The sequence below is a fragment of the Jaculus jaculus genome, unplaced genomic scaffold, assembly GCF_020740685.1.
Source record: "Jaculus jaculus isolate mJacJac1 unplaced genomic scaffold, mJacJac1.mat.Y.cur u25, whole genome shotgun sequence".
NCBI lineage: Eukaryota > Metazoa > Chordata > Mammalia > Rodentia > Dipodidae > Jaculus > Jaculus jaculus.
The window spans coordinates 4,461,158-4,533,246 of record NW_025423515.1 but is presented as its reverse complement, the minus strand read 5'-3'; the positions used below and the strand labels follow the sequence as shown (position 1 = coordinate 4,533,246).

At 38.7% G+C, this 72,089-nt stretch overlaps 1 protein-coding gene across 1 annotated transcript; it reads left to right on the top strand.

Moving 5' to 3' along the window:
- The first annotated feature begins 15,140 nt into the window (after positions 1-15,140).
- On the top strand, positions 15,141-41,296 carry LOC101596112 (vomeronasal type-2 receptor 116-like). The gene is made up of 6 exons (XM_045141394.1): positions 15,141-15,301; positions 35,013-35,301; positions 35,696-36,508; positions 37,444-37,671; positions 38,014-38,137; positions 40,392-41,296. The coding sequence occupies exons 1-6, from the start codon at positions 15,141-15,143 to the stop codon at positions 41,294-41,296; spliced, it is 2,520 nt and encodes an 839-aa protein (XP_044997329.1).
- Positions 41,297-72,089: the final 30,793 nt, after the last annotated feature.

Genomic DNA, 72,089 nt, shown 5'->3' with positions numbered 1-72,089 from the left:
TTCTACCTTCTCTTCCACAAAATTTCCCTGAGCCATGTTGGGTTCATTTTTGGTCTGCTTCAGTTATGAGGTGTTGGGGGCCTCTGAGGCTCTGGCTCTCTGATTTGGTAGGAGTTGGTTTTTCTCTGTGTTGGTCTCCTTCACCTTTGTGCTGGTATCTGGTTCATCAGGAAAACAGCACCCTTGCTTGTTTCACCAATTTTCCTTAGTTTCAGTCAGGGCCTTTTGAGGTATGATGGGGTGGCTCTCTCTTTAGGATCTGCATCTATCTGAAAAAGAAAAGCAGATTCTCCAACGGAGAGTAAGTTAGCACCAGGACAAATGAGATAACCCTTACTTTTTAATAGAGAGTTTAATAGGTGTAGGCCCTCTTGTACCCCATGATTGATGGTACCTTGATATTGGAGAGTGGGCTTATGTTTGGATATGGTTCTGACTTGTTTCCCAGCTCCAGCTATGGGTACCATACTACTGAGGGGATCAGTTAGCCAAATCAAGAGCAGTTGGTTCCCCACCATGGCTGTGTGCCACTATTGCACTTGTGTGGGCATCACAACAGGTTATTTGATGCTAAATAGGTTAGAACATGAGTTGCGTGGACAGATATTGGTCATTTTCCCCAGTCAATGACATGATGACATGAGCAGAGGGTGGACATCACCCCCTGGCCAACAGAAGATGGACCACAGCAACAGGAGGGTGTGCCAAACACTGGCTTGGGGAAACTGGCTATAAAGCCCATTAGCCCACCCCCAACAATACACTCCCTCCAGGAGGCATTAATTCCCAAATCTCCATCAGCTGGGAACCTAGCATTCAGAACACCTAAGTTTATGGGGGACACCTGAATCAAACCACCACAGCAACTATGACAATTGGAGCCAGAGCAAGCAGAATCTGAAGCTCATGAGCCATGCTAGTTTTATATTCTTTTGTAGCACCCAGAGCACAAACACATAAGCTGTCCTCTGATCACCACACATGTGCTGGGAACCACACACATGCACACACAAAAGACAAACACTGGCCTGAGAGATGGCTTAGCAGTTAAAGCACTTTCCTGCAAAGCCTAAGGACCAAGGTTTGATTCCCAAGTACCCATATAAGCCACATGCACAAGGTGACACATGCATCTGGAGTTCATGTGCAGTATCTGGAGGCCTTGGCATGCCCATTCTCTCTCCCTCAAATAAATAAGTAAATAAACATTAAAAAGATTCTTTGAAGACCATTATTATTTAAAAAAAAATTTAGCACACTAACAAATTCTACAAAGTTTCTAGCAATGTGCTTTATAAGAAGCACCTCATGGTGCTTTACCTGAAAGGCTGGCACAGATCCACTGTTTGACATCAAGAAGGAGATTCCTAGCAGTAGCCAGACCTCTTACACCTTAGAGCTGCCACTGCTTTATATGAAAGACTGACTGAGATCCCAACTCTGACGTCAAGAGGGAGAGTGATTTCCAGGACAGTCTGGGCTAGACTAACACCCTAACTAAAAAAACAAAACAACAACAAAAAAAACACAGACTTCCACTATCATTATTAATCAGAAATTCAAATTCAAATTGCATGCCACTGAAGCTTATTACTCTGCAGTCCTTTGGAAGACTTGCATGACCAAGGGCTGTCAAGAATATGAATCAATAAAACACGAAAAGATTACACTTAGTGCTCTTAGGTTTACACAATTATTCCTACTGGTCTTGGTCCATGCACAAATAAGCCAGATTTGCAGAGTTGGGAAGGAGGCCTGTCCACTCTTTCCACATTGTCATGCTCTGTAGCTGACAACCTGCTCCACAGAAAACATGGTCAGTGCTGCACACACAGGAGGAAGACATTGGGAGACAGACAGCTGTGGGTGGAGTCACCAGTAGGGACACCATCTTCAGGCAGGTGCTTACATAGGAGGAGTGACCAAGTTATCATTAGGCTGCATCCTCAAGCTCATTCTGGCATCTCCTGAGGGGTGAGTCTTAGCCGCTGTTTATCTATGTCTGCTTCTGTACGCATGCGCAGGCTGTCCAATGTCCCAGGAAACAAGTAGGGCTGAGGATCTCTGAAATATGGGAAGCTTAGAAACCTTGATTCTGTATCTGAAGACAAAATCCTCTGAGGTATAGGGTACAGGGAGCCTCAATTCTTTCTTCAAGGGCATGGACTCTGTCCATGTATGATGCTCCACCAGATAATCTCCTTGGTTCCAATCACTCCATCACCTTGAAAGACAGCCTATTCTGAACGGTCACATTCAAAGAGCTCCATGACTTTAAGCAGGGACAGTAGCTAATGACCTGGAAAATAGAGAATGAAGTCAGTTAAGTTATCCAGGTAGGAGGCTCACACCTTTAAACCCAGCCCTCTGGAGGTTGACGAAGGAGAATCACTGTATAAGCCTAGAATGGGTGACAGAATGAGTTCCATATCAACCTGAGCGTGAGTAACATGCTATCTATCTTAAAAAGTCAAGTTTCTTTAAGATAATAGATCATAAGAAGAAGGTGGAACCATGTAATGAGATGAAAAATTAGAGAAGAGGGAAGGCAAGACCATGGGAAAGCAAGACCAAGCAAAGACAGGAAGAAGGCAAGGCCCAGTGAGCAAAGGCAAAGCTGAACACAAGGCCAGGAGAAAGGAAGAATGGAGGCAAAGCTAGTTCAGGGCAGACAAAGTTCATGCCAGGTAAGGGGAAGAGGAGAGCTAGCCAGACCAGGCAAGGGGAATACAAGGCCAGGCTATGTATAGAGAAGGGAAAGGTCACACCAGGTCAGACCAGAAAAAAGGCAGGGAATGGAAATTGCTAGTCGAGGGAAGGAGGATAACAATACTGCTTGAAGGAAGAAAAAGCCAAGAAGGTCAAGGGGAAGTCATAGTCACTGAAGGCTAAGGGGAGGGGAAGGAGACTCAACAGGAAAGGGCAAGACCAAGCAAGGTAACAGGCAGGCCTGGCAAAGACAGGGGGAGTCAATATGAGGCCAGGCAATAGCAGGTAAAAGAAATACCAGTCAAGGTAGACTGCAAGGCAAGGGGGAAACAAAGCTGGTTCAGGCCTGGGGAAGACCATGCCAGGCCATGGGAAGAGGAATCCAGGCAAGGCCAAATAAGGCAGGAAGGAAAGCATGGGGAAGGCAGCATGGAAGGCTAGGCTGTGCCAGAGTAAGTAAGGTTAGGGAAATGAAAAGGCCAGACATGGTGACATGTGCATCAAGGGGAAGGCAAGGCTCACCCAATACTGGGATTACACAGTGCTTGTTCAGGACACAGGGGAAAATGGATGGAATGGTCAGAGCAGATGGGCATGTGGACATTAACAGAGAAGGCAAGGCCAAATGTCAATGTGAAGGCAAAGCCAGAGGGAAGGCAAGACCTAAGACATGGCCAGAAAAGGTGAGGGGAAAACAAGGAGAAGGCTAGAGCAGGTAGGGAAGGCAATCTGGACAAAAATAAAGCAGACTGGCAAGGGAGGGGAAAGGCAAGACTTAGGTAAAATAAAGGGGAAGGTAAGGGCAGACCAGGGATAAAGGACAGGGGAAAGAAAGCCAGGGCAGTCAGGGGAGAAGAAAGGCTAGGCCAAGCCAGGCAAAGGGAAGGCATGCCAGGTCTGCCAAAAGAGAAGGTAAGAGAATAAGTCAACCAGGCTCAGTCAGGTGTATGCAATTCCAGGCCAGGTCTCTGGAAGGAAAGGAAAGAGCAGGCAAGTTGGACTGCAAAGCTAACTTGGCTTGCTCCAGCTCACATTGGCCAAGAAATGCTGAGTGCATGGTGAGGGTAAAGACAAATCCCATCTCATCCTAGAGAAGGGCAGACTGGGCAGGTGAAATGCAAGGAAAGGAGGATGGCCAGGGCAGTAGGTGAGTGAGGAAAGAGGACAGGCATAGCCTGGACAGGAAAAGGAGGGTGAGGAGTGGCATGGACGGTGACAAGCACAGGCCAGCAGAGGTAGAGCCAGGGGAAGGCAAGGGAGAATTCAGATATGGTCAGAGGGAACCAAGACTAAGCCAAGACAGAAGGAAGGCAAGGTCATACAAGGGAGAAGGGCAAGGCAAGTGCAAAGGTGAAGCAGGTGGAGATAAGGCTAGTCACGAAGAGGTAAGATGGAATGCAAAGTCATTCAGGAGAATGCAAGGCCAGACAAGCCACAGTTAAGATGATACACAGAAGAAATTGAGGAGACAAGGCAATGTGCAAGTCTAAGCTAGGAGACTCGAATCAAGACAGGAACAAGGAGTAAGGCAAAGCAGCCCTGGGGGAACACAAAAGAAGGCAGGCTAGGGCAGGGGGAAGGCAAAGTGAGGCCAAGCAAGATGGAGGGCAAGGACAGATGAAAGTATGACCAGGCAAGAAAAGGAAGAAGGTAAGGTCAAGCAAGGGCAAATGACAGGCAAGGACAGGTGGAAGGTAAGGTAATGCTAAGTCATATAAGCCAAGGGGTCAGGAAAGTCCAGGCTGGGGGTGGGGGTAGAGGGGAGGAAAGAAAAGGCTAGCATAAACAAGAATAAAGGAGTCAAGGGAGATCACAGACCTCAAATAAATCAGTCCTCAATGGAAGAAAAGAATCTCTGAAAAAGATATTAAGAAAAAGTATTGAAAACACTTCAAGATATAGCTCTATGGAAGGACTTTCTGAATAAAGCACATTTATCCCAGAAGAAGAAAAACAAAAACTGAACCTCAGGAAACTAAAAAGCTACTTTACAGCTAAGATAACCATCTTCAACTTCAAGGGGCACCATACAGCCCATTTAGCATTGACCTCACTTCCTGGTCTACCTGCTGACTACCCTGAGTAGAGGCAGGAGAGACACTGGTGCTCTCCAGCCACATTCATCATCCACAGGCACTACTTAGGCCACACGAGGTCCATGTGAGTGCTCACCCACTCCCTGTCTGGAAATATTCTGTCCTTTTAGTGCAACCTGACCCATGTGCACATGCATTGGAGATCAGTCCCATTTGACACTGACCTCACTCCACACCTGCACTACTGTGCCACACTTATTAGGGACACTCGAGCTGACTGTACTCTTTAGTCCCAGGCACTGAATAGGACACTCAGCATACAGTCGGCACTCTGAGTTCTCCACATTTCAACCTTCTCTGTGCCACTCCGTCTTGTGGATACAACCCACCCATGCGTACTCAGATGAGGAATCAGGCCCATTAGGTGCTGACCTCATACACTGCCTTTAGTAGGGAAACCAAAGCTGGTCACTCCCTGGATTAGAGCTACCTGGACGCTGCACATACAAGGAGAAGCCTGTTCAGCCTCCAGTGTACCCAGCCCACACTTGTAGATAGACTATGAGCTCATGCCCATCTAATTTAAGAATGAACAAGCTTTGCAGCATGGGATCCCCAAAAGCTGCTGTTGCTGCATTCTTAGCAAGAAAAAAGGACCATCTATAGATGGGCAAACTCCAATCAAACCATATAACACAAGAAAAACCCAATCTAAGATAAACCCAGCAAGAATGCAGAGTGCAAATGGGAGCCTCCAATGAAAACTGACAAAGAATTCCAAACATATGGCTAAGGTATTTGCCTAAGAAGCCTAAGAGCTCATGTTCAAATCTCCAGATCCCACACAAGCCAGATGTACAGTTGCACAAGCATACATTGTCACACATATGCACAAGGGGGCACAAACATCTGGAGTTTGATTGCAGCGGCTGAAGGTCCTGGTGCACCCATGATCTCTCTTTCTTACTCTTTGCCTCTCTCTCTCTCATAAATAAAAAAGAGAATTCCAAACTTCAATTATGAAAAATATATTCAACAAGCTGAATGAGATCAAGAACAAATGGTTGAATGAAATAGCAGAAAAACAACAAAAAACTCAAGACACCTGAATAAAATGGAGACTCAAAACAACTCAATAGCTGACTGAATGAAGTGGATTATAACAACCAAAAGATTTCAGTAGATAGTAGAATGAACTCAGTGAGTGCATGATCAAATGCATGAACAAATTCCTCCGTTAACAAAGTCAAACCAAGCCAGGTATAGTGGTACATATCTTTAACCATAGCACTTGGGAAGCTGAGCAAGGATTAATACGAGTTTGAGTCTAGCCTGAGACTAATTCTAAGTGAGCCTGGGCTAGACTTGAGACCTTACTTCAAAAAAAGCAAAAAATGGAAAAGTTAAACCACGCCATTAAAAATGAATTTAATAAAGAGATGAAGACAGTAATGGAAAACTAATAGGAAACAAAAATGAACTTACTTATTTTGAAGGCTGTCAAATGACGGGAAATGCTTGCAAAGGTATAAAGGAAGGAGGAACTCTCAAGCACTATTGGTGTGAATGCAAATTGTACAGACACTATGGAAATTAGTGTGGAGGATCTTCAAAAATATAAGACTAGTTCTGCACTTTCACCCAGCTATATTGCTCCTAGACACACATCCTAAAGACTGTTCTTTACTATAGAGATACTGCTTCAGCCATGTTTGCTCCTGCTCTATTCACAATACCTCGGAAAGGGCGTCAGCCCAGATACTCAATAACTGGTGACTGGATATTGATGATGTAGTACATAGTCACAATGTAATTCTACCTAGTGGTAAGGAAAAATGAAATTATGACCTTTCTTAGGAAAATTAGATAGTCCTGGAAAACCATCATAATACGTGAGGTTACACAGACCCAGAAAGACATATTCTCCAGTTTCTTACTTATATGCAGATCCAAATATGGACTATATTGACTTGTTTATTGTACTGGTAAGGAAGGTAGGATGGTTCTTGGAGAGAGAAGCAGTAAGGGATCAAGTGTACTAGACAGGCAAGTGGAGGACCAGAATACAGGGCTGAGAAGGTTCCCGGGGAACACTTATGTAAAAAGAGAGAGGGCAGAGACAAAACCCCTAATGATCATGAATTCTATGGCACGAATCAGCACCACAGAAACCTTCCTCTTGGTTAGACAATTAAACGATAGAACACACTTAGACAGAAATAGAAGGAGGGATAGTTTGGGCACAAGTACCCTGCATGGTGGAGAAAGATTACAGTAAAACACACGATGTTCCTGGTAAATTCCAGTGCCAGAAATGGGTTAGCCCCCACAGTAAGCCACTCGTCAGAGAGGCCCATGAGCCCTCCACAATAACTCAGGCCATAGTCAAGGCATTTGGTTCCCCACCAGAACTAAAGAGCAAGAGGACACACAGGATGGCTTTGCAGGACACTGAGAGACCATGCTGGAAGTGAGATGGAAGCTAGCTCCCTGCTGACTGGGTCTCCCAGTACTGGAAAACACTATGTAAACTGCTGGTAGATAAAAGTAAGTCACCAAAAATATGTACAAGCAGTGGATCCTACAAGTTACATATCAACCAGCCACATAAGATGTACATACTGAGGGCAATAGTGATACTCAGGCTCTGGGAGCAATCTGACTGGACATGAGACCTGTTTATTGAGGGGAAATTCATACCAGGTACTGAGAATCAAGCTTCCAGCGTACATAACTATTAATTTGTTATAGAAACACATCTCGTAAATCATGTTACCTGCTTCACACACAAAATAATCTCCCATAAAAACCATAGTTTTCAGGCTGGAGAGATGTATCAGAAGGTAAAAATCACTTGCTTGCAAATCCAGGAGCCATGGGTTTGAATCAACAGCATGCCTGCAGACCCAGATACTGAAAGTGGTGCATGCATCTGGAGTTTACTTGCAGTGGTAAAAGACCCAAACATGCCCATTTCCTCTGTCTGTCTCATTCATTCTCATAATTCTCCGTTTCATTTTTACACATTCTCCCTCTCCCTGCCCCATTCTTTCTCTCTTTATTTGCAAATAAATTAAATATAGTTTTAGTATGCATAGCTTTATATATTCATAAAAGATACAAAAGACACTATAATTCTTGGTCACAACCAAAGTTTCATTTAGAGAATTATGACAGGGACACTTGTCTTCCTGGGTTTGCCCATTTATAACAAGAATGCTTGCTGTATGTTCATAGTGATTTTCTCAGCTCTATTGCTGAAATACTCAGGAATCTTATAGGAAGCTTTAAAAATCCAGAAAGGAGCATGCATAGTAAGCTCTGCATGCATGTACCTTCACTGAATGAACTGACTTGTAAAGAGCACAAGTGGTAATAAAGATGTGCCCAGTGATTCATAAATCAATGCACTGACAAGCTGTATCTTAAGTGATACACACTTAAGACCACAGCCAGTGGTCTTTGTACACTTACTACATAAGTAGTTTTAAGGAATCTTCACATATGGTGCAAAAAAGATACATTAGTTTTCCCTCCAAACTATTAATTCCAAAGCAGATAGATTTCTTGTGGTTAACAGACATAGCAATATGAAAATACCTATAAGGTTGTTACAAGATTATATACTATTATTTCCACTTTACAAAGGAGGAAATTATTATTATTTTTATTTTTTATATATCTTATTTATTTGAGAGACAGATCAGCAGATAGAGATTGAGCGAGAGAATGGGCATGCCAGGGTTTCTAGCACTGCAAACTCCAGATACATGCATCATCTTATGCATCTTGCTTATGTGGGTACTGGACAATCAAACTTTGGGATCATTGTCCCTAAGTTTCATAGGCAAGCACCTTAACCACTAAGCCATTTCTCCAGTCCCCAGAAAACTAAATTTACACTCAAAATGAGTGACAGAAATAGCTTCTTGATATCTATATTTAAACATTTATGTAGCAGTTCCTTCTTGTTGCTGGAACAAAACACCTGACCCCAATAATGTTCCACCTCATAAGTGCCTAAAACCATGGTTACACTCCATGAGCATTTCTATCCAGTAATTATAATACCACCCCCCCAAAAGGCCAGGCATGGTTACACATGTTTTTAATTCCAGCAATCAGGAGGCAAAGGTAGGAGGATCACCATGAGCTCAAGAACACCCTGAGACTACATAGTAAATTCCAGGTCAGCCTGGGCTAGAGTGAGACCTTACCTAAAAAAAAAAAAAAATCCTTAAAACAAATTGATGGGGGGGGGAGAGGGAGGGAGGGAGGGAGGGTGAGAGAGAACAATGTGGATGGTGCTGCCAAATTCTTTATCCAGGGTGCTATGAATCAGGACTTTATAGTTGGAATAGGACATTCCAGAGGCACAGCAACTATTGTGGCTTATTTATTAATTATTACAGTCCTACTTGATCTGAGTTCAGATTGGAGTAATCCAAACCTGTTTATGTTACTAATACTTCCTGCCATGATGAAATTTTCCTTCTAAAATGTAAGCCAAAGTAAACCCTTCCCTCTCATCAGTAGCTTGTGCTCAGGCTGTCATGTCCTCACAATATGACAGTAACCATAACAAACCTGTTCAAGAACATGACTTGTTAAGGTGGTAGTAACAGCAACTGCATAACACTTAAAGGTTGATTTTCAGACGTTCAGTTCCTCTCATTAACAAGAATGAATCTAATACACAACACCACCTATCACAATGTTAATCACCAACAAACTATTTGTATATATACAACTATATAAAAGCATCAAATGTTATCAGAACATATGTTATTATCCTCCAGCCATTCTGATGTTACAAAATTATTTTAAAGAACTCTTTCATTCAAACTCCCTGTCTAGTCTATTATTTATAGTTTCAACAGCACTAGCTCAAATGCTAGCACTAAGTTTATGCATCCCAGAACACGTATCCCACCTACTTTCAGCCATATGTCTTGGGATTTTGTTTATCTTGGCTGTATCAAGTCTATCATTATATTTCATTGCATCAGAGTTACACTCAAAATGTGCACTCATTGGAGCCCTTGGAGTGGTCACCCAGCGGTCCTCATATGAAGTTTCGCCAGCATTCACCCTACTCTCAATCCTGTCTATTCGATCATTTACTCTGTCTTCACTAACTCATCCACAAGAACACCCAGGAATAATTTTACCCATCTGACCTTTACCTACAATGTCATATATTCCTAACTTACATAAACCAATCTTGCCCCATATGATCAGAAGGTTGTCTGAAGTATCATCTGGTTTTGATATAGAATTTACTGCAGGCCTATTAACATGATCTCTATAGCTGAATACATAATTATAATTCTTATATATACCATAACTTCTCTTTTTATGCACTGTTATTCCCTATTCAAGGATCATGTAACTTAGATCTCATACTTAAAACATTAACTTTTCAATTTCCATTTTTATGAACTCGAGCATCATAACCATGATTCCAATAAAATCAATTAAGAAAGTTATGAAAATAATCTTTATCCCTAGCACTAACTCTTTGAATATGACATGCATCATTACCTAGTACGTCATCTTGTAATCATCCCTTATACATAGAAATATGGCTAAAAAAACAGTTACTATGACTGGGATATATGGTATCACATGCCTTTAATCCCAGCACTACAGCAGCTGAAGGAGATAGGTCACCATGCGTTTGAGACTACCCTGATATACAGTGAAACTCTGGCTCAATCATAAAAGTAGTAACATTTATAGAGAAATAATAGGGCTGGAGAGATGACTTGGCAGTAAAGGCCTGTAAAGGACCCAATTTCAATTTCCCTGAACCCACATAAACCAGGTACACATGGTGGTACATGCACCTAGAGTTCATTTGTAGTGGCTGAAGGGCCTGACACACCCATTCCCTCCCCCCCCCCCTCTCTCTCTCTCTCCCTCCCTCCTCTCCCTTCCTCCCTACTTCTCTATCTCTCATGAATAATTAAATAAATAATTTTTAAAAAATTTAAAAGAAGCCAAGGAGACTTAAGGTTTCTCATTTCTATAATATTAGGATTTGAACCTATTCTTAAAACTTCAAATCTCTATACTATCAGTTAGGCTTTATCCTATATGAGGCCAGGTAATTATGGCATTGGGTCATCCTCTTAAAAAATTGTTTTACATCCTTCCTGTACTAATATTTCTAAATTAATAAAATTAGAAATGAAAAAGGAGAGATCGCAACAGATATAAGTGAAATTGGGAGAACCATCAGAACTTATTTCAAAAACCTCTACTCACAAAACTGGATAATATGGAGGAAATGGATGAGTTCTTGGACACATGCCACCTACCAAAGCTAAACTCAGAGCAGATTAATCTAAACAAACTTATCACACCCATCAAGATTGAAATGATAATAACCCCCCCCCCAAAAGAAGAGTCCAGTATCAGATGGCTTCTCAGCTGAAATCCATCAAACTTTTATGGAAGAACTGAAATATATTTTTCTCAAACTGTGCCACACAATCAGAGAACACTTTAGCTTGTATAAGGGGTGTCTTGAGACAATAAAATTTAAAGTGATCTTTTATGTCACATTTACAAATTAAGAGATATCAGATGGCATAATCCTTACTTAGTTATAAAGTCCTCAGAATCTGAGAAGAGCTGGGAAATAGAGTAGACTCTGTTCATGAAAATACAGTCTGTTAAAAAGGTCAGTGTAGTAAATAGGAAAGAATTTAGAAGAAATATAAAACATGGTTCCATCATAGTGAGTCAGAGTGTATAATGCAAATTATCCATGCCTCTGCAGTAAGAAATGCTTCCAGACATATGAGCTCTCATGTGTCAATGTGGGTAAATTATACCCAAATCAATAACCTTTTCCTAAGTGTACTGAGGAGGTATTAACCATAATCACAAGCATCTTTACTCTCATGTCAGAGGTGATTTTTGCTTAAGACATAGAATGCTGCTTTTTGCTTCAGAAAACTTTTCTTATTAGACAGATTCTTGTTAGATAATGAACATTCTCATCATCATTTAACATTTCTAATTCTGACAATGACTTCTCCAAAACCATGATACTGCTTCCACTTTCACCAGAAAACCAGCTTTCTTCAGGGCTAGTCTTCCTCTTCTGCACATCCTTCTCTTTCCTTTTCCTTCCATATTTGCAAATGGGCATGGCCATGGGTATTTCTGTGTATCTAGTAATTCATTTACTGGCAGCCTCCTTTATTCTTCTAAATAAGTATAGCTTATGCTATAAACTTGTCATATGATTGAGGAGAAAACATTTAGGAAAAAAATGGAACTGAACTATAATTACTCAGTTCAATTTTTGGTAATAACACAGTTGAACCCAAGATATCTCCAGGTCCACTAACAGTTATGTGCTCTTGCAAATCTAAACTGTTTTCCTGACTTCCTGACATATAACAACACCAATCTGCCCTGCCAAGTCCACCAGAGGATTCGTCTCATAAAGCCATTCCATACTATTTTATCATAAAGTTAGTATTTCCAATTATATACACAAAATTAGCCTTTGAAAGTGATTTCATGAGGTGTGGCTATATAGTCTAGCCTGGCCTTGACCTCATAATCTTCCCATCTCAGCTTCCCACCACAGAAATCACAGGTGTATACCACCTTGCCTAGCTCCATCCCTTACTTTGTGCCAAAGGGGTCTCTTCTAAAATTTTAAAGTTAAGGTACCAATTTTAAAAGTACATTGTAAATTGTACCTCAAATCACAGAGTTTTGGGGTTAGTGTAAGTAAAACTAAAGCTGTGCAGCATATTACAGACGGGTTCTAGGAGACATTGTAAGTGTCAAGTTGAAACAAAAGAGAAGGAAGAGGGGGCTTATTGGAATATGACAAGACAGAAATCTTTAAAAGCATTAGAGAGAGGAAGGAGTTGTCACAGATATACCCCAAGCAATGAAAGCTCTTTAGGTAATAGTGCAGTATTTTTAAAACTTACTAAATAGACTAGTGACTACCATCTAAAAGCCTTTATAGCTAAACTGATGCAATCGCTGCTGTTTGGAGGCTGTCCACATCCCTTCATAATGGAGAGACAGCAAGTTATGGAGGCTGTCCACATCCCTACATAATGGAGAGACAGCAAGTTACAGGATTTCCTTAACAGTCTATCTTACTCTTCCCAAAGCAGGAAGGCGGTGGTACCTTACTCACCTGGAGTTGGTAGTGTAGCAGGTAGCCTTGGTTAATGTTTACCTACACTAAGTAAGAATGAAAATAAGTTTGACCTTTTAAAGCATTTAGCAGTAGCCATTTACATGTAGAAAATGAACAGCTACTCTACATAGGATTGCTTGTAGACAAAACTTATCAGTTGTAGTATGCATATAAAAGTGTTTAGCTGCATATAATTAAAAGTACCTAATCGGTACCTAAGTGATCATGCAAAAGTTGACATTTTATCATGTCAGTTATTACTTACATAGTCTAATATAATGGGCTCTTACGTTGTGCTGGGCCATTGTGTCATTTTTTAGCCAGCATGATGGATAGTAGTGCACAGTTCTCATTCCTTCTGCATAGAAAAGAACTTAACCCTCAGCGTCTTCTACAGTAAGCTTTTAGCCATATATAATAATGAATTTAACAACGTGCAATTTTATCTTTGCATCATAGTTGTGATCATTTTATATTTGCAATGTCATTTGTGGTCAGAAATTACGTGCTTTAAGTCCTCCATTCTAGATCCAAAACCTGGGGAACTTTATCACTCAGTCAATTGATTATGATGGCCTTGTGTTCTTTTACATTGGACAAGGAGGAGAACGATTGATCCTAAGAGATTCCTTTGTCTAAACAAGGCCTGTTGTTTGAGTGCAGGGCTTCTAGGGGAGGGGAACCTTGATCACACATACTGATACAAAGGAGGTCAAAGCCATAAGAATCAAGGTTCCTGGAAATAAATCAGTGAAAAGACATATTTTCTTAAAATATTTATTGTTAAAATGTGTGCTTTCCATCAAAGGGTAATAGCAATTCCTAACCTGTTTCTTAGTTATTGCACCATAGGAAGGTACTATCACGTTGAAGTCTAGTGTGTGTCTCATCACTGATCTCTATAGTATAGAACAGATCGAAAGGAGAACCTCCAGTATCATCATGTGCAAATGCCTCCATTCTCTTTGTGTTTTTGGTGCATATCTGCTAAGAAATAAATTTTTAAAAATTCACTAACAAATGTTCCCAATATTCACAAGGTAATCATCATCTGGGTGCTGCTAAACTTTTACCTAGTATTAGTCAGGCTCATCAATGTGTGTAAGAGAATGCATTCAGTCAATATATATTAAAACCTAGAAATATAAGTAATACAGTATGGTAGTTTAATGAAGATTGTTTACATAACTGCTATACCAGAAAGCCATGGTGGAAATGCATCTGCATCCACAGGAACATACTTTGTTCTTTTGGCTGTAAATAAGTTGTATCAAACTGTCTTATTCACAATTCCAGCTATGGGAAAGACATAATGGTCAATTCTGTCTATAACTGATGTTTAGGAAAAAGTACTTTTCACTGTTTTAAATGGTCAAACAATGATTTGTGAGAGACAATATTAACCTAAGCAGTCACTTAGCAAGTCACGTTGCGACTTGGGTTGAGGTGTTATATTCTGAGAACATGTTGTAGTCATGAAAAACAAAAATGTGGGAGATTATCTTCTAAAAGAACCAGTATTTTAACTTTATAATGGTGGGGACTTCAAAGTAGCAACAAAGGATGCTGAAAATATGTTACTTTTACTTTGGTCAAAATTTTTATGATCCAATTTCTTAAAATTTTGTATTTTCAGTCTTGGAATTAGGAATATCTGTATGGATATACACATAATTTAAAATGTAATTCTGAAATATTCAATAACTAAATTTGTTTTCCAGAAAACATCTAGTTTATTGTATCCAATTTACATATTATATTAATCTGGCAAATGTTCTAAAAACAATGTTTAAGCTATTTTAGTTCTAGAGCTTCTTTTCCTCTCCCTCAGGACATAAAAAATGTGATATTATATTAACCATACATAACCTCCTGTGAATTTTGCCTTATTAAACATTGTGCCTTATTTTATTAAATTGTTCTATTGGAATAAAAAAAAGAAAATCAGAACATGAACTGAAATCAACCTCAAAAAAGAGATGAGCATGCAGCAAACTAATACAACAGACAAAAAAAGACTCCGATAGAGCTCATATAAACTCCTAGACACCCTTACAAACTAAGTGACTCATATGGAAGACAGAACCTCGGACCTTGAAGACAATAGAGAAGAAATTAATCATGGGGCCAAGAACTTTGCTAAGTTCCCAAAATCAAGTAAGTAGAACACTAGCCAACTGTGAGACACCCTATCATGGCCAAACATCTGGATCATGGGTATACCACAAGGAGAGGAAACCAAGGACAGAGGCACAGACAACGTAGTCAACAAAATTATTGAAGAAAAAATTTTCCACTCTCTAAAAGGAGAGGACCATCCAGATACAAGAACCCCACAGAACAACAGTCAGGAACAAAGAATAAACTCTACAAGGTATATCACAATTAAAACTCTTAACAATGAAAACAAAACAGAAAGTGATAAAAGAAGCAAGAGAGGAACAAATCACTAAAAACAAAGGCAATTCCACCAAAATTGTACTGAAACAAATTTTTAATCAATGTGTTTTGCATGACCAAAACCTGGGTGTCTCCCCAACACTTTTTATGTAGCTAGCACCACCCCGGTACCAAAATCAGACAGAGATGCAACAGGAGAAGGAAAGTACAGGCCAATCTCCCTGATGCACAGGTCCTGGGCAAAATCCTAGCAACCAGAATTGAACAACACACCAAAAGTTTAATAATTTTGATCAAGTACACTTCATTCCAGGAATACAGGGATAATGCAGCCTATTGAAATCAGATTAATGTAACACACCACCTAAGTAAAATGATCTTCTCAATTGATGCAGAGAAGGCCTTTAACACAATACATCACTTCATGCTCAAACCACTGAAAACAATAGGCCTGCATGGCTTACATACCAGCATAGAGAAAGGGTAGGTATAAATCACCCAAAGAAGTCCCTAAGGAAGTCTCTGTGACTTCACTCTGTAGGGGTGTGAAGAAAACCAAGGGTTACAATGGATATACCAGAATTTTGGAGATTATAGGTCTGTGGGATGGCTTCAAAGGAGAGCTGCTTGCTCAGGCCAGGTGGATCTACCTGTAAAGCAGGGAGCAATACAGAGGCTAACATTGGCATTTGGGCATGTACTAACACTTGACCTTGGGTTTCAGATATCTGACATTAAGCCACAGGACCATTCTCTATTTTGCAATGATGCATCTCTTTCTTGCTATGTATTCTATTTGGAACATGAATATTTATGCTGTGCCATTATGTGTTGTAGTTATTAAATTGAATTTTCATTTTACAAGGTACACACTTAAGAGTGTGTTGAGTTTCAGAAGTAACTTTAATCTATTGAATGGTGGTGACATTGGTAAAGAGTATGGTGACTTTTCAAATTAAGCTTAGGACTTTGGGCATTGTGTGATAGAAATTAGTCTATGGGGGCCAGGGGCGGATTGTGGTGATATGAATTAAAATCTTTCCCATAGCCTCAAGTGCTGGTGATTAAGCGTCTTCCTTTGCCTTCAGCTGACTGAGGCTCAGGGTGGTAGAGCTTTGCCTATGGACATGTGTCAATGAGGAGAAAATGTCCCCACATAGGTGACCTAAAATCCACTCTAGCCCCCTCCCCCCCAGCCCCCGCATGGCCTCAGACCTGTTCTGCTTCCACCTCGGATGTGGCCTCGATCCACTCCCTCAATCACTTGAGAGACCTCAGTCCTGCTCTGACCCCTGACTGTGAGACCTCAGATCTGCTCCACCCACCCACCCATGAGACACTGGACATGCTCTGTAAACACCTGTCTGTCTGACCTCAGACTTACTCAACCCTCCCCCTTACACAACCTCAGACGTGCTCTGCCCCCATCCACCAGCATGACCACAGATCCTTTCAACTCCTAACAGCTAGACACCAGACCAGCTACCCCACCCCTGTGACCTCAGTCCCTCTCTGCCCACTGCCAACCCACGTGACCTCAGAACCACCTCCCAAGCAGCACCACTTCCCATGCCCATCTTGACCACAGTCCCACTACCTCTGGCCCTACCTTGTGATGGGCAGATCACAGCGCAAGACTAATAACATGAAAAAACAACTGCAAGTAAATCCAATAAGATCACCAGTTGGGAAAAGGATGTCTCAAATCAAAACATAGAAAAGACTTTTCTAGGAATGAATGACAATGAGAACACATCATACCAAAACTTATGGGACATAATAAGGTGGTCTTCAGGGGAAATTTCATATCACTAAATGCCTTCATAACAAAGACAAAGAGATCCCAAATCAATAACCTAATCATCCACCTAAAGGCACCAGAAAAGCAAGAAGAATCCTACCCAAAAAGCTGTAGACAGAAAGAAATAATTAAGATCAGAGCAGAAGTTAATGAATTGGAAACAAAGAAAACAATTAAGAAAATTGATGAAACAAAGAGTTAGTTCTTTGAAAAGAATAAATAAGATTGCCAAACCCCTGGCCAATTGGACCAAGAAAAAAAAAAAAAAAAGAGGAAGAAGACGTGTCAAATTAACAATATTAGGAATAAAAAAGGAGAGATCATAAGAGACATAAGTGAAATTGGGAGAATCATCAGGACTTATTTCAAAAACCTCTACTACAAGAAACTGGACAATATGGAGGAAATGGATAAATTCCTATACACATGCCATCTACCAAAGCTAAACACAGACCAGTTTAATCTCCTAAACATGCCTACCACACACTTCGAGATTGAAAACGTAATAATAAAAATCTTCCCACAAAAGAAGAGTCCAGAAACAGATGGCTTCTCAGCTGAATTTTATGAAACCTTCATGGAAGAACTGAAATCAATCTTTCTCAAACTGTGGCACACCATTGGAGAACAGAGAATGCTCCCCAACTCCTTCTATGAAGCTAGTATCACCCTATTCCAAAACCAGGCAGACACGCCACAAGAAAAGAAAACTGAAGGCCTATTCACTGATGAACAAAATCCTCACAAACTGAACCCAGCAGCACATAAAAAACATTATCCACCTTGATTGAGTGGGATTCAACCCAGGAATGCAGGTAGTTCAACACAGGGAAATCTGTCAATGTAAAACACCACATAAAAAAAGTTAAACAAAAAATTCCACACGATCCTTTCAATAGAGGCAGAAAAGGCCTTTGACAAAATAGAACATCATTTCATGATCAAAACATTGGAGAGAATTGGCATGATCGGTTTATATCTTGACATAATAATGGCTATATATAAAGCTCCTAAAGCCCAAATAAAACTTAATGGAAAGAGACTAAAGGAATACCCATTGAGATCAAGGACAAGATAGGGGTGTCCACTCTCACATCTGCTCTTCAGTATAGTATTGTAATTACTAGCTCAATCAATAAGAAAGGTGAAAGAAATAAAACAGATACAATTTGGAAAGGAAGAAGTTAAGTTAGCTCTATTTGCAGATGACATGATTCTATATGTAAGAGACCTGAGGCCCTCTATCCCAAAACTCTTAAAGGTTGCCAACTCCTTCAGAAAAGTAGCAGGATACAAAATCAATGCACAAAAATCAGCAGCCTTTCTATATGCAAATGACAAATATATAGAGAAAAAATAAGTGACATTGTCCCATTTTCAATAGCAACAACAACAACAAAATACCTTGGAATAACATTAACCAAGGAGCTGAAAGATTTATACAAGGAAAACATAAAAATACTCAAAAAAGAAATTGAAGAGGGCCGGAGGAAATGGAAAGACCTCCCATGCTCCTAGATAGGCAGAATTAACATAGAAAAAATGGCAACCCTACCAGACAATACACAGAGTTAGTGCAATCCCAATCAAAATCCCAAAATTGTTCTTTACAGAGACAGAAAAATAATATCAAAATTAATATGGAAAGGCAGAAGGCCTTGGATATCCAAACATATCCACAGCAAAAGAAATTCCTCTGGAAGCATCAACATACCTGTTCTTAAACTATATTACAAAACCATAGTGATAAAAACAGCATGGTACTGGCATAAGCACATGAGTGTAAACCAATGGAATAGAATTGAGGGCCCGAAATTTGGGTCAAGTAACTACAGCTACTTGATATTTGACAAAGGGCCTAACAGTATATGAAGGAAAAAAAAAGACAGTATTTTCAACAAATGGTGCTGTACAATCTGGATAACCACATGCAGTAAATTGAAACTTGACCCCCACATCTCACCACGCACAACAATCAAGGCCAAATGGATGAAAGGCCTCAATATTAGACCAGAAAATCGGTTATGACTAGAATGAATAGGAGGAACTTGCCATGGTATAGGAATGGGAAGAGACTTCCTGAACAAAACCCCGGTAGCAACGGATCTTAAACATTCACTCAACCAGTGAGATCACAGGAAGATGTCAATTTTCTTCACAGACAAACATACAATAAACAGAGCCAATAGATTACCCACAGAATGGGAGAAAATATTTGCTGAATATCCACCTCACAGATGCCTAATCTCTAGAATCTACAAAGAACACAAAAAGATAACCAATAAAAGTCAAACAACCTACTCACACAATGGGGAAAAGAAGTGGACAGGTAGTTCTCAGAGAAAGAAGTACAAATGGAAAACACACTTAAGAAAATGTCCATCATCCTAATCAACAGGGAAATACAAATTAAAACAAGTATGCAATTCCACCTTACCCCAGTAAAGACAGCAAACATTAAAAAATCAAATGAAAATAAATGCTGGAAAGGATGTGGAGAAATAGGAACCGTCATCCACTGTTGGTGGGAATGTAAGATGATGCAACCATGTTGGAAAGCAATATGGAGACTCCTAAAGAGGTTGACTATAGACTTACCATCAGACCCAATTACTCCTTTCCTGGGCATGTACCCTAAAACTTCCCAGCCTCAGTCCAGAGACATTTGCTCAACCGTGTATATAGCGGCTCAATTCATAATAGCTAAGAGCTGGAATCAACCCAGATGTCCATCATTAGATGATTGGATGACCAAGATGTTGTGATCTGTTCCACGTATTTCCATTTTCTAAAAATTGCACAGTATTTCTGGGCATGGTGGCTCATGCCTCCAATCCCAAGACTTCTGAGGCAGATTACCATGAGTTCAAGGCTACCTTGAGATGACATAGTGCATTTCAGGTCAGCCTGTGCAAGAGCAAGACCCTACCATGAAAAAAAAAGCCACAGTATAGTTGTATTTTTTTTTCTCACTGCTCAATAGAATCCCATTGTGTAAATGTACAATACATTCATTATCCATTCACCTAGTGAACACCTGGATTGATTACAGTTCTAAGCTATTATGAATTGAGCAGCTATAAACATGGTTGGACATGGTTGGTGAGACATGGGACATTTTGTATAGATGTCCAATAAGAAAATAACTGTGTTTGTTGATAGCTCTATGTTCATCTTTTTCAGAAATCTCCATATTGATTTCCATACTGATTGTACAAGTTTACATTCTCCCCCTAACCATGAAGGACTATTCTTTCTCTTGTATATCCTCAAAAATATTTGTTTTTATTTGAATTTTTAGTATCACCATTCTTACTGTAGTAAGGTGGAATCCAATAGCTATTTATTTTGAAGACACTATGTGCTGCTGACACAAAGCATGAAGAGGCTGTCTGGAGTCTGGAAGAGAGGCAGTACTCAGACAGTTAGCTTGTCCAGTGGAAAATATGTGATGTACACACATAAAAAATGTTGTAATAAAGGTTTATATTTAAAAAATAAAAAGAAGGAAATAATAACAGTAAGTACTAATGACAACATGCTCAACACTGTGCATAAAAACTTTATTTTCTGTCCCTAAGGATGAATTTTCTTCCCTTCCATGGCAGGTTTTCCCTACTTTCTCTGCATCTGCCTCTTGGAATTCTCCAGGGTAAATCTTTGCAGATTTATAATCAGTGAGTAATGATTTTTTGTTCATTTTTTGTTTGTTTTGTTTCAAGATAGGGTCTCACTCTAGCGTAAACATAACTGGAAGTCACTATGTAGTCTCAGAATGGCCTCAAACTCATGACAATCCTCTTTCCTTTGAGTCCCATGTCCTGGGATGAAATATGTGGGCCATGATATTTAAATATTAAGTACATATGAAATAAGGTAATAAATCGGGAGAGTTGAGCCTTATATCAAGTTCCAAAATCTATCTCTACTCACCAAAAAGAAATTACCTAAATTTGTGTAAATCTCTATAGATTTCATATTAACAAAAACAGGCTCCTCATCACAAACTCATTTATTTATTTTATTTTATTTTATTTTCATTATATTTATTTAAGTGAGAGAATGAGGCAGAAGAACAAAGAGAAAGCAAGAAAAAGAATGGGCTGGCAAGGGCCTCCTGCCACTAATAAAGAACTCCAGATGCATGTCCTACCTTGTGTATCTGGTATACATGGGTGCTGAGGAATCAAACTGAGGTCCTTTGACTTTGCAGACAAGTGCCTTAACCACTAAGCCATGTCTCCAGCACTTCACCACTTCACACTCATTTACTGAAACACATAATGTGAAAGCAACAACAAAAATAATTCCTTACTCAGGTTGTAGAAGTGCATTGTATAAACATAAAATATAAAGTTAAATTCCGTGTGGAATCCTGTATGTAGGTAAAAGTAAAAAATGGAGAAAACAAAGCTAAAAATGATAATCTGGCTCACCACAGTTTATTACTCTATGTGAACTGAGGACAAGGATGCAGGTCATGTATCACAACAAAAGCATGAAGCTTGGTTTCTGCACTGTTATCTGGAGAGTGGCTGGGAATTGCTGGACTTCCCATGATTGTTTTCCTTACGGTGTTCTCAGACAGTGGGAAACATGGGGTCGTGGGACATTGCCAGCATGACACTGCTGTGAGCCGTGCCTGGACCTCACAGCACATGCCCTGATGCTGACGGAAGTGAGGGTGTGAGGGTTCTCCCCACTGCTTGAACAACGGAAGAAACAGGACTGCCACGTGTTCTTAAGCTATGACAAGCAGCAAAACTTTCTGACCTGTTCACCTCACATCTTGACTTGGAAACTCCAGTGAAATCCAGTGACATGTTTTCAGGTGCTATTCATCCAAGTGGCTTGTTGAAATTAGTCTGAAAACAATTATGGAGAGGAGAGTATCCCGGTGGCATTCATACCTGGAAATATGTGAACTTATAACACCTGAAGCAAGAGATGATCCTCACAACATGTTTTTCAACTGGTTTTTATGATGTTGATGTAAACCACAGATGCAGAGCCCCTGGTGTCTCTTCTGTATTCCCCAAGGGAGAGTGGCACAGACTAGAAAGAGAGAAATTAGAGATATAAATATACCCTCTAGTCAGGAACATTAGTAAGGATGGATACACACACAAGCAGGCATTTGTGATGTGTGTATGTACCTGACACTGCACATTACATCTGAGGTCAGACTGGGAACTTCTAGACATGGGTTCCCTGATCATTTTCTTTGTTGTCTTATTTCTTTCAATGCTTTCTGTCCACTTTTGCAGTTTGACAGAAATGGGCTGCTTTTGGAGAATTAAAAAAAATACAGAAAGTGATGGAGATATGTGGAAGGATTGTATGTTCACAGTTGAAACCTCAAAGAAGCATAAGATAGACTATGATTCAATGAAAATGCTTTACTAGTAAGTGTCAGTTTTGTTACTTAGTTTTCTATATTAAAGTCATGAGTAATGTGTAAAAGTTCTATATATGAGTACTCTAACAGTTTTAACTCACTTGCACATTTCCTACCAAGAATACCACTTATGAACGAATCAAAATTCATTTTATATTTTACTGAGCAGAACTTTCCCACAGTCAAATGTATCTGATTTGTTTAGACTTCAATGTAGGTATTCTTGTTGCTGATTTGAAGTTTAATTCTACTGTGGTCAGATAGAGTATAGGGGATTATTTTAATTTTCCTGTAGTTGTTAAGACTTGTTTTGTGCCCTAGTATATGGTCTGTTTTAGAGTTTGGTTTTGGTGTTATCTGTGACCCTAAGTCTAATAGTGTTTGTTTGATACATCGGGAGCCCTCATGTTAGGTGCAGATATGCTTAGGATTGTAATGTCCTATTGTTGGAGTGTTCCTTTAATCAGCACAAAATGAACTTCTTTATCTTTTCTCACTAATGTTGGTTTGAAGTCTCTCCTGTTTGATATTAGGATAGCAACCCCTGCTTTGTTCCTAGGCCCATTTGCTTGAAATACTGTTATTCATCATTTTACCCTAAGACAGTGTCTATCTTTTACTGAGACAAGAATTCCCTGGTGGAAACAAAGGGCTAGACTCTGTCTTTTAATCCAGTCTTCAAGCCTATGACTTTTGTTTTGGTCATTGAGGACATTGATATTAAGAGTTATTATTGAAAGGTATGTATTTTCTCTTGCCACTCTTCTTGTTGTTTTTGTGTGTGTGTGTGTGTGTGTGTGTGTGTGTGTGTGTGTGTGTGTGTGCTTCCTGTTTTCCCTTTATTTGCTTGTTTTAGCTGTTATTTGAATATCGTATTTCTTCCCGTTTCCTGTGGTCTTTGTTTTGCTTTCTCTTCAGTGTGAAGGATTCCTATGAAGATTTTCTTTATAGCTGGTGTAGTTGTTATAAGGTCCATTAACCTGCTTTTGTTTCTCCATCAATTTTGTTGGACAGCATTGCAGGATAAGGTAGTCTTGATTTACATTTGTTATCTTTCAGAATTTGAAATACATCATTCCAAGCCCTTTTGGCTTTTATAGTTTGTGGTGAATAATCTGCTGTTATTCTGAGTGACTTGCCTTTGTAGTGACTTGCTTTTTCTCTTTAACTGCTTTCAATATACTTTATGTGTTCTGCTGTTTATTATTTAATTATAACTGGGTCAAGAGAGGTTCTTTCAAGGTTTTGTCTCTTTGGTCTTCTAAATCCTTGAATTTGCATTGTTATTTCTTTCCCAATTTGGACAAAAGTTTTCTTCTATAATTTTATTGAAAATGGCTACTAATCCTCTGGATTGAAATTCTTCTCCTTCTACTATAAGCTGAATTTTTCTGTTTGATCCTTTCATAGTGTCCCAGTTATCTTGAATTTCCCAATCATACCTTCCTGTTATCTTGCCTTTCTCTGTGTTAGACTGTATATGATCTGCTACCTGATCTACTTTAGATATTCGGTTCTCTCCTTCATCCATTCTACTAGTGAGAGTATTCACAGGGTTTTTTTTTTTGTTTTTATTTGACTGACTGCTCTTCAGAGCTTGAATTTCAGCCTGGTTTTATTTCAGTATTTCTATTTCTGTAGAAAGCTAGAATTTGGAGAGCACTTTCTTTCTACATGGCTTTGTATTAGATCCTCCTTTCTTGTTCAATATTAAGTGGATGACACAAAGTATCCATTCAAGTAGATGCTCACTTTCACCCATGAGTACATAAAATCTGTGAGAAGGGCACAGATTTCTTTGTCTAATCCTGGACAATCTTTTCTCATAGATGCTAATCTCTCAGACAACAGGCTTATGAGATTCCATGATAATTCCTTCCTTTTGTAATAAGGTATTGGGAGAGAAGAAAGGTGCCAAGTATACCCTGTTTTCCTATATCTCTGGGTTATTTTTTTCATTTGTGTTATCTTTATTGGTAGCTTCCATGATTTTAAACAATGTCCCTTCCACCACTTTCCTATTTGAAACTCCTATCTCCATCCTACCCCCCCCCCAATCAGTTTCTCTTGAATTTTGATGTCATGATCTTTTCCTCCTATTATGATGGATTTGTGTAGGAAGTGTTAGGCACTGTGAAGTCATGGACATCCAGGCCATTTTGTTTCTGGAGGAGCATGTTGTAAGGAGTCCTACCCTTCCTTTAGCTATTCCATTCTTTCCTCCACCACTTTGGCAATGGACTCTGAGCCTTGGAAGTTGTGACAGACATATGTCAGAGCTGAGCACTCCTCTGTCACTTCTCAGTGCCATGGTACCTTCTGTTTCATCCCAAGGTCATTGCCATCTGAAAAGAGAAGGCTCTCTAACCAAACTTGAAAGCAGCATTAATCTATAAGTATTAAGATTAAGAGAATTTCTTACTGGGCAGTTTGGTGAGCATAGTATATACGCTATCCAGACAGCAGCAGACGTTACACCATTAGGACTAATGAGTACACCTGTTTTAGGTTTAGAGAATCAGGGATATATTCCCCCCCCCCTGCATGGAGCAGGCCTCCAGTCAAGTTAGAGGGCAGTTGGCTTCCCCAAACAGATATGCCACTATTGCACCCACTGGCTCATTTTGCCTGGTTGGCCAAATATAAGGCTTGTAGTGCCACTGTTGAGTATCTTCACTGGTGATTTCAATCTCCTATTGAACCAAATGCAGGGTGGCTTTTTTCAGCTATCTGGCAGGTGATCTCCATGGAGGAGTGTTTTAATTAAGCTCAAGCAGGATTTCTTTGTCACCTCCCTGCCAAAGTATGTGGATTCTTCAGCATTAGGAAATTACCATCTATTTGTGGTGGGAAAAGAAGGGCCTCATCAATGACCTCTAATGTTCTGAGGGCATTAGAGACCTCCAACAACTCACTGGAAGGTTTCCCATCCCTGACACTGCAAATTTTCTAATAACAATGCATGGCTCTGGTGTGCCCCGTTGTCCAAACCAGTAAGTTTCCATATGACTAATTTATATTCTCTTAACATTTTATTAGCCCTCCCTCCATCATCTTTCCTTTATGCAGTCTTTTTTCCCTGACTTCGCTTAGGTCTTTTGACCTTCATTATTGTGTTCTTCTAATTACATATATATACATATACATACATATATACACACAATAACATGCTATTAAGTACCTGCTTCCTCCATTTCTATTCCCTTTATATCTCCTTTGTAGCTCACTGGCCTCTGCCACTGAGTTTTACTTCTACTCACAAAGAAGTCCAATTATTTGTAGCTAGGATCCATATATGAGAGAGAATATGTGATGTTTGGTTTCTGGGCCTGTGTTACCTCATTAGTATAACCCTTTCCAGTTTCATCCATTTTCCTGCAAATTTCATAACTTTATATTTCATTAGTGTTGAATAGAACTCCATTGTGTAAATGTACTACATCTTCCTTATCCACTAATCAGTTGAGGTATAGGTAGGCTGGTACTATTTCCTAGCTATTGTGATTATAGTGGTGATATGATGGAACTAGTATCTCTAAGGAAGTGAGATGAGTCCTCAGGCTATATGCCTAGGAGTGGTATAGCTGGGTGGTATGATAGATCTATTTCTACCTGTCTCAGGAACCTCCACACTGATTTCAACAATGGTTGGGCCCAGTTACATTCCCACCAACAGTGTAGAAATGTTCTTGTTTTTATGTACTCATACCAGCATTTATTGTTATTTTTTTCTACTTCTTTATTTTTAGATTTTATTAAATAATTAATTATGTTCTCAGTAAATACAGTCAATTTGGTACCATTTTTAGGCTCATCCATGTCCTACCCGCTCCCCCTGGCCCATCCTTGTTGAGGTATATGGGTCATGCATTCTGGAGTTAGCCCACAGTAATGGGTAGGATAAATGTCTCTGCATATCTTGACCCAAAGTGTAGCTCTGACATTCTTTCTTCCCCCTCTTCTGCAAAATTTCTCTGAGCCATGCTGGGTTCATTTTTGGTCCATTTCAGTGATGAGGTGTTGGGGGCCTCTGGGTCTCTGGATCTCTGATTTGGTAGGAGTTGATTTTTCTCTGTGTTGATCCTTCTGCTGGTACCTGGTTCACCAAGAAAATAGCACCCTTGCTTCTTTCACCAATTGTCCTTAGTTTGAGCTGGGACCATTTTGAGGTAGGATGGATGGGGTGTCTGTCTCCTTAGGATCTATGCCTATTTAAAAAGAGAATCAGATTCTCCAATGGAGAGTAACATAGTACCAGACAAATGAGATAACCTCTTTTATGGAGAATTTAATAGGTGTAGGCCCTCTGGTAGCCCACGATCCATGGTAGCTTGATAATGGAGAGTGGGCTTATGTTTGGATATGGTTCTGACTTGTTTCCAAGCTCCAGCTATGGATCCCATACCACTGAGGGGATGAGTTAGCCATGTCAAGAGCAGTTGGTTTCCCACCATGGCTGTGTGCCACTATTGCACTTGTGTGAGCATCACGACAGTTTATTTGTTGCTAAGTATGTTAGACCATGAGTTGCTTGGACAGATATTGGTCATTTTAGCCCAGTTGCCCATGTAGCATCTTCTGGCACTAGATGTACTGACTGTCTGGGGACTGACTCTCTTCCAGCTTCCAACCATGCCATTCAATTTTACGTGTTAACTGCATAAGATGTCTTCAGCAGTAGGGTCTTATCACTAACTATTGGTGGGTCATCAAGTACTCTGACAGAAATCTGTCTTTCTTTTAGGAAATCTTGTAAGTCTCTCTGATCAAAAGCTCATTGTGGTTGATAGCCACATGCTGGTACTTGGAGTTACAGGTTAGTGCCCACTAAGAAAAGGAAGAAAAAGATAACTAATATAAAAGAGTTAGAAAGGAGAGAGAGAGAAAGAGGCTGTAGAAGATTAAGGTCAGTTTTCATAATACCCTTTCCAGTGTCTTGTGGCTGAGGTGTTTCTTCTAAGGGCCTGGTGAAGGTTCAGCCCTTTGGTCTGCCTTTAATGATGTAGAATTTTATGGTACCATTGCCGTTTGGGTTTAGTTTGTGTTTTGCATGCCCTCCCTTCCCCTCCCCCCTCTCCCCACCCTTCCTATTGTCTAGTCCATGAGCTGCTTGCTGGTTATGTAAGACATCTTGGGTAGATTCAGGTTAGGTGCTGTAAATGAGTGAGACTATGTGGCAATTTTCTTTCTGTGATTGGGTAAATTCACTGAGAATGTTTTTGTTGTATAGATCTTTCACTTCCTTGGTTAATGTTATTCCAAGGTATTTTATTTTATTTTTTTGTTACTATTGAAAATGGGACCATGTCCCTTATTTATTTCTCTGTATCTTTGCAACTTGCATATAGAAAGGATACTGATTTTTGTGCATTGACTTTGTATCCTGCTACTTTGCTATAGGAGTTAATCACCTTCAGGAGTTTTGGGATGGAGTCTCTGGGGTCTCTTACATATACAATCATGTCATCAGCAAATAGTGCTAACTTAATTTCTTCCTTTCCAAATTGTATCCTTTTATTTCCTTCACCTGCCTTATTGCTTGAGCTAGGACTTCCAGTACTATATTGAAGAGCAGAGGTGATAGTGGACAACCTTTTCTTGTTCTTGATCTTACTGGGAATTCCTCCAGTCTCTCTCCATGAAGTATTATTTGGGCCTTAGGAGCTTTGTATATTACATTTATAATGTTGAGAAATGAACCAACCATGCCAATTCTCTCCAATGTTTTGATCATGAAGTGATGTATCTTGTCAAAGGCCTTTTCTACATGTATCGAGATGATCATGTGGTTTTTATGTTGAACCTTGTTTATATGGTGTATTACATTGACAGATTTCTGTATGTTGAACCACCCCTGTGTTCCTGGGATGAATCCCACTTGGTCAAGGTGGATAATGCTTTTGATGTGTTGTTGGATTCAGCTTGTGAGGATTTTGTCCAGAATCTTTGCATCTAAGTTCATCAGGGAAATAGGCCGGTAGTTTTCTTTTCTTGTGGCATCTCTGCCTATTTTTGGAATTAGGGTGATACTAGCTTCATAAAAGGAGTTGGGTAGCTTTCCCTGTTCTCCAATTGTGTGGCACAGTTTGAGGAACATTGGTTTGAGTTCTTCCATGAAGGTTTGATAAAATTCAGCTGAGAAAAGCTATTTGGTCCTGGACTCTTCTTTTGGGGAGGTTTTATATTACTTTTTCAATCTCAATGACTGTGATTGGTTCATTTAGGAGATTAATCTGCTCTGAGTTAAGCTTTGATAGATGGTATGCATCCAGGAATTTATCCATCTCCTCCAAATTATCTAATTTTGCGGAGTAGAGGTTTTAGCAATAAATCCTGATGATTCTCCCAATTTCACTTATTTCTGTTGTGATTTCTCCTTTTTCATTTTGAATTTTGTTAATTTGAAGCATCTCTTCTTTTTTTTTGGTTGATCAACTTGGCCAGGGATTTGTCAATCTTTTTATTTTTCAAAGAACCAACTTTTTGTTTTGCCAATTGTCTTAATTGTTTTCTTAGTTTCCAATTCATTAATTTCTGCTTTGATTTTAATTCTTTCTTTCCTTCTGAAGGTCTTTGGGTTGGATTTTTCTTGCTTTTCCAGTGCCTTTAGGTCAATCATTAGGTTATTGATTTGGGATCTCTCTGTCTTTTTTATGAAGGCATTGAGTGCTATGAATTTTCCCTTGAGGACTGCCTTCATTGTGTCCCATAACTTTTGTTATGATGTGTTCTCATTGTCATTCATTTCAAGAAATTTTGCAATTTCATTTTTTATTTCATCCACTATTCATTTATTGTTTAAAAGTGTGCTGTTCAGTTTCCAGGGGCTGTTGGGATTCTTTGTGGGACTTTTCTTTTTAATTTCTAGCAATACAGCATTGTGATCTGATATCATGCAGCAAATTTTTTCAATCTTCCTAAATATGTGTAGGTAGGCTTTGTGACCCAGTATGTGGTCTATTTTAGAGAATGTTCCCTGGGCTGCTGAGAAGAATGTGTAGCCTGTGGATTTGGGAAGGAAAGTTCTGTAGATGTCAGTTAGGTTTAAGTGGTCTATGGTTTTGTTGAGCTCTCTTACTTCCCTGTGGAGTTTCTGTTTGGATGATCTGTCTATTACTGATCATGGTGTATTGAAGTCCCCAACAATGATGGTGTTGGTGCTTATTTCTGTTTTATTTTGAAGTACATTTTGGTTTATGAACGGTAGTGCCTCTGTGTTTGATGCATACAGATTTATGATTGTAATATCCTCTTGATGGAGCATTTCCTTGATAGGTAAGAAATTGGCCTTCTTTGCCTTTTTTGATTATTTTTGGATTGAAGTCTATTTTATCTGATATTAATATAGCTACACCTGGGCTTTTTTCTTATTCCTGTTTGCTTGGAATATTGTTTTCCACCCTTTCACCCTGAGGAGGTGTCTGTCTTTAGTTATGAGGTGAGTTTCTTTAAGACAATAGACTGAGGGGTCTAATTTTTTGATCCATCCTGTTAGCTTGTGTCTCATTTATTTATTTATTTATTTATTTAAGAGCGACAGACACAGAGAGAAAGACAGATAGAGCGAGAGAGAGAGAATGGGCGCACCAGGGCTTCCAGCCTCTGCAAACAAACTCCAGATGCGTGTGCCCCCTTGTGCATCTGGCTAACGTGGGACCTGGAGAACCGAGCCTTGAACCGGGGTCCTTAGGCTTCACAGGCAAGCACTTAACCACTAACCCATCTCTCCAGCCCAGCTTGTGTCTCTTGATGGGTGAATTAAGTCCATTATTATTTAGGGTAATGACTGTGAGATTTGATTTGATCCCTGCCATATTGTGATGGTACACATGGTTTGGTGTTTTCATGGACTTTGACATTTTTTGTGCCTACTCTGAGTGTGGTTATTGTGATCTGTTTCTTGTAGGCATTTGAGTTTCATTATTTGTTTTTTTCTCTGTGGAGAATTTCCTGAAATACTTTCCATAGGTTTGGTTTTGTGCTCATAAAATTGTAAAGCTGAGTTTTGTCATGGAACATTTTTCTTCCACCATCTATTATGAGGGATACTTTTGCTAGGTAGAGTAGTTTGGTTTGGAAGCCATTGGTTCTTGGACTTTGCAGTGTTTCATTCCATGCCCTTCTAGGTTTCAGAGTTTCCCTCTAGAAGTCTGGAGTAATTTTGATGGAGTTACCTTTGAAAGTGGTGTGCTACTTTTCTCTAGCTGCTTTTAGGACTTTCTCATTGGTGTCAATGTTTAGAGTCTTAACAACAATATGTTGCAGAGAGTTTTTCCTTTGGTACAATCTGTTTGGAGTTCCCTTGCTTCTTACATCTTGATGGGCCTTTCATTGAAGAGACTGAGAAGCTTTCTTCAATTATTTTGTTAAATAAGTTCTCCATGCCTTTGGTCTTAATTTCTTATCCTTCTGGTATTCAAATTATCATTTATTTATTTATTTATTTATTTATGAGCGACAGACAGAGAGAAAGACAGATAGAGGGGGAGAGAGAGAATGGGCACGCCAGAGCCTCTGCAAACGAACTCCAGATGCGTGCACCCCCTTGTGCATCTGGCTAACGTGGGACCTGGGGAACCGAGCCTCGAACCGGGGTCCTTAGGCTTCACAGGCAAGCGCTTAACCGCTAAACCATCTCTCCAGCACCAAATTATCTTGATATTGGTATGTTTAAGTGTATTCCACAATTCCCTCATGTTCTGTTCACAGAAACTTTTGAACTTACTGAAGTTTTTGAACTGTCAAATGTTTCTTCCACCTTGTCTTCCTGATAGGAGTTTTTATCTTCCACATGGATGACTCTATTCTTGAGAGCTTCTAGAGATTTTTGGACTTGTTCAATTAGGTTTACACTTTCTACTGCTTTTCTATGTATAATTTCTATCCCTCGGTCAAGTACCCCTTTCACATCATTTTCTGATTTTCTTGATGCCTCTTGGAATTCATCCTTGCATTTGTTTATGTCTTCATTTAGCATCACCAGCTGATTTTTGAGGTCCTGTTTTTTTCCACTCTCCCTCATATCTCTTAACTGTCTTTGAACTCCTTCCATTTTGTTATCTATTAGTTCTAATCTAGTGATGGCAGCATCTGCACAATTATTGGTCCTTTGTTGCTTTTCTGCAAGTTCTGCCAGTAGGTTGGTCAGGGTTGCATTGCTCATAGCTTCATTTTGGTGTTCTGATCCTAATGACTCTTCTATGTTTTGATTAGAGATGTTAGTTGTAGGACTGGGTGATCTAACTGGATTTTCTTGCATTTGATTTTTCATGTTGTTTCTTTTGCTCTGTGGTCTGCTCATCACAGTTTATGGGCACAGTAGGTGAGTGGATCGGCTTGGGCTCAAGCACAATGGGATTATGAAGCAGCCTGAGGCCGTTGCCAATCAGCCTGGGCTTTGGCTCTCACTTGCCAAAGCCACCTGAGCTCCTGTTTGGAAGGGGCACCAAATTTGCCTAAACTCTCATGTGGCAATGTGTGAAAGCTTCCTGTGCTCACACTAGTAGGGACACTGAGGCACCAAGCACTGAAGCAGCCCTAACTCTGGTGTGGCAGAACACTGGGACCCGGAAGTACTCTGCGCTCCCCCGCAACAGGACCGTGGTGGTTGGCTGGCATTGCAGACACGGAAGGGAAGGTACCTAAGCTAGTTGTGCCATTTGGTGGGCAAATTGATCAAAGGAGCCTGAGCTCCAATGGGCCAGCAGGCATAGCCTGGCCAAAGTCACTCGTGGGCAGGGGTAGCAGGGCTATCTCCCCTGTGTAGTGAGGCAAGTGGAACTATGTTGGCCTGGGACCCTTTTCCTACAGTAAGTGCGGGAGTTACCTGAAGCTAGGACTATAGGTATTGCAGCTGCTTGTGGGAAGGGCTGGGCTACCAGCCTGTGGGGTCATCACCGATTCCTGTTTTTTCCCCTCTGTGCCCCCCCACTGGCAATCTAATGGAGATGGCTCTCCCCTGAAAAACCCAGAGAACCCTTAATGTCTTGCCTTTCTTTCCCGGGGATGTGTGGTGCAGTTAGGCGGTTACCATCTTGGCCGGAAGTCTCCTAGGAGTGTTACTTTAATCAGTACAATGTGACCTTCTTCATCGTCCCTCACTAATGTCGGTTTGAAGTCTATCCTGTCAAATATTAGGATAGCAACCACTGCATTTCTCTGATGGTTAAGAATGTTGAACATTTTCATAAATGAATTTAATCATTTAATTTCTTCCTTTGACAGCTAACTGTTGAGTTCTGTGCTTCACTGTTTGAATGAATTGTTTAGATTTTTGAGTCCCTTGTAGGTTATGGATGTTATGACCCTGTCAGTTTCCTAACTGGCAAAGATTTTCTCCCCATCTGTGTGTAGTTTGTGACCTATGTTTAGGGGATATTGTCTCTAGACAAACATTTTATCTTCATTATATGTCACTGGTTGAGGAAATTACTGTGTTACTGTGGTATTTTGTAGAGGGTTTACCTTTTGTTTCATCCTGTAGCGTCAGATCTTTGGGTCATATTCTGAGGTATTTTATCCATTGGCGTTTTTCCCCCCATGGGGAAAGGAATGTGTCTAGTTTCATTTTTCTATATGTAGTTATTCAACATGTTCAGCAACATTTGTTGAGAATGCAATGTTTTCTCTAGTGTATATTGCTGTTTTCTTGTGTCATGTGAACTCATTAAATATTAAATGTTCATAAAAGTACTAGTAGAGGGCTGTAGATATGGCTCAGTTGTTAAGGTACTTGCCTGCAAAGCCAAAGAACCTTGGTTTGATTCCCCAGTACCCATGTAAGCCAGATGCACAAGGTGGAGCATGCATCTGGAGTTCATTTGCAGTGGCTGGAAGCCCGGGGGCACCCATATTCATCCATCCATCCATCCATTCATTCTCTCCCCTGTCTCTCTCTCTGCCTGCTTCCAGCTCTCAAATAAATAAATAAATTAAATACTAAGAATTTTTAAATTGTACTAGACTAGGTAAATGGTTATGCAGAACTGATTTTAACATGAAGTCAAAATACATCTACAGAAGAATTCAAATAAGCTAGAAAATATCATATATATATATATATATATATATATATATATATATATATATATATATATATATATACACACACACACACATACATACACACACAAGACAGGAGTGAATGTCCAAATGATATCACAGAGAATGCAAAGCAACAATGGAATGAATCCTAAGCAACATATACAAGTGCTGCATGAATTCCAAGACAAAAGAAGAAAATATCACAATCAAGTTGATATTTCTAAAGAGGATATTATAAGAGAATTCCATAAATGGATAGCATATCAATAAAAAATAAACTGAAATGGTTCTGGAAATGAAAACATAATAAGTAAAATTAAAAGCTCTGTAGAAATAACCTCACATAGACTGCCTCACATGAATAATAGAATATTGGGACTTATACACAAGGTAAAAGAAATAAAGGTTCAGACAAAATGAATAAGATCAAGAAGTATGAAGTGATATTTTCAGTACTATGGACGGGTTAAATTTGCAAATTATGTGCATACAATAAATAATCCCTCAACTGAAAGTATCTAATTTATCGAAAGTTGTAGAAGAAAACTAGGAGGAAAGATGCTATCCAGTTACAGTAGGCATAGAAAACAAGAAACAGACAGGACCCCTAAAGAAACTACCCAGACTCATGTTAGTGTAAAAACTACCAATATTCAGAATGAAGAAAGGGTCCAGAGAGCTCATGATGGAAACATTGAATGACATATAAAGGCAAGCCCATCAAAATAGGTGATTTTTCAACAAATGTAAATACAAGAAGATAGGCATGTGGTGCATCTCAGCACTGAGGAGGCAGAGATAGGAGCAGCACCATGAGTTCGAGTTGACCTTAAGAGTACATAGTGAATTCCAAGTCATGTGTGGAAAGAGTCAGAACCAACCTCAAAATAAATACCAGAAACGAATAATGGCATGTACAGTAACACAGAAAACCATCTGTTTATGGTGTACACACTGAAACAAGCATGTGCCCACTTACACACATACAATGTTGTCTTCCAAAACCCTGAAGAGGACTAGTCCCCACATATACAAAGCAACATACCATAATCTAGATCACCACTGCATTTATTTTTCATTTCTTAAATATGAGACTTCTAACATCAAGATATGAACAGATTTTCTGTCTGGTATAGATCTTTTTCAAATTAATGTATGAACTATATAGTCTTTTTACCAGATTCTCATTTGTTTTAGATGAAACCACCTCTGTATTTATTTACAACATACATACATACATTTATTACTTTCCTTTCAATGAATAATTACCAAAAAAACCCTAGTTGATCCCTATGCCCCATTGGTTCATATCCTCACATAAAGGTAAATGATTACATTCAGGAGAAAGCATACTTATTGCATGTACTATATGTCCACTCTAATTGTTTTGAAGATTATCCTGTTTGAAATTTCATGCATCATGATTATGGTGTTTCTTTTCAGTGTGCCAGTCAAAAAATATCAATATATTCTGACAATGATTTTTGTCACTGAGGAGATCAACAGAAATCCAAAACTTATACCCAACAAGTCTCTTAATTTTAACTTCAGTCCGTCCAAGTGTGATGATTCATGGAATATGATCTCTTATATAACATCCACAGAATTCAAAGAGATCAGTGTTCCTAATTATAACTGTGAAATAATTCATTGTAGTGCATTATTTACAGGACCATCATGGGCAACAAGTAGCAAAATTGGGACATTGCTGTCAATCTTTACCATAGGACAGGTGAGACACTGTGATATATAGCATTGCAATCTTGTCTCCTTTATTACCATTCTCATGTGCTTAGGAATATTTCCAATAGATACTTGGTTTATCCATGTATTGTCAGGTACAGTTCATAGAGATAATAACCAGTAATTTGTTGGATTATCAGAACTTACTTTTTAAAAAAGTGGTAGTAAGAACTATGGAGACATACAATGGGATTTCCTACAACCTGTAAACTGTCCAGTACTTTTCAAGACTCTTATGGGTAGAGAACTACTAATAATAATTATGTGAGCCATCATCCTTCCCAACATTCTTCCCAACTGGTGATTAATACAACTGAGATCTTAGATTTAGTTTTCTTCTAGTATTTTTCATCACATTCATTTCTATGTTGTGTGTTCCTTAGATTCACTATGGCCAATTTCATCCTGTTCTGAGTGACCATTTTCTGTACCCTTATCTGTATCAGATTGCCCCCAAGGAAACAAGGTTGCCTTTTGCCATAGTCTCCTTAATGCTTCATTTCAACTGGACCTGGATGGGGCTGGTTATCTCTGATGATGACCAAGGTATTCAGTTTCTCTCAGATTTCAGAGAAAAGATACAAGGAAATGAAATCTGTTTAGCCTTTTTGAATGTGATCCCAGTAAACATGAAGTTATACAATACAAAGGCTGAAAAATATTATAAGCAAATTATGACATCATTGGCAAATGTTGTGATCATTTATGGTGAAATGAATTCTACACTGGAAGTGAGCTTTAGAAGATGGGTATATTTAGGCATCCGTAGGATCTGGGTCACCACATCACAGTGGGATGTCATTGCAAATACAGGGAGAGACTACATTCTTGACTCATTCTATGATGCTTTCACATTTTCTAAACACCATCACGAGATCCCTAATTTTAAAAAATTTATTCAGACAATGAATACTTCCCAATACTCAATAGACGTTTCTGTTATGAGATCAGAATGGATGTACTTTAATTGTCTGGAGATTGAATCTAAATGTAGAAAAAAGAGCAAATGTTCACCCAACACTTCATTAGAATGGTATGCAAGTCAAGGATTTGACATAGCCATGAATGATGAGAATTACAATCTATACAATGCTGTGTATGCTTATGCACATGCCTACCATGAAATGTATTATGAACAGGTAGATGTTCACCCAATAATCAGTCTATGCATACCTGACTGTTCACAGGTATGTAGTGTCATCAGTGTTACCTTCTAAGTGGTAATGTGCATGTTTGAACCCTGAGGCTGGGAATACTCTTGATTTTGGATGTTTTTAGGGAAAATACTTCACCAAAACAACTTAGCTGAGAATGGTTTCATTCTACTTCACAATTCAAGACTCTAGTCCATCCTGATGGTGACAACATGGTAAAAGTGGCATGAAAGAAACTGTGTCCATGGCATCTACACTCTGCAAGCAAGAGTGTTGAGTACATGTGGTCATCTACCTTTCCCTGATTAGAAACCTTGTCACATAAAATCGTGTCATCTGCATTCAGTGTGAGCTTTCCAAGTTTAGTTTCCAAACTAAAAATTCCGTTGAGACATGACCACAGGTTTATTTTCTTGGTGATTCTAACTCCGGTCAAGTAGACAACCATGACAAGCCATCACTGTGTGTACACATGAAAAAGATACTGAAATTACTGTCATCAGTTTTGAGTGATCTATCTTTTATGTGACACATGATCTACATATTATACCAAATATTTTATTTTTTAATCATACAGTGCTTGAAACCCATATGTGAGCTTGCTTTTTCCATTCCAAAGTATCTTGGTGAATTGACTGAAAGGTCACATGAGTTGTTAATATAATTCTGTATCTCTGTTATAATTGAAGACCTTAATGGTTTAATGTTCTTGTGATATCTACAAATGTAATGAGTTTTACACTTATCTCAAAAGGCTTACCTAATATTTGGTAATCAATTTTAGTAGCTTCTCTAAAAAGAAACTATAAAAATATAGTAATATTTAATTTGTCTGTGAAAATTCATCTATTTCACACTATTGGATACATGCAATAAAGTTTCATTCTCAGGGAAGGGTTGTAAAAACAAAGGTATTTACTCATGTCACTATGTTTATTTGAGTATGTACGTATTGGAAAATGATACATTTCTCCTAGTTTTACCACAGACTGAAGAATATGCAATTTATTAACCCCATTGGAGACCTAGTGACTATTAATGAGAAAACAAAATATGAAGCAGACTATGATATTTTCCACATTTCAAATTTTCCACAAGGTCTTGGAATAAAGGTGAAAATAGGACAGTTTTCTTCATATGGTTCCCCTGGTCAACAATTGTCTTTGTCTGATGAGGCAATGGAGTGGGCCACAGGTGGTAGGCAGGTATGTTTACCAAATTATAATGCGTTAGACATAAACAGATAAAATCCTGTGGGGCCGTGTGTACCCCTTATGATTTGGTCAAGTGCAACATTTTGTTTAGGATTCTCTTTCCAGTGTCCTAGATTTTATTCCCATCTTTTGAAAAATATTCGGACATGGCAATTTATTTCATCATCATCTTCACAGGTATGACAACATACAGTGTACTGACTGGAGTGTGACACTTCAGTTTTATTGTAGGTGTGGATAAAAGTTTAATAATTGAGATTGATTTAACATGTAGTTAGGAATGAAGTATATACCATTGCTACCTTTTACAACTACACTTATGATTTTCCTCAGTTTCCTTCCTCTGCGTGCAGTGAGACTTGCAGGCCTGGTTTCAGGAAGTTCCGACAAGAGGGAAAGGCAACCTGCTGTTTTGATTGTTTCCCCTGCCCAGAAAATGAGATTTCTAACACAACGGGTAAGTTGATGGTTTAGAGAGTCTTTCTTCACTTTGACTGTTTTCTCTACCCATAGTGGGAACTTTCAGGGGCCTTGAGGGTCATGAAGGAATAGACAATATATCTTCCTTGTTTAATGTAATCATTTTGTTGAAATGATAAATATTTGTGACTATAAAAAAAAAACATTCATTTTACTCCTTGAACCACATTTTTAGTACCTAGATCCATTGTACATACTAGCTGTCCCACATAATAAACACTGTTTGAGGACTGGAGAGATGGGTTAGCGGTTAAGGTGCTTACTTGCAAAGCTAAATGATCCTGGCTCTATTCTCCAGGAGCCATGTAAGCCACATGCACAAGGGGGCACACACATCAGGAATTTATTTCCAGTGGCTGCAGGCTCTGGCACACCAATTCTCTCTCCTTTTCTTTCTCTCTCTCAAATAAATAAATGAATATAAAATATATTAAAAATCACTGTTTAAGATCCAAAGTTGATAAACATATTATTACTATCAAGACATGTCACACATACATATAATCTTTGAATCTACACAAAATGAAGTGATTAAGAAGGAATCTTCCACACCCAAGACATAGCTGATGGATAATAAATGCTCAGAGATGTCATTTTTCTGGCTTTAAAGATTTTATGTATTGATTGATTCATTATAGAGGTAGGGAGAGAGAGAATGAGAATAAGAATGTCAGAGCCTCTATTTACTAAAAGCAAACTGCAGATGCACGTGCCCACCATGTGCATATGGTTCACATGGGCCCTGATGATTCAAACCTGGGTCCTTAGTCTTTGCAGGCAAGTACTTAAACAGTAATACATCTCTCCACCTCACCTCTTTCTTGGCTTTAGAGACATTTAATTTTGCAAACACTTTCAATTTAAATGCAATATATCCTGAGTGTCTATGAAATAATTCAGAAAGAAGTTAATGTTAAGACTTTAGAACATAGCATATCATAGACATTAAAATCCTTTATCAAGAAACATAAGTATTCTGATTAACATATCAGGAGCATTGTTTCAGATGTACATTGAAGGATTTAAGGACATAATAGGAAATGTTCAGAGGTTAAAAATAAGAATAAATAGAAATATGTATCTCTGAGCTGTCCAGCCTACTAGGTTGAGCACACAATGGAAATATAGTTTCTATTTCATCTTGTCCTCCATTTCACAGGTAAGAAGGCAAGACAATGGGTGTGGTATATTATAGTAGAACCTAAAGGCTGCAATAAATATGACCAAAGGTATTTTAAAAATGATATGAATACTAAAACCTCAGTTGGGTTGCAAAGGTCTCTGGCCACTGCGTGACTGACTCATGTGTTGCCTTGTGAATCTGACTTATGAGGGACGTGTGGAATCAAGCATTGGTCATTGGCTTTGTAGGTGAGCATCTTAATTGATAAGCCACCTCTCCTGTAGGAGAAATAAAAATAAATACCTCATATGAGCAATGTTATTATAAAATTCTTGTAGGGCTGGAGAGATGGCTTAGCTGTTAAGCACTTGCCTATGAAGCCTAAGGACCCAGGTTTAAGGCTAGATTCCCCAGGACCCACATTAGCCAGATGCACAAGGGGGCGCACGCATCTGGAGTTCGTTTGTAGTTGCTGGAGGCCCTGGTGTGCCCATTCTCTCTCTATATATATCTGCCTCTTTCTCTCTCTGTCACTTTCAAATAAATAAATAAAATAAACAAAAAAATTTAAATGAAAGAAGAGAAAAAAATAAAATTCTTGTACACTATTACAAAATTATTTTATTCTTTTAAGAAAAACAATGGAAAAAAAAGAAAAACAGTGGATCAGGCAAGTGTATTAGGTAAGTGAAGTGAATAAAATACAACTTTCTTAGGGTAAGGAGATGGTTCAGCAGTTAAGGCACAGGTGTGCTAACCTCACCATGGCAGTTCCATTCTGCATTACACGGAGAAAGCCTTATGGACAAAATCCTGCATGTATCTGGTTCTTTTCAGGGCTCGAATTTCAGGGGACCCCATTCTTTCTATATCTCTCGATCTCCCTCTGCTTATGAACAAATAAATAAAAAGATATTTTGAAAATCTTTGATTATCTCACTACAACATGATGGCCTTTGTTTACTGATGTTTTGGCTATAGAGCTACCTTAATTGTCAATAACAAACTAATACAAGTACGGTTCGCCTGTGAGACTCTTTTTGCAGCATGCTGTGACTAAGAAGGAAACACTGCCAATAATCTAATGATACTTTGTGTTGTCTGCCAGATGTGGATCAATGTGTGAAGTGCCCAGTCACTCAGTACACCAGCATGCAGAAAACTCACTGTCTCCAAAAATCTGTGGCCTTTCTGGCTTATGAAGATCCCATGGGGATGGCTCTGGCTTGCTTGGCTCTGTGCTTCTCTGCACTCACTGCTCTTATTCTTGGGGTTTTTGTGAAGCACCAAGACACACCAATTGTGAAGGCCAATAATCGCACAAATAGCTACATCCTGCTCATCACACTCAAGTTCTGTTTTCTCTGTCCATTACTCTTCATTGGGCGTCCCAAAAACACCAATTGCATTCTCCAAGAGATCTCATTTGCAGTTCTGTTCACTGTGGCTGTGTCCACTGTTTTGACCAAAACAATTACTGTGGTTCTGGCCTTCAGGGCTACTGCTCCTGGAAAAAAGATGAGGGGGCTCCTGGTATCAGGAGCACCTAACTTCATCATTCCCATTTGTACCTTGATCCAACTTGTTCTTTGTGGAATCTGGCTGGGAACACACCCTCCATTTGTTGACACTGATCCACATTTGGAACATGACCATGTCATCATTGTGTGCAAAAAAGGCTCAGACACTGCCTTCTTCTGTGTCCTGGGATACCTGGGTTCCTTGGCTATAGGGAGCTTCACTGTAGCTTTCCTGGCTAGAAACCTGCCTGATGCATTCAATGAAGCCAAATTCCTGACCTTCAGCATGCTGATGTTCTGCAGTGTGTGGCTCACCTTCCTCCCTGTCTACCACAGCACCAAGGGAAAGGCCGTGGTGATAGTGGAGGTCTTTGCTATCTTGGCCTCCAGTGCAGGGTTGCTCGGTTGCATCTTTTTCCCCAAGTGTTACATAATTTTGTTAAGACCCAGTAAAAATTCTCTAAAGATAATAAAGAAAAAGCATATTGTCTAACCAATTAGTTTTTAAATTTTAACTCATATAACCTGTTGAAATTAAAATTAACTCATATAAGCTATAGAAATACTTGCACTAGTGTAAGCACTAAATAGTTAAAAAATGGCAACATATTTGTTTATGTGTATAAGTCTTATTAGTTCTCTAATGTTGTTGATGAGTGTTCATGTGCAGCCTTCAGGCCAGCTTTCTTTTTCCAGCATCTACTCAAAGACAATTTCAAAAAGTGGCATATGCCTCTGGAGATTATTTGCAGTAGCAAGAAAAATTATTTTCTCACATTTCTCTCAAATTCATAAATAAAGACACTTAGTACTAAACACTGCTAATGTACTGTGTAGTTTGTTTCTATTTGTCTTGAAAACTTGATATGTATCTGATTCCTCTTTCACACTCCTTCAAAAAACCTGCTGCAGTTTGCTGGATAGAGCGAATATCTTTGAGAATGTCTGAAATGTTTGTATTTGAGTGTTCAAAGAATATTCAGAGATACAGTGAGGGTATGTTTAGGACATAGAATAGTTTCCTTTTGAAGAATAAAGGCCTTATATTAACCTGTTCTCAATATTCCTTAGGGTTATTAAAGTGTGTGGAATCTACTGGATAACTTAAAAATGATATATACAAGCAAGACTATGTGGACCATGGAAGGTCTTTGTCTATTATGTTAAAGAAAGGTGTGGCATTCAGAATCTGACACAGTCGAGAATAAAGTCGCCACCAATATAATGTTACTTATCACATTTGTAATTTAGTGGCTTGTCAATCATGAAAACTTGGGAATTTATGAAAACTCTAATGAAATAAACTCTTTTGGTTCTTATTTAAACATAAAATAGTAATTACTAAAAAATTTGTGCATCATTGGAAGTAGTATACCATCTGATGAGTGTAAGTTACTACCCAGATCTCATATTTTCTCATGGATTAAACTGTTGGGGATAATATCACAAGGTTGAAGGTATGAGGAAGTATAATTAACAACTTGTTCCTAGTATATCTTCTTTTATTGCCCCTTTCTTGGAGTTAGGTTAGCTTTATACCTTCTTTTCTATCCTTAAACACACCACTCTCCATTTTACTGACATTTATTGTGAGACAGAATCCAAGTTACTATGCCTAAAAATTTTGAAATTCCATTTGGATATTTTGATCTGAAACTCTTAGCTTCCTACACAAAGTAACATGAAACAGAACGCAGATGTGAGGGAAGATATTTATCCATGCACAGGAGCAGAGAGTTTGCCATCTGAAAAGTTGAAACTAATATGAGTGGTTTAAAGCACCAGTGATTTGATGGGTTGTTGTAGAGAATATACACAAGAATGTTAGAAAAACTTCTGTGAGAGTGAAAATGTTGTTCATATCCATATGAAAGAAAGCCAGGCATGAGAAGTAGTCCAAGAGGAAGTGATAAGTCTTGGCATTAATATTGAATTCTGGTAAAAACTAAAATGACTATTTACTATATCATCTTTTTGTTGAATATTCATTGTCTTTCCTAAGTCAATATATCAGAATTTGTGCCCATGGAACATGAACTGGTATCAAGCCTGAACATCTATCTGGACAGTGTTATGTTGAATATAATATGTAGAGAAGTATAAATAGTAGTGCCCAGGAGAACAGCTCATCATCAGTTTTATTTTTATTTTTTATACTTCACATCAACAGAATTTATTAGTCTAAATTACTGAAACATCTTAAATTTTTCAGCCACATATTAAATTATAATGGCATGTTAGGTAATTATAAATCCCACATGAATGTTATAGTGAAGTTTTACCCTTTCTTACATTTCCAACACAGACACAGACCATATATATATATATATATATATATATATATATATATATATATATATATATATATATATATATATATATATGATCTTACTGAGGTATACTTGATGAATTTGTTGGCTATATTCCAGGTATAATCTAATAAGGCATGACAAAGATCCTAATTAAGGATCAAACATATCAAACAACGGTAATTCTGCAATATGGTAATTTTTAAAACTCAGTGTACTATTATAATTAAAACTGCCACATTTTCTGTATGGATTACCAAACACTTATATTTGACCTTAAAAAAATACAAAATGATTTCTTCACTGCTAGGTTTTAAAAGATGCAGAAAGTAGTTCCTGGCTCCAACTCATGTTTTTTTGTTCCTCCTTAAGGTTCACAGCACAAAATATAAAGAGTTTCGAGAAACAATAGGGATGCCCATTACCACCTGAGATTAACAGGAGATTCTTTGAAGTGGTTGGGATTTAACTCAGTGTTGATACATAAATATATTATTGACATCACAAATGGGGGCTGGAGAGATTGCTCAGCAGTGAAAGCACTTGCCTATAAAGCCTAATGACTCAGTTTCCGTTCATTAGTGCCCACATAAGGCCATATAGACAAAATAGCACATTCGCCTGGAGATTGTTTGAAGCAGCTAGAAGCCCTGGCACACCCATTTTCCTATGTTATTTCCTTCTCTTTTCCTTTCTTTCTTTCTTTTCTTTTCTTTCATTCTTCCTTATTTTCCTTCTTCCATCCTTCCTTTTTTTTCATTCTTCCTCCTTCCTTCCTTCCTTTTTTCTTTCATTCTTCCACCTTCCTTTCCTTCTTTTTTCCTTCCTTCCTTCTCTTCCTTCTTTTTTCTTTCTCAATGTCCTTCTCATTGCTGGGGCAAAATACTTGACCAGAAGAAGCTTGAGGAAAGAAAGTTTACAATTGTGTTGGGGAGCATCTTCATGACTGGGAAAGCACAGCAGAGCAGACAGCTGTGCCATTACATCTTGTCATCTTACCTGTTGGAAAAACATTTCCAGATACCTTTTGAACTCGCTTAACATTAAAACATTCATTACATAAAACTTTTTTCAGAGAGTAGAAAGGATTCTGTAGGCTCACTGTCATTCATTGCAATCCATCACCAGTGGTCATAGGAGCCAATATGGTCCAGGCTTTTGGGGCCTGGCCAGCCGGTCCAAGGGGGTGGTTCGTCAGGAGGAGAACCTGGAGCAGCCGCAAGCCCGGAGCCAAACAACCAGTAGAGCAGTTTTATTTTTGATTGTTTTAGTTCATGTGAAAACCAGAGTTCTATGTCACTCTTGCAAAAATAATATAAAAGATTCAAGCATTTATCCATTGCTTCTTTAAACACTGTATACATTTATGGTAGGATGCTTCTCCTTTATGAGTAAGATTAGAGACAACATCCAGCAAACGAGGGTGAAATAGAAAGAAAAGATTCATAGATTATATGTAAAAGTAAACAGTGTACCACATGCCTCTGTACACTAAGTATGCAATAGTATATTTATTCTTCTAAAATTAGCCCAACTACACACAAACCCAATTCTTTTCATCTTTTTAGGACTGAGTGCACATTTCAGACGCCTAAACTACATTCACCACTTTCCAGAGTGTTTCATTTTCCACAATTTGGGCACTGCACACTCAAAGCAATTAAATTGCCAGACTTTTCCTCCACAAACAGGGATATGATAATGCTAGGCCAACAAATAAAAAACTTCATTTTAGAAAATGAACTTTTTAGGATTTAAACTTTTAAAACTCTGGTTCTTATTTAATTAGGTAACTATGAAAATGATTTACTTTATTGCTGGCAGCAACTTGCAACTTTTAGAGTAAATAAAGCATATTATATTTACTTGTAATGGGCCAGAAAGTAGATCATTTCAGCTTTGAGATAACATGGTTTTTGTGGCTGCTGTGACACTCCACTGATAGATTGTTAACAGGCCTAGGTGATGCATAATGGATGGATGTAACAGGCTTTGAACAAATCATGAGTTAGTATAGTATCATTCGGGTTTAAATAGCACTCATATGTTATGAATTTGAATTTCAGAACTTTTTTCACATGTGAATATTGAGAGTCCTACAGTACTGATTGATGGCTGGAGTTAAATACCATCATTCATTTTATGAAAAATTATAATTAGAACATATAGCCTTCCAAAATACACAAAATATGAAAATATTGACTATTGTGAAATATACATCTATATAAAATTTTGAGTATAATATTACAAAATATGGATTACATTTAGCTGTTAATCTTATGATTTTTTTATAAATATAGATGAAAATTCCATGAATTTGTTTTGCACATAGACATGAATAAATGAATAATACTCCTTGTTATACATATGTAAGATAAAACTTGTCAAGCATCTTCCAGGTAACATGATGGCACAGGAGCCACACCAAACCAGCCTAGGGAGGGATTTAAGCAAAATACACTCTTCTTCTAAAAAGTGAAGGAGTATAGGTTGTTCGTAGGCACAACAGAGTAGCTAGAGAGACCAAGATCCTCCATAAAGGAGGAAAATGGGCAGAATCTCACTGAGTCACTTGCCACACACTGATCCTTGTGATCTACACACCTGCCCAGTACTGCCCTGCCATGAGCATCCAAGGAGCAGCAGCAGCGAAGACCAAACAGGGGATTTTTCAACTTTATCAGCCTTCTCACAAAGTTAAGAAATCTGCACATCTACTCAGTAGCTGCTGAAAGGGACACAGGTGGAACTAGTGAACAAGTCGAGAAGTCTGAACTCTCCCACCACCCACCATCAGAACTGCAAATCTCAGGCACTCAGCCCCCAGTGACAGCACAGCCAGCGCAGCTGATAAGAGCTCCAGCTCCACACACAACGTGGAGGGACTGAGGTGGGCACTCAGCACTGGTGAGATGGGAAGACACAGCAAAAGGTAACTAGGCCGACTGACAAAAATAAATAAATAAACAGGTACATAGGACAGTATTGGAAGAACGATCTCTCTTCCCTTGTCCTGATTGGTTATGGGTTATATAATCACTTTTGGGTTTACGATTTTCAGAGAACCTGTATTTTGTGGTTGAATATTGTTGCCATTGATGCTTTCATATTTATAGAGCCTTTGTATTTTGCTTCTGTCATTATTGGGGACAAGGTCTGATCCAGATCCAGGCTGATCTGGAACACAAATCTGGAACAGAAATCTCTACATCCCAGCTGAGATTATTAAGGGTGTAGAACAACATACACCCTTAAGGATTTTGGCTTTAAATGACGATTTCTTTCTTTTAATCCCAATAACTACATACTCTGTGCTGGATTTTATTAAATGTGTGTACTGCTCAGTTGAAGTTTTAAATTTACCAGTAACTTGTTCCACCCAGTCCACTAGAATACTTGCTTAGCAAGCAAACTCAACACATAGGATTACTTCAGCAGCTGAATTGGGGTGCAAGAGCTACACCTGGTACCTTAAATTCATATCCTGAAAGTATATTAATGTGGATTTCCACATCTAGGAACACTGAAGATAAGTAGAAAATTCAAGCATCAAATCAATCAAACAAACTTAAATCAAGATGAGACAAGACATTTAAATAGACCTATAACACAGAGATCCAAACAGTTATAAAAAGTCTCCCAACTAAAAAAATTACAGGCCCAGATGGATTCACTGGTAAATTTTAGGAGACCTTCATGGAAAAAGTAACAACACTGCTTAACAAACTTTTCCATAAAATAGAAAACAAAGGAATTCTACCAAACTCCTACTCATACCAAAACCAGACAAAGACAGAACAAGGAATTAAATTACAGGAAAATCTCCTTCATGAAAACAGATTAAAAAATTCAGAACAACATATTGGCAAAGAGAGTACAAGATGATATCAAAATGATGTTTTATCATGACCAAGTTTGCTTTGTCCCAGGGATACAGGGATGGTTAAACATATGCAAATCAATAAGTCTAATACATCATGTAAATGGTGTGAAAGATAAAACTCACACAATCATCTCAATAGATGCAGAAAAAAAGCATTTGACAAAATCCAAAATCCAAAATCCTTTCATTGTAAAAGTATTACAGAAACTCGGAATAGAAGGAACATATGTCAACATAATAAAAGCTAATTTTGACAAATCTACATAGTACTAAGTAGAGAAAAACTTGAAGCTTTTCCATTAAATTCAGGAATGAAACAAGGGTGTCCACTGTCCCTACTTTTATTTAATGTATTGCTGGAAGTCTTAGCAATAGCAATAAGGCAAGAGACATTTATAAAAGGGATACAAATTGGAAAGGAAGAGATCAAATTATCACTATTTGCAGATGACATGATTCTATACATAAAAAGACCTTAACGACTCTAACAGCAGACTGTCAGAGCTGATAAACACTTTTAGCAACTTTGCAGGATACATCATGAATACACAGAAATCAGTAACTTTACTAAATACTAACAATAAACATGTGGAGGATAAAATCAGGGACTCTCTCCCATTTTCAATTGCCTCAAAGAAAAATCAAGTAACTTGGAGATGAAGAATCTGTTTAAGGAGAACTTTAAAACACTCAAATGAGAAATGGTAGATGACAGAAAGAAATAAAAATATATCCCCTGTTTTGGGATTGAAAAAATATTTTGTGAAAATGTCAATATTACCAAAAGCAATCTACACAATTAGTGCAATCCCCATTAAAATTCCAATGTCATTCTTCTTAGAAATAGAAAAATCCTAAAATTAAGTTGGAAGCAAAACAAAAAAAAAAAACAAACAAAAAAACACCTCGAATAGCCAAAACAATATTGAGCAAAAAAAAAAAAATAATGCTGGTGGTATCACCATACAAGATTTTAAGCTATATTACAAAGCCATTGTAACACAAACAGCATATTATAGGCAAAAAGACAGGCATATAGGTCAAAGGAACTCAACAGAGGATGTTAATCCAGGCAGCTTCAGCCATCTGATTTTTGACAAAATGCCAAAAGTATTCAATGGAGAAAAGACAGCCTCTTCAACAAGTAGTGCTGGGAAAACTGGATATCTATATGTAGAAAGATGAAAATGAATCCTTTTCTTTCTCCATGCATAGGAATAAAATCCATGTGGATCCAGGACCTTAATTGCTAGACGAAAATGTAGGGGAAACCCTTCAACATATTGGCATGGCTATTGGCTTTCTGACTATAACCCCAACTGCTCAGAAAGTAACAACCAGTAATCAACCATGGAAATCTCTTGAAATTACAAAGCTTTTGTACAGCAAAGAATACTGTGAATAGAGCAAACAGACAATGTACAGAATGGGAGAAAGTCTTTGCCATCTACACATGTGAGAGAGGATTAATATCCAGAATATACAAAGAACTCAAAAAACAGAACAATAAAAAAAAAAAATCCAACAACTCAATTAGAAATGGACTATGGAACTCAATAGAAATACTAATGGAATATAAGCATCTACAAAAGTGTTCTGCATCCTTAGTCATCAGGGAAATGCAAATTAAAGCTACCTTAAGATTCCATCTCTCTCCTGTCAGAATGGCTACCATCAAGAAAACAAATGAAAATAAATGTTGGTAAGCATGTGGTAAAAGGGAAACCCTTCTGCACTGTTTGTGAGAATGTAATTTGGTACAGCCATTTTGGAAATCAATGTCAAAATTCCATAAATATTAACACATTGTACATTCCTAAAACTTTTTTATTTAGTACAATGTTTAATTTCTTTGTAATTGTGAAAGTAATTTAAATCACTGGTTTTCAATCAGGTAAGACATTACTTCCCATTTATACCATTAAATGCCTATATTACAAAAAACAGAGATTTCAAGTAAATAACTTACATTATCAATTTAAACGTGCTGAAAAGACAAAAGCAGTCCAAGAATGAGATAACTTATTTAAGTTATCAAGATCAAAGCAGAAACCAACGAGCTGGAAATACAAGTAAAAATGAAAAATTTGATACAAAGAAGATATGATTCCCTTGAGAAACTGAAAAAGATTGATATTCCAGTGGACACATTAACCAATCAAACAACAAAGAATAGTCAAACAAAGAAGCTTAAAATTGAAAATGGAGATGTCACAGCTGATTCCAATGAAATTTGGAAACTCATGGGCATATTAAAAAAACTGTACAATGGTTTAGCGATTAAGCACATGCCTATGAAGCCTAAGGATCCAGGTTCGAGGCTCATTTCTCCAGTACCCATATAAGCCAGATGAACAAGGGGTCGCATGTGTCTGGAGTATATTTGCAGCAGCTGGAGGCTGTGTTGTGCACATTCTCTCTCTCTCTTTCTCTCTCTCTCTGTGTTAAATAAGTAAATAAAAGTAAACCAAAAAGATTTAAAAACTGTATTATACAGAATGGTATAACCTGTAAGAAACAGATGAATTCCTTGGTTCATGTCAGTGTCCAGAAGAAAATTCAGAATAGGCTTTTTTTTTTTTTTTTACTGTGTGCTATTTTGTTTATTAATTTTCTGTTGTTTTATTAAATGTCCTTTTCTGTGTCTTTTTAAAATTTTTGTATTCAGTGAATACAGTCAATTTGGCACCATTCTTAGCCTTTTCCCTGCCCTCCCTTCTCCACATGGACCCTCCTTACTGGGGTACATGAGACATGCATTGAGGGGTTAGTCTTTAGGAGGAAATGTGTCTGCATGTCATGACCCAACATGTGGCTCTGACATTCTTTCCACTCCCTCATTGGCAAATTTCCCTGACCCATGTTGGGTTCATATTAGATCTGCTTCAGTGTTGAAGTCTTGGGTCCTCTGTATCTCTGGATATTTGGTTTGGTAGGGGTTGATTGCTTTCTGTGTCCATTTCCATAATCATTGTTCTGGCTCCTGGTTTGTCAAGAAAACAGCATTCTTGCTTGTTTCCCCAATTTTTCTTAGTTTAAGCTGGGGCCCTTTTGAGGTATGATAGGGTGGTTCTCTCCATACGGTCTGTGTCTATCTGAAAAAGAGAAGATTCTCCAACAGACAGTAAAGTGAGCACCAAGTATGATAACCATTATATTTTGGAGAGAGTATAATGGACAGTGGGTGCCTTGTTATATATGGTTCTGACTTGATTCCCAGCTCCAGGTATGGGTTCCATTCCACTGAGCAGATCAGTTAGCCAAATCGAAGGCAGTTGGTTTCCCACCATCTCTATGCACCACTATTGCACTTGTATGAGAATCACTTCAGTTTGTTTGCTGATGAGTAGATTAGAGCATGTGTTGCTTGGAGAAACATTGATCACTTTACCCCAGTCGCTCATGTAGCACCTTCCAGCACTAGACGCACTAAGTATCTGGGGACTGACTCTCTTCCATCTTCCAGTAATGTCACTCAAAGATATATGCCAACAGTATATGGTGTCTTCAGCAATAGGGTCTTGCCACAAACCTATGGTGGGTCATCAAGCACTCTGACATAAATCTGTCTTCTTTTGGGAGACCTTGTAGGTCTATCTGGTCATTGTGGATGATATGCACCTGCTTGTACTGGGAGTTACAGGTCAGTGCCCCAGAAGAGAAGGAAGAAAAGGATAAGTGATATAAAAGAGATAGAGAGATGAGAGGAGAGAAGGAGAGAGGGAGAGCGGGGGTGGGGGTGGGGCAAACAGGACGGAGATAACGGTAAGTTTCATCATAGCAATCCAGGACCTTGTGATTCCAGTGTTGCTCCTAAGGGCCTGGTGAAGGGTCAACCATTTGGTCTGTCTTTTAGGATGTTGAATTCTAAGGTACCATTGTTGTTTGGGTCCAGTTTTGTGTTCCCCAACCCCTCCCTTACCTTCCTTTCCCTCCCCACCCTCCTTACAGTCCGGTCCTCAAGATGCTTGCTAGGTATGTTAGCAACTTGGGTAGATTCAGGTTAGGAGGTGTAAATGAGTGAGAGTATGCAGCAATTATCTTTCTGTGATTGGGTGACTTCCCTGAGAATGATATGTGCCAGGTTGGTTTGACCATTTTTCTCCAAATTTCACTGTGTCATTTTCCCTTACTGTTGTGTAGAATTTCATCGTGTAGATATACCACATCTTAGTTATCCATTCATCTAATGACGAGCATCTGGGATGGTTCTTGGGTATAACGAATTGAGCAGCTATAAAGATGGTTGACCAAGTCTCTCTGACCCGAGGTGTGGAGCATTTAGGATATATGCCCAGTAAGGGATAAACTGGGTCTGTTGGTAACCCTATAGTCTGCTTTTGTAGGAGTCTCCATATTGCTTTGCAACGTTGTTGTATCATCTTACATTCCCACCAACAGTGGATGAGGGTTCGTATTTCTCTGCATCCTTGCCAGAATTCATTTGCATTTGCTTTTGGTGTTTACTATCCTTACTGGGGTAAGGTGGAATCTCATAGATGTTTTAATTTGCATTTCCTTGGTGTTTAGGGATGATGAACATTTCTTTAGGTGTGTATTTGCCTTTTGTATTTCTTCCTCTTTGAACAGCCTGTCCAGATCTTTGCCCCATTTTTGAGTGGGTTGTTGACTTTTTGCTGTTTAGGTTTTTGAGTTCTTTGTAGATTCTAGAAAGTAGGCCTCTATGAGTTGGATATTCAGCAAATATTTTCTCTCATTCTGTGGGTAATCTATTGGCTCTGCTTATTGTGTGTTTGTGAAGAACCTTTGCAGCTTCGTAAGATCCCATTGGTAGAGTGACTGTTTAAGATCCTGTGCTACTTGGGTTATTTTCTGGAATTCTTTTCCTATTCCTAAATCATGGAATGTTCATCCAAATTTTTCTTCCAGTAGTAGCCAAGTTTTTGGTGTTATTTTGAGGTATTTGATCCATTTGGACTTGATTGTTGTGCATGGCAAGATGTGTGGGTCAAGTTTCACTTTCATGCATATGGTTATCCAGTTTGTCCAGCACCATTTGTTGAAGATACTGTCTTTTTTCCAGCCTACATTGTTCTATATTGTTAGTGCCTTTGTCAAATATCAAGTAGCTGTTGTTACTTGAACCAAAGTCTGGGTCCTTGATTCTGTTCCATGGGTCTATACTCCTGTTTTGATGCCAGTACCATGCTATTTGTGTTAGTATGGCTTTGTAATATAGTTTTCACAATGTTAAGTCTCCCTATTCAGGAGCATGGGATGTGTTTTCAGTTTCTCAACTCCTCCTCAATTTCCTTTTGTGAGTGTTTTTATGTTTTCATTGTATAGATATTTCAGTTCTTTGTTTAATGCTATTCCAAGGTATTTTACTTTTTTATTGCTACTGAAAATGGCACAATGTCACTTGTTTCTTTCTCTGTATCTTTGTAATTTGCATATAGAAAAGCTACTGATTTTTGTGAATTGATTTTGTATCCTGCTACATTGCCGAAGGAGTTAATCAACTTTAAGAGTTTTGGAATGGAGGCTGTCTCGTCTCTTACATATAGAATCATGTCATCTATGAATAACAGTAACTTGACTTCTTCCTTTTCAAGTTGTAACCCATTTTATTTCTTTCTCCTGTCTTATTGCTTGAGCTAGGACTTCCATTACTATATTAAAGAGTAGAGGTGAGAGTGGACAACCCTGTCTTGTTCCTGATCTCAATGGAATTCCTTCAGTCTCTATTAAGTAATTTTTAGGCTTTAGGAGTTTCTTATATAGCCTTTATTGTATTAAGGTACAAACTGACCATGTGGATTTCTCCAATGTTTTGATCATGAATTGATGTTGTATTTTGTCAAAGACAGTTTCTGCATCTATTGAAATGATCATGTGGTTTTTGTGTTTACCGTTGTTTATGTGGTGTATTAAATTGACAGATTTCCACATGCTGGACCTCACTTGTGTTCTTGGGCTACAGCCCACTTCATCCAGATAGATAATGGATTTGATGTGTTGTTGAATTCGGTTTGTGAGGATTTTGTTCAGTATCTTCGCATCTAAGTTCATCAGGGAAATAGGCCTGTAGTTTTCTTTACATGTGGCATCTCTGCCTGGTTTTGGTATTGGGGTGATACTAGCTTTATAGGAGGAGTTGGGGAGCTTTCCCTGATCTGCAATTGTGTGGCACATTTTGAGAAAGATTGGCTTCAGTTGTTCCATGAAGGTTTGATAGAATTCATCTGAGAAGACATATGGTGATGGACTCTTTTTTGGGGGGAGGTTTTTTTTTTTTTAATCACCTTCTCAATTTTAATGGGTCTGATAGGTTTGTTTAGGAGATTAGCCTTCTCTGAGTTTACCTTTGGTAGATGATACATGTCTAGGAATTTATCCATTTCCTCCATATTTACCAGTTTTGTAGAGTAGAAGTTTTTGAAGTCAAACCTGATGATTCTCCCAATTTCACTTATGTCTGTTGTGATCTCTCCTTTTTCATTTCTAATTTTGTTAACTTGAAGTGGCTTCCCCCTCCCCCCCCCCCCCCCGTTTGGTCAAATTGGCCAGAGCTTTGTCAATCTTGTTTATATTTTTCAAAGAACCAACTTTTTGTTTCATTGATTTTCTTAGTTTCTAATTTATTAATTTCTGCTCTGATCTTAATTATCTCTTTCCATCTGGAACTTTTTCAGTTGGATTTTTCTTGCTTTCCCAGTGCCTATAGGTGAATAGTTAGGTTACTGACTTGGGATTTCATTGTCTTTCGTATTAAAGCATTTAGTGCTATGAACTTTCCCCTGAAGACCACCTTTGTTGTGTCCCATAAGTTTTGGTACCGTGTGTTCTCATTGTCTTTCGTTTCTAGAAATTTCTCTTTCATTTTTTATTTTGTACACTAACCATTTATTGTTTAAAAGTGTGCTGTTCAGTTTCCAGAAGCTAATGGGGTTTCTGGGGGGTGTTTTTCTGTTAATTTCTAGGAATATAGAATTATGTTCTGATATTATGCAGGGGACTATGTCAATCTTCCTAAATATATGGAGGCATGCTTTGTGACCCAGTATATGATCTTTTTAGAGAAGGTTCTGTTCACATGCTGAGAAGAATGTGCACTCTGTAGATTTGGGTGGAATGTTCTATAGATGGCCATTAGGTCTAAATGTTCTTTGGTTTTGTTGAGCTTTCTCACTTCTTCATTGAGTTTCTATTTGGATGATCTATCTATTCCTAATAATGGTGTATTGTATTCGCCAACTATGATCGTATGGTGGTTATTTTTGTTTTACTGTCAAGTAGGATTTGTTTTATGAATGGTAGTGCACCTGTGTTTGCTGCATAAAGATTGGTGACTGTAATATCCTCTTGCTGGATTGTTCCCTTGATCAGTAGGAAGTGGCATTTTTTGTCTTTTTGTTTGTTTTTGGTTTGATGTCTATTTTATCTGATATGACTATGGCTTTGCCTGCTTGTTTCTTATTCCCATTTGCTTGGATTATTGTTTTCCACTGTTTCAGTCCGAGGAGGTGTCTGACTTTAGTGGTGAAATGGGTTTCTTGAAGAAAACAAAGTGAGGGGTCTAATTTTCTGATCCACCCTGTTAGCTTGTGTGTCTTGATGGCTTAATTAAGGCCCTTGAAATTTAGGGTAATGACTGTGAGGTTTGATTTGATCACTGCCATATTATGTTGGTTTATATGGTTTGGTGTTTTCATGGAGTTTGAAGATTTTTGTGCCTTCTCTGAGTTTGGTTATTATGATCTAGTTCTCGTAGGCATTTGAGGTTTATTATTGGATTCTTCTGTGTGGATAATGTCCTGAAATATTCTCTGTAGGTTTGGTTTTGTTCATATACTTGTAAAGTTGAGTTTTGTCATGGAAGGTTTTTCTTTCACCATCTATTATGAGGCATAATTTTTCTAGGTAGAGTAGTTTGGGTTGGAGGACATAGGTTCTTAGAGTTCACAGTTTTCCATTCCAGGCCCTTCTGGTTTCAGGGTTTCCATTGACAAGTCTGAAGTGATTCTCATGGGGTTACCTTTAAATGTAATGTGTTGTTTTTCTCCATCTGCTTTGAGAACTTTCTCTTTGATGTCAATGTTTATAGTCTTAGTGACAATATATCTTGGACAGTTTCTCCTTTGGTCCAATCTGTTTTGAGTTCTGTGAGCTTCTTGTAGTTTGATGGACCTTTCCTTTTAGAAAGTGGGAAAGTTTCCTTTGATTGACTTGTTGAGTAAATTCTTCATTCCTTTGGTCTGAATTTCTTCCCCTTCTGGTATTCCCATGATCAGAATGTTAGGCAGTTTGAAGGTATCCCATATTTTCCTTATGTTCTGTTCACAGCAATTATTAAATTTATTGAAACTTTTGTACTCTTAATTGGAGCAATTCCAAAGTTGCAGCATGTGGGGGAAGGAACAGAGTGGGGGAGGGGAGCTGAGAGGGGTCTGATGACATGCAGGGGTGTGGTGTGGGTACCTGTGACAGCACAAGGGGGGGGATCACAGAAATTGCCTGTGCCTGGGGAGCAGGCGGAACTACTGGCCTGGGTCTCCCTGCCTGCAGTTACTGTGAGACTAGCCTGAAGCTAGGACTCTGGTTAGGATGGCTGCTTAGGGTGATTGGTGGAGTGGTGCATGTCCCAGGAGCATGGGAATCTTCCAATTCCTATTTTAGCCCCTTTGTGCCCTCCCACTGGGGATCTCTTAGAGATTGCTCTCTCCTAAAAGTCCCAATGATACCTAATTACCTGCCTCTCCTTTCTGGGAGTTGTGGCATGGATAGATGGATGCCATCTTGACTGTAAGCCCTCTGATCTCTCCTTTTTCAGTTCAAATGTTATTAACTTGAGAATTATTTCTCTCCTTTTTTTTTCCTTTTTTAATGTTTTCTTTTCTATTTTTTAATTACATATTTTTTATTGACAACTTCTATACTTACAGACAACAAACCATGTAATTCCTTCCCCTCCTCTCTCCTCCCCTCCCCCACTTCCTCCTTCATAGCTCTGCTCTCTGTTATATCCCCTCTCTCTGTCCATTAGTCTCTCTATTTTTTTAAATTTTATTATTTATTTGAGAGTGACAGACACGGAGAGAAAGACAGAGAGAGAGAGAGAGAGAGAGAGAGAGAGAGAGAGAGAGAGAGAGAATGGACACGCCAGGGCTTCCAGCCTCTGCAAACGAACTCCAGATGCATGTGCCCCCTTGTGCATATGGCTAACGTGGGACCTGGGGAACCGAGCCTCGAACCGGGGTCCTTAGGCTTCACAGGCAAGCGCTTAACCTCTAAGCCATCTCTCCAGCCCCCGTTAGTCTCTCTATTAATTTGATGTCATCATCTTTTCTCCTATTATGAGGGTCTTGTGTGGGTATTGCTAGGCACTGTGAGGCATTGGATATTGAAGCCAAATTCTGTCTGGGCAGTTGTATGTAGGGAGTGGTACCCTTCCTTTGGCTCTTACATTCTTTCTGCCACCTCTTCCTCAATGGACTGTGAGCCTTGGAGGGTTTGAGATGTTTCAGCGCTGGACACTCCTCTATCCCTTCTCAGCACTATGTTGCCTTTTGGGCCATCCCAGTGGTCATCACCTTCTGAAAAAAGAAGCTACTCTAACCAGAAGTGAGAGTAACTTTAACATATGAGTATGAACATTAAGTGTAGTGATTTCAGGGCAGTTTGGTGAGAGTAATATATGCATTTATCTAGACAAGAGCACGCTTTATTCCCCTAAGGCTCATGTCCTCTCATGACATAGGCCTTTTATTAGGTTTTCAGTACCAGGCACATATTCCCTCCCATAGAGTGGGCCTTCAGTCCAATTAGAGAGCCACTGGTTTCCCCCAGTTCAGACATTTGGCCTGTCTGGCCAAACTAGAGTTTTCCTTTGTCCACTGTTTTTACTGCTGATGACTTCTGTCTCCCATAAGACTGCATACACTGCAGCTTTTCCCAGGTTTCAGTTTGTTGGGCTACAAGAAGGTTTCTTGCTCAGCACCACCTTGATTTTTCAGTGACTTTGCCACTCAGGCATGTGATGTGTGCAGCAATAGGGTCTTATTATCTCTTTCTCATGGGGAACCAAGGGCCTTGGCAATAGCCTGTAATGTTTTGGAGGCCACATAACCTCGCTGGCCAATAACTCATTAGGAGGTATCCCATCCCAGGCACTGAAAATTTTCTAGTAGCAATCTATTACTTCTGGATGTTCCATTATTTTAAAAAGTAGATTTGCATAAGTCTTGTTCAGAATATCATGAATTTTCATTGACACTATCTCCCCCATCTTTCTTTAATACAATCTCTTCCCCTGACCTTGCATAGGCCTTTGCCCTCCCTGTAATCTGTTCTTCTTACATATTTATAATACCATCCTCCTAAGATCTTCCCTCTCTTCCCTCCCTTATAGCCTTTTTTCTAGCTTATGGGCCTCTGTCTCAGGATTGATCAAAACACTGGACCCTTGCCAGGCAACTCCAGCAATCTAATTCCAGCAATCTGGAGATAGAGGTAGGATGATCTCCGTGTGTTGGAGGCCATGCTGGGACTAAATAGTGAATTCCAGGTCAGCCTGAGCTAATGTGAGACCTTACCTCAAAATACAATAAAAAAAAAAAATCTGGATCCTTTTATCTGCTGTCTTCAAGAAACTCATCTCAACACTAAAAATATACAACTTCTCAATGTAAAAGGTTGGAAAATGATGTTTCAAGCAACTGGAAGCATAAGACAAGTGGATGATGTTATTATAATATCTGATAAAATAAACATCAAACCAAAATTAATCCAAAAGGACAAATAATGCCACTTCTTACTCATCAAGAGAATGATCCAACATGAGCACATCACAATCATAAATATGTATATGTGCCAAACATGTGGAAAACACGGGTTATAAAGGAAAATATACTTGAAAATAGAACAAAAACAAAAACCACCACCATCATAGTCACAGACTTCAAAACTCCACTGTCATCAATTAACCGATCACCCAAACAGAATATCAAAAGGGAAATAATAGAGTCCAACAACATCATAGATCACTAACCTAATGGTTATATATAGAACCTTCCACCCAACTATACAGAACACACATTCTTCTCAGCAGTCCATGGAACCTTCCCCAAAATTAACCCTGTATCAGGCTACAAAGCATGTCTTCATAAAGTCAGGCAAATTGAAGTGACTTCCTCCATCATGTAAGATCACAATGTTTTAAAGCTAGAAATTAACAAGTAGAGAGACATCAAGAACTCCATCAACCCCTGGAGTCTACACAACACCCTTATAAACAATGAATGGGTCATGGGAATAATAAAAAAGGAAATTGTAAAATTCCTATTTTTTTTCTTTCTTTGGTCTTTATGTTTTTAATTTTTTATTAATTAGTTTTGTATTCAGCAAATACAGTCAGTTTGGTACCATTATTAGGCTCATCTGTGACTTATCCCCTCCCCATTGGCCACTCCTTGTTGAGGTATATGGGTCGTGCATTGTGGAGTTAGCCCACAGTTATTGGTATGATAAATGTCTCTGTATATCATGACCGAACATGTGGCTCTGATATTCTTTCTACCTTCTCTTCCACAAAATTTCCCTGAGCCATGTTGGGTTCATTTTTGGTCTGCTTCAGTTATGAGGTGTTGGGGGCCTCTGAGGCTCTGGCTCTCTGATTTGGTAGGAGTTGGTTTTTCTCTGTGTTGGTCTCCTTCACCCTTGTGCTGGTATCTGGTTCATCAGGAAAACAGCACCCTTGCTTGTTTCACCAATTTTTCTTAGTTTCAGCTGAGGGGTCACTCACTCCTTAGGATCTACATCTATCTGAAAAAGAGAAGCAGATTCTCCAAGGGAGAGTAAGTTAGCGTTAGAACAAATGAGGTAACCCTTACTTTTTTTAATAGAGGATTTAATAGGTGTAGGCCCTCTTGTAGCCCACGACTGATGGTAGCTTGATAATGGACAGTGGGCTTATGTTTGGATATGGTTCTGACTTGTTTCCCAGCTCCAGCTATGGGTCTCCTACCACTGAGGGGATCAGTTAGCCAAATAAAGGGCAGTTGGTTCCCCACCATGGCCATGTGCCACTATTGCACTTGTGTGGGCATCAGAACAGGTTATTTGCTGCTAAGTAGGTTAGATGCTTGAACAGATATTGGTCATTTTCCCCCAGTAGCCCATGTAGAGTCAGTCCCCAGACAGACAATGAGTGTAATGCCAAACTTTGGAAGGAGAAGTGACTTCAGACCTGCTCAGTTCAGCTCTGCTCGGCCCCTACCCCACCTAGTGAAAATTCAGACCTGCACTGCTTCACTCTGCACCACCAAGTGAGGCTTGGCACTTCCCACTCTATCATGACGTGACAAGCCCCATGCTCCACCCTGCCCACCTTGACTTTGGAATCGCTCCACTCTGGCTAGCACACCCTCCACTTCCACCCACGGTGTGTGGCCCTGCTCACTGCAACTTCCTTCTATCCTCTCCACTTGGGGTCCTGTCCTGTGACTTAGGAACTGCCCACGTTTGCCCCACCCTCCTGGTTTTCCTTTAACTGTTTTGCTTGGCCCCACACCCAAGACTTCAGATCTCATCTGCTCTGCTCTGCGCCCATGTGAAGTCTGACCCCTCCACTCTGTTCCACCCCTAACATGCTGGACTTCAGACCTGCTCTGCTTGTCCCCTACCCCCCTGCCCTTTTGGAATTCAGACCTCCTTTGCTCCACCCCCAAGCAAGTCTTGACCTTTGCCACTCTGTCCAGACCCCGCACATCCCGCCCCAGTTCTCCACCCCAGCCCCTGCACACTTCTCATGCCCACAGAGCTGCACCACTTCCTCACCTGTCACTACCACAGTCCCACTCTCTCTGGTCCCATACTGTAATGGGCAGACACAATTCAAAAGAAATATCCTAAAAAACAAGATGCAAGTAAATTCATTAAGATATGCCAGTCCCACAAGGGAGGTCTCTAATCAAAACAAAGAGGGACAATATGATCAGAAACCCAAAATGAAGTAATGAGCAATTCAACCCTGACCAAGTGTTTTGTAAAACTTGCACAAAAGCAACAAAGGATTGATAATCGTGTAGATGCTGCCATCACTAGACTAGACCAAATAGATAAGAAAATTGAAAGGGTACAAATGTAGTTAATGGATATAAAGGCAAACAAAAAAAAAAGAGAATCTAAAAAACCATATGGCTATGCTAAATGAAGACATAAAGAAATGCAAGGAGGAATTCCAAGAAGCATCAAGAAAATCAGAAAATGATGTGAAAGGGGAACTTGACAGAGGACTGGAAAACATACATAGAAAAGTAGTAAAAAATGCAAACCTAATTGAACAAGCCCCAAACCCTTTACAGGATGTCAAGAACAGAGTCAGCAATGTGGAACATAGAAACTTAGATCTGAAAGACAAAACAGAAGAAACAGTTTGAGAGTGCAAAAGTATCAATAAGTTGAAAAATTTCTGTGAAGAGAGCATGAGGGAAATGTGGGATACCCTAAAACACCCTAACAATTGGATCATGGGAATACCAGAAACAGAAGAAATTGAGAACAAAAGCATGGGGAACATATTCAACAAAATAATTGAAGAAAATTTTCCCACTCTCTCAAAAGAAAGGCCCATAAGGATACAAGAAGCTAACAGAACTCAAAACAGATTGGACCAAAGGAGATACTCTCCAAGACATATTGTCATTAAGACTCTAAACACTGACATCAAAGAAAAGTCCTAAAGACATATAGGGAAAAACAGCACATCACATTTACAGGTAACCCCATCAGAATCACTTCAGACTTGTCAATGGAAACCGTGAAATCCAGAAGGGCCTGGTACAGAACACTGCAAACTATAAAAACCCATGGCTTCCAACCCAACCTACTCTTCCCAGCAAAACTATCCCCCATAATACATGGTAAAAGAAAAACCTTTCATGACAAAACTCAATTTTACAACTATATGAACATAAAACCAAACCTACAGAGAGTATTTCAGGAAATTCTCCACACAGAAAAATAAAATAATCAACCTCATGTACCTACAAGAAGCAGATCACAATAACCTAACTCAGAGAAGGCACAAAAAGCTTGAAAGTCCATGAAAACACCAAACCACATAAACCAACAGAATATTGCAGGGATCAAATCAAACAGCACAGTCATCAGCCTAAATATCAGTGGCCTTAATTCAGCCATCAGGACACAAACTAACCAGGTGGATCAGAAAATAAGACCCCTCAAACTGTTTTTTTCAAGAATCCCACCTCACCACTAAAGACAGATGATTCTGAGAGCGAAAAGGTGGAAAATGATATTGTAAGCAAATAGGAATAGGAAACAAGCAGAGGCAGCCATACTCATATCAGATAAAATAAACTTCAAATGAAAAAAAAAAAAATCAAAGAAGACAAAGAATGCCACTTTCTACTAATCAAAGTAACAATCCCCCAAGAGGATATTACAATCAACAATCTTTATTCACTAAACCAAGGCGCACCACAATTCATAAAACAAAACTTACTCGACAATAAAACAGAAATAACCACCAACACCATCATAGTTGGGGACTTCAACTGATCATTATCAACCATAGATAGATCATCCAAACATAAACTCAATGGGGAAGTGGGAGATCTCAACAAAACCAAGTAACATTTATACCTTCAGCAAAGTAGCAGGATACAAAATCAATGCACAAAAATCAGTTGCCTTTCTATATGCAAATGGAAAAGATACAGAGAAATAAGTGACATTATCCCATTTTTCAATGGCATCAAAAACTAAAATACCTTGGAATAACATTAATCAAGGAAGTGAAAAGTCTATACAATGAAAATATAAAACCACTGAAAAAAGAAATTGAAGAGTATTTAAGAAAATGGAAAGACCTCCCTGCTACTGGATAGGCAGAATTAATATTGTGAAAATGGCAATTCTTCAAAAGGCAACGTACAGATTAATGCAATTCCCATCAAAATCCCTACATTGTTCTTCACAAAAAGTCCCTACATTGTTCTTCACAAAGATAGAAAATTTGATCTCATAATTCATATGGCAAAGCAGAAGGCATCAGATATCCAAGCATATTCTTAGTAAAAGAAACACTTCTGGAGGCATCAACATACATGATATAAAGCTATATTACAAAGCCATAGTAATACAAACAACATGTTGCTGGCATTAAAACAGGAGTATAGACCAATGGAATAGAATTTAGGAGCCAAATTTTGGGTTAAGTAACTACAGGTACTTGATAGTCGACAAAGACACTAACAATATGGGTTGGAAAAAAGATAGCATCTTCAACAAATACTGCTGGACAAACTGGATAACCATATGCATGAAATAATATGCAAGAAATTGAAACTTGTTCCACACATTTCACCATGCACAACAATCAAGTCCAAATGGATCAAATACATCAATATAACACCAGAAACTTGGCTACTACTGGAAGAAAAGTTATCAGGAACATTCCATGATTTAGGAATGGGAAAAGAGTTCCTGAAAAAAAAAAAAAAAAAAAAACTCGAGTAGCATAGGATCTTAAACAATCACTCAGCCAATGGAATTACATGAACTGAAAAGTTTCTTCACAGACAAACATACAATAAGCAGAGCCAATAGATTACCCACAAAATGGGATAAAATATTTGCTGAATATCCAACTGATAGAAGCCTAATTTCCAGAATCTACAAAGAACTCAAAAACCTAAACAACAAAAAGTCAAAAACACACTCACCAAATGGGGCAAAGTACTGTACAGGAAGTTCTGATAGGAAGAAATACAAATGGCAAACACACACTTAAACATTTAAGAAACTATCTTGATTGTCAATAAGAACAACTAATACAAGTATGGTTCACCTGTAAGACATTTCTGGCAGCGTGCTGTGACTAAGAAGGAGACACTGCCACTAATCTGATCACAATCTGTGTTGTGTGCCAGACGTGGATCAATGTGTGAAGTGCCCAGTCACTCAATATGCCAACATAAAGCAAACTCACTGTCTCCAAAAACTGTGACCTTTCTGGCTTGTGAAGACCCCTTGGGGAAGGCTCTGGCTTGCCTGGGCCTGTGCCTCTCTGCACTCACCGCTCTTGTTCTTGGGGTTTTTGTGAAGCACCAACACACACTGATTGTGAAGGCCAATAATCGCACAAAGAGCTACATCCTGCTCATCACACTCAAGTTCTGTTTTCTCTGTCCATTACTCTTCATTGGACATCCCAACAACACCAATTGCATTCTGCAGGAGATCACATTTGCAGTTCTGTTCACCGTGGCTGTGTCCACTGTTTTGACCAAAACAATTATTGTGGTTCTGGCCTTTAGGGTCACTGCTCCAGGAAAAGTGATGAGGGGACTTCTGGTATCAGCAGCACCCAACTTTATCATTCCCATCTGTACTTTGATCCAACTTGTTCTTTGTGGAGTCTGGATGGGAATATACTCTCTTTTTGTTGAAACTGATCCACATTCGGAACATGGCAATATCATCATTGTGTGCAACAAAGCCTCAGACACTGCCTTCTTCAGTGTCCTAGGTAACCTGGGTTCCTTGGCTATAGAGAACTTCATTGTGGCTTTCCTGGCCAGAAACCTGCCTGATGCATTCAATGAAACCAAATTCCTGACCTTCAGTATGCTGGTGTTCTGCAGTGTGTGGGTCACCTTCCTCCCTGTCTACCACAGCACCAAGGGAAAGGCCATAGTGATAGTGGAGGTCTTTGCTATCTTGGCCTCTAGTGCAGGGTTACTAGGTTGCATCTTTTTCCCCAAGTGCTACATCATTTTGATAAGACCCAGTGAAAATTTTCTAAAGATAATAAAGAAAAAATCATATTGTCCTACCAACAGATTTTTAAGTTTTAACTCATAGGCATTAATTTAAGGTAAAGCCTGTAGAAACCCTTGCACTATTGAAGGCACTAAATATTTTTAAATGGCAACATATTTGTTCATGTGTATGAGTTTTATTAGTTCTCTAATGTTTTTTATCATCTTTCATGCACAGCCTTCAGGCCAGTTTTCTTTTTCCAGCACCTACTGAAAGCAGATTTGACAAAGTGGCATATGCCTCTGGAGATGGTTTGTGGTAGCAAGAAAAATCATTTTCTCACATCTCTCTCTAATTCATAAATAAAGACACTTAGGAGAAAGCACTGCTAATGTACTGTGTATTTTGTTTCTATTAGTCTTGATACCTTGAAATGCATCTGATTACTTCTTCAGGTTGCTTCAGAGAAAACTGCTACAGTTTTCTGGATAGAGCAAATGTTTTTGAGAATGTCTAAAATGTTTGTACTTAAGTGTTCAAAGAATATTCAGAGATACAGTGAGGGTATGATTAGGATGCAGAATAATTTCCTTTTGAAGAAGCAGAAGCCTTATGTTAACCTGTTTTCAATATACATTATGGTTATGAAAGTGTGTGAAATCTATTGAATAACTTGAACATTATATATACAGGAAAGACTATGTGGACCATGGAAGGCTTTTGTCTATTATGCGAAAGAAAGTTGTACCATTCAGAACCTGACACAGTTGAGATTAAATTTTTCAGTAAAATAATGTTACTTATCACATTAGCAATTTAGTGCCTTGTAGATCATGAAAACTTGGGAATTCAGAAACCTCTAATGAAATAAACTTTTTGTGGTTCTTGTTTAAACATTTATAAAATAGTAATTACTAAAAAAATTTTGTGCATCATTGTAAGTAGTCTACCATCTGGTGAGTATAAGTTGCTATACAAATGTCATTTTTTCTCAAGGATTGGGAAAAATATCACAAGGTTGGAGTTATGAAGAAGTATGATTAACAACTGGTTCCTAGTATATCTTCATTGATTACCACTTTCTTTTTTTTTAATTTTTTTTTAAAATTTATTTATTTGAGAGCGACAGACACAGAGAGAAAGACAGGTAGAGGGAGAGAGAGAGAATGGGTGCGCCAGGGCTTCCAGCCTCTGCAAACGAACTCCAGACGCATGCACCCCCTTGTGCATCTGGCTAACGGGGGACCTGGGGAACTGAGCCTCGAACCAGGGTCCTTAGGCTTCACAGGCAAGCACTTAACCACTAAGCCATCTCGCCAGCCCGACTGCCACTTTCTTAAAGCTAGATTAGCTTAATACCTTATTTTCTATCCTTAAACATGCCACTCCCATTTTTTAAAATTTGTTTTGTTTATTTTTATTTATTTATTTGACAGTGACAGAGAGAGAAAAAGGCAGAGAGAGAGAGAGAGAGAGAGAGAGAGAGAGAGAAGAGAAGAGGAGAGGAGAGTGGGCATGCCAGGACTGCTTAGCCACTGCAAATGAACTCCACATGTGTGCACCTCCTTGTGCATCTGGCTAACATGGGTTCTGAGGAATCGAGCCTTGAACCAGGGTCCTTTGGCTTCACAGGCAAGCACTTAACTGCTAAGCCATCTCTCCAGCCCGGCCACTCCCACTTTAATGACATTTATTGTGAGACATGCCAAAATTTTTGAAATTCCATTTGGATATTTTGATCTGAAACTCTTAGCTTTCTATCCAAAGTAACATAAAATAGAACTCAAATGTGAGTGAAGAGATTTATCCATGCACAAGAGCAGATAGTTCACCACCTGGAAAGTTGAAACTGAATGTGAATGTTTTAAATCACCAGTCATTTGATGGGTTGTTGTAGAGAATATACAGAAGAATGTTTGCAAAACTTCTGTGAGAGTGAAAATGTTGTTCATGGTCCATATGAAAGACAGCCAGGCATGAAGAATAGTCCAAGAGGAAGAGATAAGTCTTGGCATTAATGTTAAATTCCTGGTAAAACTAAGATGATTATTTACCTTATGATATTTTTGTTGAATATTCTTTGTCTTTCCTGAATCAATATATCAGTATTTGTACTCATGTAATATGAACTGATATCAAGCCTGGATATCTGTCTGGACAGTGGAATTTGGAATGTTATCTGTAGAAAAGTGTAAATAATAGTGGCCAAGAGAGCAGCTCATCAACAGTTTTATTTTTCATTACTTTTAGTTCAGGTGAAACCCAGACTTCTATCCCACTCTTGCAAAAATAATATAAAAGATCCAAACATTTATCCATTGCTTCATTAAACACTGTGTATATTTGGGGTAGGATGCCTCTCCTTTATGAAAAAGATTAGACACAACATCCACTAAACCATGGTGGAATTGGATGAAATGATTCATAGATTATATGTAAAAGTAAACAGTGTACCACATGGCTCTGTACACAAGTATGCACTAGTATATTTATTCTTCTAAAATTAGCTCAACTACACATAACACAGTTCTCTTCATATTGTCAGGACCGAGTGCACATTTCAGATGCTTAAACTACATTCATCGCTGTCCAGAAATGTTTCATTTTCCACAATTTAGGCACTGCATACTCAAAGCAACTAAACTGTCAGAACTTTCCTCCACAAACAGGGATCTGATAACTCTAGGCCAACAAATCAAGAACTTAATTTTAGGAAATGAATCTTTACTTTTACGGATTTGAACTTTTTATATTCTAGTTCTTATTTGATTAGGTAACTATAAAAAAGACTTACTTTCTTGCTGGCAGCAACTTGCAACATTTAGAGTAAATAAAGTATACCATATTGTTTTTGTAATGGGCCAGAGAGTAGATCATTTCAGCTTTGGGATCACATGGTCTCTGTGGCTGCTCTGACACTCCACTGGTAGATGGTTAAAACAGGTCTAGGTGATGCATAATGGATGGATGTAGCAGGTTTTGAATAAATCATGAGTGAGTATAGTATCATTTGGATTTAAAAAGCATGCATATGTTATGAATTTGAATTTCAGAACATTTTTCAAATATGAATATTGAGAATCCTACACGACTGATTAACTGCTGGAGTTCAATTCCTTGCTATTCATTTTATGAATAAATATAATTAGAATATGTAGCCTTCCAAAATACAGAAAATATGAAAATATTGAGTATTGTGAAATAAACATTTACAAAAATTTTTTAATATAATATTGCAAAATATGAATTATACTTAACTGCTTATCTTATGATTTTTTATAAACATACATATGAAAATTCCATGAATTTGTTTTGCACATATACGTGAATAAATTAATCACACTCCTTGGCATAAATATGTAAGATAAAAATTGTCATGGGACTTCCAGGTATGATGTTCACAGGAGCCACACCAAACTAGGCTATGGAGGGATTTAAGCAAAATATGCTCTGCTTCTAAAAGGTGAAGGAGTATAGGTTATTCTTAAACACAGCAGAGAAACCAAAGAGACCAAGATTCACCAGAGAGGAGGAAAACAGCCAGCATCTCACTGAGGCACATGCTGCCCACTAATCTGTGTGATCTACACAAGTGCCCAGTACTGCCCTGCCAGGTGCACCAAGGAGCAGCAGCATCAAAGACCAAACAAGGGGATTTTTGAACTTCATCATCCTTCTCTCAAAGTTAAGAAATTTTGAGATCAACTCAGAAGCTACTGAAAGGGACATAGGTGGAACTAGTGAGAAACTCCATGAGTCTGAACTCTCCCATTGCCCAGCTTCAGAACTACAAATCTCTGGCATTCAGACCCCTGTGGAAGCATGGCCAGCATAAAAAGACCTTAAAGACTCTAACAGCAAACTATTAGAGCTGATAAACACTTTTATCAACTTAGCAGGATACAACATGAATACACAGAAACCAGTAACTTCCCTAAATACTAACCACAAATATGTGGAGGATAAAATCATGGAATCTCTCCCATTCACAATTGCCTCCAAAAAAAAAAAAAAAAAAAAAGAAGAAAAGAAAAAGAAAAAGAAAATCAAGTACCTTCGAAATGAAGGATCTTTGCAAAGAGAACATTAAAACACTCAAGCAAGAAATGGCAGATGACAGAAATAAATAGAAAGATATCCCGTTTAGGAGTGGAAAAATAAATTTTGTGAGAATGTCAATATTACCAAAAGCAATCTACACAATTACTGCAATCCCAATTAAAATTCCAATGACATTCTTCACCGAAAGAGAAAAACCAGTCCTAAAATTCACTTGGAAGCAAAAAAACCTCAAGTAACCAAAGCGATTTTGAGCAAAAAAAATAAGGCTGGTAGTATCACCATACCCAATTTTAAGCTATATTACAAAGCCATTGTAACAAAAGCAGCATGGTATAGGCACAAAGACAGGCATGTAGGTCAAAGTAACTAAGTAGAGGATCCAGATGTTAATCCAGGCAGCTTCAGCCATCTGATTTTTAATAAAAATTCCAAAAATATTCATTGGAGAAAGACAGCCTCTTCAACAGGTGGTGCTGGAAAAACTGGATATCTATATGTAGAAAGATGAAAGTGAATCCTAGTCTTTCCCATGCATGAGAATCAAATCCACGTGGATCCAGGACCTTAATTGCTAGAAGAAAATGTAGGGGAAACCCTTTAACATACTGGCATGGGTGTTGACTTTCTTACTATAACCCCAATTGCTCAAAAAATAAAAACACTAATCAACCACGGAGATCTCATGAAATTACAAAGCTTTTGTACAGCAAGGGGCACTGTGAATAGAGCAAAGAACAAAGTACAGAATGGGAATGGGAGAAAGTCTTTGCCATCTACACATGTGATAGAGGATTAATATCCAGAATATATAAAGAACTCAAGAGACAGAACAATAAAAAAATCAAACAACCTATTTAAAAATAGGCTGTGGATCTAAATAGAGTTCTCATAGGAAGAAATACAGATGGCATATAAACAAGTAAAAAAGTGTTCTACATCTTTCACCATATCGAAAATGCAAATTAAAACTACCTTAAGATTCCATCTCTCTTCTCAGAATGGCTACCATCAAGAAAACAAATGACTATAAATGTTGGTGAAGATGTGGTAAAAGGGGAACTCTTCTGCACCATTGGTGGGAATGAAATTTGGTATAGCTATTGTGGAAATCAGTGTGGAAATTCCATAAAAATTAACACATTGTATATTCCTAAATCTTGTTTATTTGGTACTGTGGTAGTTTGATGCAGGTGTCCCCCATAACTTAGGAGTTATGAATGCTAGGTTCCCAGCTGATAGAGATTTGGGAATTAATATGTCCTGGAGGGAGTGTATTGTTGGGGGCAGGCTTATGGGTGTTAAAGCCAGTTTCCCCATGCCAGTGTTTGGCACAGTCTCCTATTGCTGTGGTCCACCTTATGTTGGCCAGAGGGTGATGTCCCCCCTCTGCTCATGCCATCATTTTCCCCTGCCATCGTGGAGCTTCCCCTTAAGACTGTAAGCCAAAATAAACTTCTTTTTCCCAGAAGCTGCTCTTGGTTGGGTGATTTCTACCAACAATATGAACTGGACTGCAACAGGTACAATGTTTATTTTTTTTTTGTAATTGTGAAAGTAATTTTAATCACTGGTTTTCAATCAGGTAAGACATTAATTCCCATTTATAGCATTAAATTCCTATATTACATAAACAGACATTTCAAGTAAATAACTTAAATATCCATTTAAGCATGTTGAAAAGACCAAAGCAGTCCAAGAGTAAGATGGAAAGAAGTTATCAAGATCAAAGCAGAAACCAATGAGCTGGAAATACAAGCAAAAATTTTAAATTTGATAGAAAGAAGACCTGATTCCCTTGAGAAATTGAGCAAGATTGATATTACAGTGGCCATATTAGCCAACCAAACAAAAAAGAATAGTCAAACAAACAAGCTTAAAATTGAAAGTGGAAATGTCACAACTGGTTGCAATGAAATTTGGAAACTCATGGTCATATTTCAATATCTGTATGGTGGCTTATCTGTTAAGCACATGCCTATGAAGCCTAAGGATTCATGTTCAAGGCTCGATTCTCCAGTACCCATATAATCCAGATGCACACGGGGGCACATGTGTCTGGAGTATATTTGCAGTGGCTGGAGGCCATGTTGTGCCCATTCTCTCTCTCTCTCTCTGTCTGTCTCTCTCTCTCTGTCTCTCTCCAATAGGTAAATAAAAATAAACAAAAAAATATTTAAAAACTGTTATCTACAGAAGGGGATGACCTGGAAGAAACAGATAAATTCCTTGGTTCCAGTGCATGTCCAGAAGAAAATTCAGAATAGGCAGGGTTTTTGTTTTGTTTTGTTTTGTTTTGTTTTGTTTTGTTTTGTTTTGTTTTAGTGTGCACTATTCTGTCAATAATTTTCTCTTGTTTTTGTTACATGTGCTTTTCGGTTTCTCTTTTAATATTTTTGTAGTCAGTGAATACAGACCATTTTGTACCATGGTTACCATCCTTCCTGCCCTCCCCCCTCCACATGGACCCTCCTTGTTGAGGTATATGGATCGTGCATTGTCATGTTAGCCTTTAGTTTTGGGTAGGAAGAATTGTCTGCCTGTCATGACCCAATGTTTGGTTCTGACATTGTTTCCACCCCCTCTTCTGAAAATTCCCTGAGCCATGTTGGGTTCACATTAGGTCTGCTTAATTGTTGAGGTCTTGGGAGCCTCTGTGTCTCTGGATATTTGGTTTGGTAGGGGTTGATGGTTATCTGTGTCTATCTCCATCATCATTGTGCTGCTTCCTAGTTTGTCAAGAAAACAGCATTCTTGCATGTTTCCCCAGTTATTCTTACTTTCAGCTGGGACCCTTTTGAGGTATCATGTGGTGGTTCTTGCCATAGGGTCTGTATCTACATGAAAAAGAAAAGCAGATCCTGCAATGGAGAATAAAATTAGCACTAAGTAAATGTGATAACCATTTTATTTTGGAGAGCATTTACTGGGGAGTAGGCACCTTGTTCAATATGGCTCTGACTTGTTTCCCAGCTCCAGCTATGGGTTCTCTTCCACTGAGCAGATCAGTTAGCAAAATCAAGAGCAGTTGCTTTCCCACCATATTTATTTGCCACTATTTCACTTGTATGAGCATCACATCAGACTGTTTGCTGCTAAGCAGGTTAGATAAGTAGGAGAAACATTGGTCATTTTACCCCAGTCACTCATGTAGCACCTTCTGGCACTAGATGTGCTATCTGGGGACTGAATCTCTTCCAGCTTCCAGCAATGTCACTCAATGATATATGCCAACAGTGTATGGTGTCTTCAGCAATAGAGTCTTACCACTAACTTATGGTGGATCATCAAGTGCTCTGATATAAATCTGTCTTCTTTTGAGAGACATTGTAGGTCTGTCTAATCAAAAGCTCACTGTGGATAATATCCACCTGCTTGTACTGGGAGTTACATATCAATGCGCAAGAAGAGAAGGACAAAAAGGATAAGTGATATAAAAGAGAAAGAAAGATGTGAGAGAAGAGGGAGAGAGAGAGAAACAGGAAGGAGATGAAGGTCAGTTTTTGATGTAACCTCTCCAGGATCTTGTGATTCCAGTGTTGCTTCTAAGGACCTGGTGAAGGTTCAACAATTTGGTCTGTCTTTCAAGATGTAGAGTTATATGGTACCATTGCCATTTGGGTCCCGTTTTGTGTTCGCCAGCCCCTTTCTTACTTTCCCCTCCCTTCCCACCCGCTTTACAGTCTTGTCCTCGATAAGCTTTCTAGGTATGTAAGCAACTTGTGTAGACTCAGGTTAGGAGCTGTAGATGAGTGAGACTATGGAGTGATTATCTTTCTGTGATTGGGTGAGTTCACTGAGAATGATCTGTGCCAGGTTTGACAATTTTTCTTCAAATTTCATTGTGTCATTTTTCCTTACTGCTGTGTAGAATTCCATCCTGTAGATATAACAAACCTTAGTTATCCATTCGTCTAATGATGGACTTCTGTGGTGATTCCAGCTCTTGGCTATTATGAATTCGGCAGCTATAATCATGGTTGAGCAAATCACTATGAGCTGAGTGGGGGAGTTTTTAGGGTACATGCCCACTAAGGGAATAACAGGGGTCTGTTGGTAACGCTATCATCAGCTTTTTTAGGAGTCTCCATATTGCTTTCCAATGTTGTACCATCTTACATTCCCACCAACAGTGGATGAGGGTTCCTATTTCTCCACATCTTCACCAGTATTTGTTTGCATTTGTTTTTTAATGATTGCTATCCTAACTGTGGTAAGGTGCAGTCTCACAGTTGTTTTAATGTGCATTTCCCTGATGATTAGGGATGATGAACATTTCCTTAGGT

Bases quoted from the DNA above. Each gene is read 5' to 3' on its own strand.
- LOC101596112 (XM_045141394.1), top strand. From the start codon at position 15,141: ATGGGTATACCACAAGGAGAGGAAACCAAGGACAGAGGCACAGACAAC. The intron at 15,302-35,012 runs GTATATCACAAT...GTTTCTTTTCAG, and splicing joins CAAAGAATAAACTCTACAAG to TGTGCCAGTCAAAAAATATC. The intron at 38,138-40,391 runs GTAAGTTGATGG...GTTGTCTGCCAG, and splicing joins TGAGATTTCTAACACAACGG to ATGTGGATCAATGTGTGAAG.